General features: G+C 34.5%; 7 protein-coding genes across 18 annotated transcripts; 5 read left to right on the top strand and 2 right to left on the bottom strand.

Annotated features, from left to right (window-relative positions):
* Positions 1–753: 753 nt before the first annotated feature.
* On the top strand, positions 754–6,682 carry LOC113871209. 2 transcript variants are annotated; one of them, XM_027508139.1, is made up of 4 exons: positions 754–930; positions 1,622–1,876; positions 1,975–4,730; positions 4,831–6,682. In XM_027508139.1, exons 2-4 carry the CDS (start codon positions 1,853–1,855, stop codon positions 6,158–6,160), a joined length of 4,110 nt encoding a protein of 1,369 aa, XP_027363940.1. In that variant the 5' UTR covers positions 754–930; positions 1,622–1,852; the 3' UTR covers positions 6,161–6,682. The 2 variants fall into 2 exon arrangements, with proteins under 2 accessions (XP_027363940.1, XP_027363941.1); XM_027508140.1 differs by lacking the exon at positions 754–930 and adding an exon at positions 1,206–1,367.
* Positions 6,683–7,316: 634 nt separating this feature from the next.
* Positions 7,317–11,680, top strand: LOC113872412 (nifU-like protein 4, mitochondrial). The gene is made up of 6 exons (XM_027509947.1): positions 7,317–7,583; positions 7,652–7,813; positions 7,898–8,073; positions 8,316–8,419; positions 8,913–9,024; positions 9,820–11,680. The coding sequence occupies exons 1-6, from the start codon at positions 7,412–7,414 to the stop codon at positions 9,886–9,888; spliced, it is 795 nt and encodes a 264-aa protein (XP_027365748.1). The 5' UTR covers positions 7,317–7,411; the 3' UTR covers positions 9,889–11,680.
* Positions 11,681–15,254: 3,574 nt separating this feature from the next.
* LOC113872593 (SAC3 family protein A) lies at positions 15,255–25,357 on the top strand. Of its 8 annotated transcripts, none has more exons than XM_027510268.1 (15): positions 15,269–15,623; positions 15,707–15,780; positions 16,239–17,087; positions 17,423–17,683; positions 17,744–17,866; positions 18,504–18,605; positions 19,578–19,675; positions 21,000–21,174; positions 22,037–22,531; positions 22,645–22,785; positions 23,164–23,223; positions 23,687–23,817; positions 24,105–24,238; positions 24,353–24,573; positions 24,784–25,357. In XM_027510268.1, the coding sequence occupies exons 1-15, from the start codon at positions 15,269–15,271 to the stop codon at positions 24,883–24,885; spliced, it is 3,321 nt and encodes a 1,106-aa protein (XP_027366069.1). In that variant the 3' UTR covers positions 24,886–25,357. The 8 variants fall into 8 exon arrangements, 7 of the variants coding, with proteins under 7 accessions (XP_027366068.1, XP_027366069.1, XP_027366074.1 ...); XM_027510273.1 differs by having other exon boundaries at positions 15,339–15,623; positions 16,239–16,418; positions 16,529–17,087; positions 17,423–17,866; XM_027510272.1 differs by having other exon boundaries at positions 15,345–15,623; positions 16,239–16,785; positions 16,855–17,087; positions 17,423–17,866.
* Positions 25,358–27,491: 2,134 nt separating this feature from the next.
* Positions 27,492–29,991, bottom strand: LOC113873093 (ABC transporter G family member 6-like). Its single transcript, XM_027511069.1, has one exon. It carries the CDS (start codon positions 29,962–29,964, stop codon positions 27,694–27,696), a length of 2,271 nt encoding a protein of 756 aa, XP_027366870.1. The 5' UTR covers positions 29,965–29,991; the 3' UTR covers positions 27,492–27,693.
* A 4,856-nt stretch (positions 29,992–34,847) lies between these two features.
* Positions 34,848–39,208, top strand: LOC113873802 (protein RDM16). 4 transcript variants are annotated; one of them, XM_027512125.1, is made up of 7 exons: positions 34,856–35,465; positions 35,833–35,913; positions 35,996–36,114; positions 36,266–36,733; positions 36,832–37,026; positions 37,127–37,287; positions 37,776–39,175. In XM_027512125.1, exons 3-7 carry the CDS (start codon positions 36,052–36,054, stop codon positions 38,656–38,658), a joined length of 1,770 nt encoding a protein of 589 aa, XP_027367926.1. In that variant the 5' UTR covers positions 34,856–35,465; positions 35,833–35,913; positions 35,996–36,051; the 3' UTR covers positions 38,659–39,175. The 4 variants fall into 4 exon arrangements, with proteins under 4 accessions (XP_027367924.1, XP_027367926.1, XP_027367925.1 ...); XM_027512124.1 differs by having other exon boundaries at positions 34,872–35,465; positions 35,991–36,114; positions 37,776–39,208; XM_027512127.1 differs by having other exon boundaries at positions 34,900–35,465; positions 36,244–36,733; positions 37,776–39,021.
* A 1,648-nt stretch (positions 39,209–40,856) lies between these two features.
* Positions 40,857–43,258, top strand: LOC113873715 (cationic peroxidase 1-like). The gene is made up of 4 exons (XM_027511974.1): positions 40,857–41,090; positions 41,323–41,514; positions 42,572–42,737; positions 42,849–43,258. Exons 1-4 carry the CDS (start codon positions 40,857–40,859, stop codon positions 43,256–43,258), a joined length of 1,002 nt encoding a protein of 333 aa, XP_027367775.1.
* A 6,284-nt stretch (positions 43,259–49,542) lies between these two features.
* On the bottom strand, positions 49,543–51,124 carry LOC113872665 (chalcone--flavonone isomerase 2). The gene is made up of 4 exons (XM_027510388.1): positions 50,894–51,124; positions 50,634–50,792; positions 50,061–50,284; positions 49,543–49,969 (listed from the first exon to the last, which is right to left on the bottom strand). Exons 1-4 carry the CDS (start codon positions 50,994–50,996, stop codon positions 49,784–49,786), a joined length of 672 nt encoding a protein of 223 aa, XP_027366189.1. The 5' UTR covers positions 50,997–51,124; the 3' UTR covers positions 49,543–49,783.
* Positions 51,125–52,598: the final 1,474 nt, after the last annotated feature.

Raw genomic sequence — 52,598 nt, 5'->3', positions numbered from 1 at the left:
CATAAATAAGAATTATTTTGGTGTTACAAATAAGGGTTGACTAGATACAATATGCATTTATTTGGCAAAAAAAAATGACATTAATGTTTTTTTTTTTCTAACTGTGAAATAACTTTTAAAGACAATAAGCCATGATATTCTTATTTAATGTTTACTGTATAAAGTATTAGAAATATCATTCAAAATATATGTGAGAGAATATAGCAAATTTTTAATAAAATTATATACAACTAGCTCTTATTTAATAAAAAATAATTTGATGATTATGTTATTAAAGGCAAATTACATTTAATGAAGCCATAATCAGCATTCTTCTAAACCTTCTTCACTCTACATTTATACCATGTTATTATACAAATAAAAATTAAAAAAATAAGAAGTTTATTAAATTTCACAAATGAAAGCATAACTTGTCATGATATTAAATATTGTTCTTGCAATTAATCAGATTATTTTATTTTTAGTCCACTGAATGAATGAAAATGGAAACAAATGTTTATTCAGAAGTTGCGAGAAAATTACGTATGTGGAAGGCGACACGAAGGCCCAGTGTGAACGGGGTGAAGACCAAGAATAAAAGCCCTTGCTTTACATCCAACGGATCAAATTAAAAGATAAGAAATCGATGGAGAAAAACACGCCACGTGGAAGAAGAGGACACATGGCGGTGTGTTGGTTGATGCGTCACGTCGGTGAGAATAGAATATATAGTTACGAAGATAAGCTTCCGTTTCCCTAAAGTCAATAAAATCAGCGTATAAACACAAACCCTAGTTTTATCTCTCTAGAATCGTAGAGAGAGAGAGAGAGAGATTCCTTTTTATCTCTTTCTCGCTCCTTCGTTGTTTCCTACTTTCGTTTCGTGGAAGTTGCAGAGCTTGACCCCAAACCCCTTTTCTTTTCCCCTTTCCTTTTCCCACAACCTATAAGGTATTTCCAACTCTTCGTCTCTGTCACCTTAATTTTCTTTGTCAAGATCTGATTTTTTCCGAGTTTTTAATGACTTTGCTTGGTTTTTCCGCGGCCTGCGATTCTTGGTATTTATTTTGATGATGCGTTACCCCACACTTTACTTTTCGCCTTTTATTTCCCCCTTTTGTTTATAGGTCTAGATCTGATTCTTCCTTGGCGGTTTTTCTTCGTTTACGCCACTCGATTCTGAGTCCATTCTTTTTTGGGGCTTTTCTCGGTACGGGCATTTTCCCCCTTTAATGTTGATTCTGCAGCTGAAAGAGTCTGTGGGCGGGGTTTCCGCTTGATTTGATGAACGTTGATGATTTACGGAGAAGATCGTTTTTCGTCTTTTGGTTAACTCTGTTTTGGTGAATTCTGGCTTTGTTGATCTTTTTATGGTGGATTTGCCTTTGGTAATTAATTTAGTGGTTTGCTTTGGGGCTGTGTTTTGCTTGCTCTGTACGTTTGATGTTATTTGAAAGCATTTGTGAGACTGATCCAGGAGTTTGTTGTGATTATGTGGTCAGTTAGTTTTGGATCTAACCTAACTTTAAAAGGCGGTTTTGTAATTATGTTGTTGCACGGCATGTCTGTTTGACTTTGATTGTCCATCAATTGTCTGTTGTAGTGAGTTTGTGATATTGTATGTTTATGTTGTGTTTTGCAGGTTCCCGCCACTTCTTTCTTGTCTTTATCTTGGATGTGAGAGTAAGGCTACGGTTGTTTTTACTAGGAAAGGAGAAGCGTTGTAGATGGACTTGTCTACCAATGATTAGTTCAGTGAAGAGTTTTTTTAGCCTACTTCAATAATTTTGTTGAGGAATTGCTATTGAATCGTAATAACTGAAGTTTTAGAAGAAGGGTTTGACTTTTGAGCTTTTTAGCAGACTTTGGAATCATGCCTGTTTCAGGACATGAAGAGGTGTTTATTTCCTTTCTGATTTACAGCTAACTACGATTAGAGAACCATGCCAATTTGTATCTTTTTTGGATATTGATTACTTGATCTTCTATTGACAGACCGGGGTAAAGTCCTTTGCTGGGCAATTTAGTGGTTTAGTTGCAGGTGTGCCAATCAAGAAAAGGAGGTTCCCTTCGTTTCAGCCTTCTTCACCAGTGTCTGAGGAACCTTGTTCACTCACTGAAGAAACTGAGTTACCACGTAAAGAAAACTCAAGCACTTCTCAAGGATCAACTTTATCAAATGTTAGTATTGCAGGTGCACCAATCAAGAAAAGAAGGTTCCCATTTCTTCAGGTTTCTTCATCTTCTTTGGAAGAGACTTCACGTCCAGAAGAAAGCGATGCCTTGCGAAAGGAACATTCAAGCACATCTCAGGGTTCAACTCTTTCTACCAGTTCTTCTGGTTTATCTGATGTTTATGGAAACCCTACACTTGATGAAAAGAAAGCAAATACTGACGTTACCAATGCTAACATGGTGCAAAGCAAGTCTTGCTTACTTATACCCAAAGTTGAGGAACCAAACCTTGGAACTCAAACACGAACTTTGGATGTCATGGGTAGCAAAGAGAAGGTGATAGTTAGTGAAGATAACAGTAAAAGATTGGAATCCCAAACACTCAAGGGGAATCCTGAACTCTTGTTGGCTGCAAAGGAAGGACTTGGACTTAGCATTGGGGCAGATGCGAGCAAACAAAATGTCCAAAATATTTGTAAACAAGAGAATCTTGCAGTTCCAGAAAGTACTAGTTTATCTTTAAGCTTAAAGGAGCACCTTTTTCCAACTGTTTCAAGTATGGAGATTGATGAGAGTCACCCAAAATTTGAGAAAGCAGAGTCTGTCTCATTGGAATTATCTTTAAGCAAGGAAGATTGCAGTACTAGTTTGAATACTGATACTAAAATTGATAGTGATACAACTCATGTTCACGCTAACAGGGCAAATTGGGATCTGAATACTACAATGGATGCATGGGAAGAATCTGAAGCTGAAGCTGGCTCAAGTAAAAATTCTATTGATGGGCTGAAAATTGCTGGCAGTTCACTTGAAGAAGAACAGTTAATGTGCTCAACAGGGATGATGCCACCAAGTGTTGTGTCTGTAAAACAAGTGTGTGAAGAGAGTCAGAACAAAGCTTTCATTGTTCCATCTGGACTGTGTGTACAGCAGTATAAAGTTATAGACCCACGAAATCTGTCATTAAGATCTTTTAGATTACCTGTCAAATTGAATTCTGGGAGTGCTATTCCCAGTGCAAGCTTGTCAAGTGTGGTATCTACTGCTGGTGATGTGAATACTTCTAGTTTTAGGTCGGTAAAACCAGAACCATTTGATGAGAACTCGAAAAAGGATTTGAAGGAAGCTAATATCCGTCCTGTTGGTTCGATTGATAGTGTGTCTGTTAAACAAGAACTTGTTCAGCATTCGAATTCCAATGTCAAGCCTTCAAAGTTGCCAAATTTTAGCAATCTAAACAAAGATGATCATCCTACATTGATTAAATCAGAACCAGGTCATGAGGCTAATCAAGAAAGATCTAATGCAGCAGCAAGTAAAATGGATCTGTTGGATAAAGGATTGCCACGAGGGTCAGATAATTGTTCTTCTTCCAGCACAGTGCCAGTTACGATGGAGACCTCACCAATTTCTGCTGAGGCAGCTTGTCCTCCAATTGAACCTATGTGTACATCAGAGTTGCGTACAACTAAAAATATAGTAAGTCAGGTTGAAAATTGTACTCCGACGGATGGGGTCAATATTGATAAAGTTTGTCATGGAGCTTGTTTAAATGCTGAGCAGGTACCTCTAGAAACAGTTTCTGTACAGGTTGATGGTGGTACAGAGTTGAATGATCCTGGCCTAGGAAATTCTTCTGTTATTACCAAGGAAGAAAGCGCTGCTGATCAAGATGTTTGCAGAATGAAACAGATGAATGAGCACCCATCTGATCAACCAGACAGTGCTGAAGTCTGTGTAAGTGATGAAGAAAAGATAACCCTATCACCTGATATGTTGGAGGATGATTCTTATGATTCTGATTACGATTCAGATGAGAATCGTGCTGTAACTATTGCTGTGGATACTGAGCGGTATATTGAAGATGATGATTATGAAGATGGTGAGGTTCGGGAACCGTTGGATCCTTCCACAGTGGAGGACACTATATGTGAGGTAAGAGAAGTAGAACATCCTGACCCTAGTACTTATGAAAATAAACTGATGGAAAAAGGGGAGGTGACTGGTGATTGTCCCACTTCATCTCATGTGGAAAATGAAAATAAGACTACAGTCCAGAGTGAAGCAAGTAGCGAAGATGGTCTGGACATTGAAATGCATGAGAAGGCCAGTAAGGTCATTGATAAAAGTGTGTGTGTGCAAGAGTCAATGGACGATGAAAAGTCCACCATTCCTGCTGATGGGAAGAAGCCTGTTAATGTTTTGCAAAAGAAGGCCCTAGATCTTTCAGAGAGAAAACATGTGTCCGAAGCTGTGGACACTGAATCCCCTTCCAACCAGGCCACTAATGGAAGCCATGGGGTAGATGTTAAATGTGTTGATGAGGTTGTCAAAACAACTGACATAGTTAAACAAACGGACTTAGTTTTGCCAAAGATGGAAGTGTCTGCAAATGCTGATGATGCAAACAAAGATGTTGGTAGTGGTAATCAAGGGAGAATCATAGATCTGTCTCGAGCTGCTAGTTCTTCATCCCCTAGTAAAACTAGGCCTATTTCAGGCAGGTCACTGTCTTCACGAGCTGGAAGAGATGTACTTTCTGAGACACTTGACGGTGATAAATTACACAGAGGAAGGTATACATTAAAGCCCTTTATTATTTCTCTCTTGTCCACTGAGTCGAATTCTTTTCATCAAGTATTTTTTTTTTTTCTCTCTTCCTGTTTTGATTTTCAGAGATGAAGTTTACATTGATGGCCCTCACAAATTTTCAAGAGAAAGACATCAAGATATGTCCCCTAGGAACTCTAGATTGAACTTTGTGCGAGGTAGAGGAAGACTTAGTAGTAGATTAGACTCACTTCGAAGTGAATGGGAATCTGACCGTGAATTTTCTGGAGAATTTTATAATGGTCCAAGTCAGTTTCGCGGGCCAAGGCCTAAATATGCTTCCACTATTGCTGACACGGAGCTGGAGTACAATAATGTTGATGGCTCATACGTTGGTAATGGTAGATTGGGCAGAAAGCCCTTGAATGATGGCTCTTACATTCCACCAAGGAGGAGGTCACCAGGAGGAAGAGATGGCATCCAAATGGGTCATAGAAATCCAAGAAACATTAGTCCAAATAGATGTATGGGAGATGGTTCAGACTTAGTTGGTGTGAGGCATAGTGAGAAATTTATGAGAGGTTTTCCTGAGGACAACCTAGATTCTATGTTCACCCGTCCCCAATCATTTGAGGGACTGGATGGTCGGTTTACAAGAGGAAGTAGGAATTTTTCTTCCATGCAGAGAAGGGGTCTTCCCCGAATTCGTTCCAAGTCACCGATCAGATCTCGCAGTCGCTCACCCGGTCCTTGGTCATCTCCGAGGAGGAGGTCTCCCAGAAGAAGATCACCTGAAGGTTTTGGTGGACATCCAGAAATAACCCATAGAAGATCACCATTATACAGGGTGGACAGAATGAGGTCCCCTGATCGCCCTGTTTTCCCCACGGAGAGAGTGGTGAGGAGGCATGGCTCCCCTTCATTTATGTCACGACCTTCTAATGACATAAGGGACATTGATTCTGCTGCAAGGGACCATGGTCATCCAAGGTCCGGTCGAATTTTAATCAGAAACAGGAGGTTTGATGTTGTAGATCCCCGCGATCGTGCAGAAAATGATGATGACTACTTTGGGGGTCCCATGCATTCTGGTAGGTTGCTTGAGCTTAATGGTGAAGGAAATGGTGAGGAGAGGAGGAGGTTTGGTGAGAGACGAGGCCCTGTGCGCTCATTCAGGCCTCCTTATAATGCAAATGTTGGTGAGAACTTTCACCTTAATACTGAAGATGGACCCAGACATTATAGATTCTGTTCTGATGATTCAGATTTTCATGAAAGAGGGAACAACTTGAGGGATAGGGACTTCGACAGACGAATTAAGGGTAGGCCAGGAAATGTGCCTCCTAGAAGAACCAGAAATATGGATGAGCAGGAAGAGAATTTCAGGCATGGTGGACAAGTTTGGAGTGATGACAGTTTTGATGATATTTCACGAGTGAAGAGGAAAAGGTTTTGATTTTCCCCTAATCTATATATACAAGTCTCCTGCTCGAGATTGGAGAGGGAGAGAGGAGGATGGTCATGGAATTTATATTTTGCAGGTTTTTCACCTACAGAATTAGATTAGATTATAATTATAATAATATTAATCCTTTAATGGTCTTTTTCCTTACTTGACTAGCTTTAGCGTTAAGCCCATTGAAATGGCTGAAATGAAAGCAGTGATTGTAAAAGAATGCATCAAGTGTAGCCAGGTTGTAGAGGAAGGAAGTAGTTCTTAAATGAAGGAAGGTGGTTGCTCTCACCAAATAATTTTAGTTGGGACAAAGTCCATTCAAGAATTCAATGATGGCCGCCATAACATGCTCTTGTCGTGTTAAATAATTTACTCCAGTGACGCTATTCAATGATGCACAGACATTAAGGTAAATTAAACGTATTAAATTAAAGTGGTATAAAAAAACAAGTATATTATTAAATGAAGAAAAATTACGTATTGTATGGATGAAATAAAACCAAAACGTTTATTTATTTTTGTCAACTTACGTGTTTTGGCGTATGAATGTGACAACGACCGTCCATTTGTATTTAATTGGAGTGGTGGATCTACGAACTAGGCAAGAATCTTAATTATGCTTGAACGGGACATTTATAGGTTTATTTAATTCCATTCTAGTTTGTCTGTTGTTCATTTAAAATTAACAATTTTTAATGGAATATAATCAACGAAAATAACAGTGTTATGTTAGTTTGAATAATTCCTAATGACACGCGACAATGAATCGACAGCGACCCTTGCCATCCCGGAAGAGTAACAATTTGCACTTTGTTTTGTCCAGAGACCAGAGTCCATATAACTCGATGCACAAACTCCTGCATTCTTGCTACCTTTTAATTAACGAGTTTGTATCAAATTAATAGACGGTAAGTAGTTTTTCCTTTTTAAGAATATACCATTTACTAATATTTATGTCTTTTTTAAAATTATCCTTAAGATAAATTTAGACATACTTTTTAATTATATTTAACTTAGAAACAAACAAATCCATCAACATTGTTATTTAGTATTTATTTTAATTATAATAAAACATTTTATCTTCAAACAAATAAAATGTCTTACAAAATTTGTATACGAAGCCCCTTTTTTATTGACCACGTGTCATGTAATAGTTATTGGAGAAGGAAGTGATGGGGTTTTGGGGGACGCTATAAGAATCCATGAAAGTCGAAGAAGGAGCGAGGTAAACGAGTCATCGAATTCCGAAGGATGAGAGGTGGTGTTTGGCGATTGGCAAGACGTGCGCGTCTTTCATCTCACCCACCGACGCAGAGTAACACTTTCATCACTCGCCGCCTCGCCGCAACGCCGTCGTTTTACCCTCACAATCACCATGCTTTCTCTTCCTCCGCTCTCCCATTTCCATTTCGATTCTCCACCGGTTCGTAACGTTCCTCTTCCATTCCCTCGTGATTCGAATCGAACAGTTTCTGATCTGGAATTACACAGGACAACGTAGGAGCATGTTCATCCAAACGCAGGCAACTCCCAATCCCTCGTCTCTCATGTTTTATGCTGGCAAGCCTGTCATGGAAGTTGGAAGCGCCGACTTCCCCAATCCTCGTTCCGCCATGAATTCTCCCCTCGCCAAAGCCCTCTTCGCCATCGACGGTCTCTTTCTTTTCCTCAGTCGTTTCATCGTGTTTTCCTGTTTAGGGTTTCTGATTTCTCTTCTCTGTTTTTTTTCTAATGCAGGCGTTACTCGTGTTTTCTTTGGATCCGATTTCGTCACCGTTACGAAATCCGAAGACGCCGCGTGGGAGTTTCTGAAGCCTGAAATATTTGCCGCTATTATGGACTTCTACTCTTCTGGTCAGCCACTCTTTCTAGACTCTCAAGCCGCCGCCGCCATGGATACCGCTATTCACCAAGTATGGTAACCACGCGTCTCCATGTTATTCGAAATTGAGGCTTTGTTTCAATCTTTGATTCTGGCGTAGGTTCCGCAATAATAGTTAATCACGTTAATTTAGGAAGCATGAGTTTGCACACACGTATTCTTAGATTTGTCTTTGTCTTACTTGTGGAGTATATAGGAATTTTCCCTCGACTGTGAGAGGGTCGAAAGTTAATGGTTCTTACACTGATGATTGTTATTCTTGTTTCTGTCAAGGATGATTCTGAGACAGTTGCGATGATCAAGGAGTTGTTAGAGACTCGCATTCGACCAGCCGTGCAAGATGATGGTGGAGACATTGAGTATCGAGGTTTTGACCCGTAAGTTCGTTTTGGATTTTTGTTATTTTGGTTTAAAGCATCTTCATGAAAACTTTGGGGAGGAAAATGTTTATGCTATAACTGATTTTGATAGAACTGGACCAGAAAAGTAGAAAACAGATGCTAAAAGATGAACTTTTTTGTAAAATCAAAAGAAAAGAAGTAGTAAAGAAACTTATACCTCGCAGTCTCGGGAAATTCTAGTGTCTATCTTCCTGGCTTTCCCTCCCAATCCCTACTCCAGTTATTTTTTCCTTCAAGCAATTACCTCCTTTGACAGTCTAAGGAAACGTATACCTCCTTTGTATACTTTCCATCCAATATATACGCCGTCCCCTTTTCTAACTAACTAACGCACTGTCAATACAATTGAATTGTCAACAGAGCTTTTATTGAGTCTGTTCTAACTAACTAATTGCTGATACTTGGGCCAATTATCTAACCTTTATTTTTACTGAGTTGTATTTTTTTCTTGTATTGTGGTTTTCTCCAGAGATACTGGAATCGTGAAACTAAAAATGCAAGGGGCATGTAGTGGCTGCCCAAGTTCATCAGTGACTCTGAAATCAGGCATTGAAAATATGCTGATGCATTATGTTCCTGAGGTAACAAGTTCAACAATATCTTTATGTGATGAGTGTAATGTATTTGGTGTTTTCATTATATTGATGGTAGTAGTATTGGTTAGATTCTTGAACACTATTCCTTTAACATTGAAATGATTTGTGTGTTCTATGCATATTCTTCACTTAATTTTGTGTCATATTACAGTGGTAGAGTTAGGGGACCAATTAAATTGACTTGTGAAAGTTGCTAATTGTAGAGTTCACCACTAAACTAGATAGAGGGTGAGCCTTAGGTAAACAGTAAGGTTGTTGCCTTGTGACTATTTAAATCTTGGAAACAGCCTCTCCGCTTAAGGGAGTAAGGCTGTATACACCCACCCTCCCTAGACCCTACTTAGTGAGAGCCTCATGCCCGAGGTCACCCCCTTTTTGGCAAGCCATAGCACGACAATAATATTTTTGCCATAACCGAGAGGTAACGGGTTCAAATCTTAGAAACTAGCCCATCCAGTTGTGAGGTAAAGCGGTGTAAGTCTACCCTCCCCAGATCCCCATCAAATAGGAGCCTCATGCACTGGGTTGCCGCATACCATTTAATTGTATTTTCTGTTGTATTATGTGATTACATCTAAGTCGTGGTATATGGATTACATGTACCTAAAATGAATTCATCGAGTATAGTATCTTTTTAGCTTGTATTTTCTAGCATGTAGTGCATTCATTATTGAATGTTTATATAAGCAGCGTTAATAGAATTAATTCCAATTCATATGAAGGATTCATTATACTATACTTATGTAAACATTATTGTAAAGCTGCTTGCTGCTTTTACAGGTCAAAGGTGTGGAACAAGAATTGGATGCTGAGGATGCGGAAGCAGCATTAAGTGGACAAATGGAGTAGTTGAACTATTTTTGTTTTTCCTTTAAATTGCAGGTGCATTTAATTCTGTCATACATTTCACTCTCAGCAGAGACTTTGGATGGAAACAAAAAGCTGTGAATGTATACGGAAAATATATTAAATAAGTCGTGAGTTGGATACACTGTTGTATTTGTGAAATCATCGTCCAGGCTAATTGGATCTCTTTGACGTAGGATGAAGGTAGTTTGAAGCAACAGTGAGTCATTACAGAAAGACGGCACACTGTACCCTTTATTAGGCCTGCTTATCTATGATTCTTGGTATTTCCTTTAAGTTTAGGTTGTTGCAAGAATACAAGGCACTGATTGCTATGTACTCTGACACTCTTGTATTGATATCATCATTGGGTTTTAGTGTTCAAGCAGATATCCATGTGCATGCCACGTAGTACAGGTAAAAGTCATGGCTCGTTGTTAGTCTCATTGACAACAGGCTCTTCATTCCCGCTAACATATTCCATTTCTGCCTAACATTACTACACACAGGCACTTACACAAGCAAGACAAAAGTAACTACAACTCGCAATAAACTTTATGTCAGTCAATTAATACTAATATTAACTTAAATGTTTGGGATAAAACATAATCAATTGGAATTTACGACTTCAATCTTTATTTCAAAGACCTGCCTGCTATCTAAATTGTAGTAGCTCATTACAAATGAGCTCACTAACTATATGATCAATAAAATTTTGTTTCTTGTCTCTATATTCCATCTACTCGTCATCAACTACTTTTTGTGTCATATAGGTATTTTGTATAGTATTTTTAGTTAATGAAACCGAAACAACAAGTAGTTAAGGTAAATTCTTATATTGTAATCATGCTCAAATTCACGTAATTGTCTTCATATTGCCCCTCAATATGTTTTTTTACTTATTTATTTACTGAGCAATTATGGTAGATCGATTAGATCCACTGATATACAAATTGGAGAACTAACTAGCAAGTGTATTATTAAGTAGTTGTAGCAAGTAATAAAATTTGGAATTCAATATGAGCTTTAAGTATCGTCTTTAAAAATTATGTCTATCAATTACTACTTCACAAATCAATAACTAGTTGAGTCAAACGAATTTAGAGTGTTTTGAATCATTTAATAAACAAAAACAATAAAGGGCAAAAATCTGAAAAATACAGCAAAACAGAAATATAAATTTTGTATTAAAATGCTATATAAAAAATTGTTAGGAATCATTTCATCAGATTTTCTATTGTAATGTAATAATATTTTGGACTCTTAAGAATTCTAATTGATTGATAATCAATTTCACTTCTTTAACCAAAAGACAATTTCTTGTCTTATTGATCCTAATACCTAATTAAATCTCTCTAATTCTTTAGGTAAAATTTAATCAAATATTGTATTAAGTTCTAAAAATTATAGGATTAATAGATTATGATACTTATTCCTAAGATCTCAATAACATATGATTCAGATCTAAAAAATAAACTCAATTTTCATTGATGAAGATTTCTCTAAGTTCAATTGAATGAAGGATTAGTTCATAACTGCATTAAGAACAGAATCACATACTCAATTCAATCAAAACCTCAAGGTCTATATCTAAAATTACATCACAATATTAAATCTGGATCTATAGATCCCTAACAAAAAGAAATCAGAACATATTCCTAAAAGAAAAAGAGAGAGAAAGAGCAGAAGAAGAGGAGCTACATAATTTTTTCATAAATTCAATCATCAGTCTGATTCCTCAAGGTCCAGAGCTTGGATGTCGCCCCCAATCTCTCTCTCTAACTCTTCTAAGGTGTGAAAATGAAAAGAAAAATAAAAAAATGGCAAAAGACTCCCAATTCTGAACTCTTAACTTCTATTTATAATGTTTTCCCGCATTTTCCACTTCCAGACTTTAATCTCTGAGGATTATAGCATGAAAGGTCTTCTAGAAGCTTTTACAACTGAAATAGGAACTCAAATCGTCCAAAGTTGACAATTAGAAGTGTTTTTCAAAATTCTGTTATTTTGCGTAGACACTCTCAGCACTTAGAGTGTCTACGCCGCAGCTTTGCGTAGCTACTCTCAGCGCTTAGAGTGGCTACGACGTAGCTACTCTGAGCACTTGAAGTGGCTACGCGCTCTTTGCGTAGCTACTCTAAACACTTGAAGTAGCTACATTCTTGATCTTTATGAATTTTCTTCTTCAAAGTGTTCATTTTATGTACTCAGAATGATTACGCCCTACACATAACACTTGATTCTTCATCTTTTAAGCTCAATTCCTCTACTTTCTTCACTTCAATCTTCAACTCAAATATCTTCAGCTCAAGCTTTTACACAAAATTAAGTCTTTTTAAGCAAAATTGTCCAGAATTGGAATAAAATCTAAAATTCTAAACTATTTACGCAATTATAAATATTAATGCAATTTTTATGATATTTTCAAGTTTACTTAGCACTTTACTACTTATTTATTAACAAAATTATACTAAAAATTATGGTAAAATGTGAATTTATCATCCACCATCATGATATGGGGTTCACAGTTTTGTCATTATCATACAATTCTAGTACATTGCTCCCACCCAAGTTCCAAAATCCTAAAGCATGATTCACCCTGAGCTTATTCTTTGTCTATTCATATTTCTAATCGATATCAAATGAAACAAAACTCTTCATCTCTTACTATCTAATCAATTCATACTTGTAACTTGCTATTTACTTGTGGTTGCGACCTGTAGATATTGACGGCCAGAGACAAGACTTACGAAGGTTCATGTGCTGTGGAAATGGCGATCCTTTTGAGTTCTGTTGAGTGCAGCTACTTAGCACTGGGGGCGTCCATTTGGGCCTTGCTGACAAAAGGGTCTATGCTCCCCTCCCAATGTCACAATGAGAAATGCAAATGGTGTTTTTAATTATACATTTTTTAATACAAATTATATATTTTTTAAATATACTCTTATTATTAGTTAAAATTATTAAGAATCATATGAATTATATATATTTCACTTCTAATCTGATAAGTCTTGTTGATACTTTTATAGTTTTTGATTAATTTTAAATAATAACTAAAAATATATTTTAAAATGTATTTAAACTTAAAATGAAAATGTCGAGGGGCTTGTGGTAAAATAAAGATGTCTAGACTTACAGTGAAGTGAAAATGATTAAGTGTCAATTTTCCAATTTTTTTTTTTTGTGTTTTTAGCATTTTTTTTAAATAAGGGTAAAAGGTAAGTGATAATAATAAATAATAAATTCAGAAAAAAATGTTGAAGAGTCAGACTCATCTCAAAAATTGATATGTTTATTACTATATGAAAAATACGATCCATCTGTATGTCTTGTGTTAAAATTTGTTCTTGGATGAATATAGGTGAATTGTTCCAATTAACAAGTAAATCTTTACAGATATAACTTTTAAATTAACGATATTATTATTTTTGACCCTTACAATTAATTTTAAGCACCTAAGTTTTATTGAATTAATTTAAATATATAATTAATATATTTTTTAAATTAATTATTATAAAATTGAAAATTTATAACAAATACATATTTGTTTGACTTGTCAGCGTGGTCTGATTTACATAATAATCATGTCCAATGTTAAGATTTAAGAACTCAGCTTAGTTAAAATTTATAACTTGTTCGTAAAAGATGATTGACACAATTTATAAAAGACTAAACTAACATTTTAGTTCCTAGGAGAGTTTGAGTCCAACATTTTAGTCTCTGAAACATTTAAAATATCATGCTAGTCCGTAATTTCTTTCTTCGTCATACATTTTAGTTTTGGCATTAGACTCCGTCGAGAAACCGTCACAGAAGGCTGAGCTGTCATGTTAAGTGTTACGTCAAAATCTCAGTTGGTAGCAGCGATGTCATTTTGGAAGCTGGCGTTACACAAATAATTGCAATTAAGTAAGAATCCCTATCTGATTTATTATTCATGCAATTAAGTCCTTGTCAATTCTAAGTAATGAGTAACTTCATTATACGTAAATGTTTACCCTCTTAGAAAGAACTTCTGGTGCTATATAAGCTAGAGTTCCAACAATTGATTTGGGTCATGAATGAAGCAAAGACGATGAAACCACAAATAACAAAAATTCAGAAATATAAAAGTTAAAGAACATATTATTAGAACATAGAAACCAGATGTTATTCAATCCAATACCTTGGGTGTAGGGCTTCCCATCTAAGAGGGTTTTTTCTAGCTTTAAATCTCTGTGGCATATTCGTTGCAAAAGAAAAGTAAAAGCATAAGTTCTCACTTCATACAGTTCTGACTACAGGAAGTCCAATAGTTTTTCAAGAACTTAAGCATGATTATACCATGACATGATAGTAATGGACACCAGAAATCAGCTGTTGAAAGAAATATCTAGCTTGAACAATCAAAGGGGAAAATAAGTGAAATATGGCTACAATATTAATGGCAATAAAACTGAAAGAGTGAAATAAACTAGAAAATTCAAAGATCAACCTCATCTTCACCTTTTAGCATTGCATATCCTCTCAAATAGCTCTCCTTCAGTTGCATACTCCATTACTATTTCTAAATGAGTAGGGATCAAAACCACCTACAAAATCAAAGCCCCATTAGAATATGACAAATAATTAGCTATATAGAGTATTTAATACAAAGTGATCCAACAGGTAAGCAAATAAAGTCCCTACCTCCTTGAAACAAATTATATTAGGGTAACGAAGAGACCTGTGGTTGATAATCTTGCGAGCCACATTCTCATCAATCTGAAATTGAACAGTTAGGGTTTTTCATTTCCAAACCAAAAGAATGACTAAATGAATTAAGACATTTTTTTTTACCGAATTCTCCATCTATTGACCCTTCTTCCATTGCAACAAACTTCAATATTTAAATATTTCACCCTCAAACACAACTGCGAACAAAAATTTGGACGAGATTTTGCGTGGACTTAGGTAGAGTTCTTCGACAACAATGAGAAAATATGTGATTCAATTTGAATAAAAGGTACTTCAATGAACGACATCGTTTCACAATTATTTGTCACGCTAGCTTCTAAAACGAAGTCGTGCTAACTGAGATTCTGATGTAGCACTTAACGTGACAGCTCAACCTTCTGTGACAGTTTTTTAACAGAGTCTAACGTTGAGAGACTAAAATGCATGACGGAGAAAGAAGTTACAGACTAACGTGATATTTTAAATGTCTCAAGGACTAAAATGCTAGACTCAAATTTTCTCAGGACTAAAATACTAGTTTAGTCATTTATAAAAATAACTTAAAATGTTAAATATCATTTATTAAAATAAATTTATTTTAAATAAAAATTAGAATTAAATTTAGAACATAAATTAATATTTAAATATTTATTAATATACAGGTTATTATCTATCTCGCTGTACCGCCATGATCAGAGGGCCCCACCTCTGCATACTCCGTTCTCCCTATTTCTTCATACCCATTTTTTCCCCTCACGACGCAACGCAACGCAACTTCTCTTTTCCCAGTCCTCTGTTGTTCCTGCGTTTTCGCCCTTTTACGTTTTACTGCAAAGTCTTCGCCTTTCTATCTCTTTCAATCTGTTTTTTTTATCTCCCTCTTCCCCTGTTAATATTTCAAAACTATCTTGCTATTGTTTTCTTTTTCTTTTTTTGCTTTTCGTTAATTTTAATTCTTCTCCCCAATTTGCTTCTTTCGGTTCCTCCGATTTGTGATTTGCCTTCCCGAACTTTTCCCCGTTGCTTTTCTGAGCTTTTCCAAGGTTCGTACTGTTACGATTTGTTATTAATTGGTTAGGGTTTTTCTGAATTCAATTATGTGATTCTTTTTTCGTTGGTCAATCAGGGTGTTTCCGTGTGATGGCGAACGAAGGAAGTAATACTGAGACCTTAGCTCCTGCGGAGCCCCATCTATTCGAGGTAATCTATCAAGTATGAGGTCTTCAATTCGTGAATCAAACAGTGCTGTTTATTATAATTTGAGTTTTGGAAATGTCATGTACTAATGATATATATATATATTGTGATGCATATGTTACTGAGAGCGAGCTACAATTATTATTTTGTTATTTTCAATGGTTATAACTCATAAGAATTTTATGGAGAAGTTTTGAACCTTTTCTAAGAAACACTTATCTTTCAGAGAGAGAAAAAATATAATACTGGGTGGTGAATCCCGTTTCTTTACTGTCATAGAGTATAGATGTAAATGGACATCTATTTAATTTTTTTTGTTTCCGTGCTTGCATTTTTCCGTTCTGGATATTTTGACCCAAATGCTATCTCATTCACATCTTTGTATTGCTCAATGCACCCGTGGTTCAATTGTGTGTATTCTGATCATGTAAAACATAACCCACAATCTTGTTCTTTTGCAGAATCGGCATGTTGATGCTAGCCAACATCAGCAATCTTCATACACTTCCACTACAACTGGGTCTGAAGCTGTATCATGGACTGTTCATAGCTCTACAGCAAATGGAATGTATTCTAATCCAACCTACCAGTATGATCAACATCCACAGCCGCCTGGAAGAAGCGTTCAAGATGGTCAAAATGTAACTTCAGTTGCTGGTAATTCATCAAATTTGGGAACAGCTAATGTACCCCAAGATTACAATGCATACGCATCATACCCAAGTTCTTCTAATCCATATGGTTATGGCAGCGTGGGATACTCGGGCTACTATAACAACTATCAGCAGCAACCTAATCATACCTATACACAGCCTGTAGGAGCATATCAAAACACAGGTGCTCCTTATCAGCCTATTTCATCCTTTCAGAATACTGGGTCTTATGCTGGATCTGCAAGTTATTCAAGCACTTATTACAATCCTGCTGATTATCAGACTGCTGGAGGTTACCAAAACAGCAACGGATATGGAAATCAAGCAACTTTGTGGAACAATGGCAGTTATTCAAGTTATTCTTCTCATCCATATACAAATTATGCCCCCGATTCCAGTGGTTCTTATAGTTCTGGTGCTGCAGCTACCTCTGTGCAGTATCAGCAACAGTACAAGCAGTGGGCGGACTATTACAACCAAACAGAAGTCAGCTGTGCACCAGGAACAGAGAACTTATCTGTTCCAAGTTCATCTAGTTTGGGTTGTCCTATTTCTGCGGTTACTAATGGTTATGCAACTCCAAACAGCCAGCCTCCGCAATCATATCCACCATTTTGGAGGCAAGAATCCAGCTCTTCTGCCATACCTTCTTTTCAGGTTTGAAGATTATTTTCAGACAAAAAGTGTTTGAAAAACCTATACTACTTGGAATAATTGACTTGAAAGAACAGAGAGATTGCTATTTATACATTTCAAGTTGCTTTGGTTATGTTTTTTTTCCTATGTTCTGATATATGAATTACAAAAAATTAATCCCTATTCCCTAATGTTAGTTCTGTTTGTTGAATTTCAATTCTATTAAAATTTTAGTGTACTGGATATCTAAACTTGTTTGGCTTCAGTGCTATATGATTGTTGCCTTTGGTTGATTAGTCTTTTGAAGTCTGACTTAGTTACCTTATTAACTTCATGTTCGTTCTTTTGATGGTCAGCCTGCTGCAGTAAATGGTGATCATGATGGTTACTGGAAACATGTGGCCCAAAGTTCTCAAATTCAACAAACTAATCCTATTCAGCCAAACTATCAAAGTCCTTTGGATTTAAAATCTTCTTATGATAAATTTCAGGATCAGCAGAAGACCATATCTTCTCAAGGAACCAATTTGTACTTTCCTCCTGCCCCCCCTCCTCATCCCTCTCAACAGGTGAATGTGACACCTGTACAAAGTGCTCCATCTTTGGATGCAAAACGGGTAAGCAAACTTCAAATTCCTACAAATCCTCGAATTGCTTCAAATTTGACATTTGGACAGCCCAAAATCGAGAAAGATAGCTCTACAATCAGTTCAGCAATAAAACCTGCGTATATTGCTGTTTCATTGCCAAAACCAACTGAGAAAGCGTCATCTAATGATGCTGCTAATTCTATACTTAAGGTGAGACTTGGAAAAATAATGTTTCATTGATTTTTTTTACATTGTGTAATGCATTTTAAGTTATTGTCACCCTGTCAATTTATTTATTTTGATTTCATTTTCACTTTTAAAGGAAAATAAAGATTTAGGAAAAAATATCATTGTATTATAAGCTCATGTAAACTAAGTGTTTGAATTTGCTGAAGTTTGGTGAAATTTTTTTAATTTTAAAAAATAAGTTGATGAAAAGATATTTGTAAATGATTAGGAGGACAAGCTAATCTCTAACATAAAAAGGAAAAACAGACAATAAATAAAAACATTAGCAAAGTAAAGCTAAATAATCGCTTAAAATATCTGTGAGGGAAACCCCTAGAGAAGACCAATTTTTATTTCAATGTACTTGGTAACTGTTGTCCCTTCTAAACTGATAAATTACATTGTTGACGATATTTTTTGTGCAAAGGTTTGTTTGACTTTATTGGAATAGCATGAATTGGAGCTAAGAACCTAATTTTTAATTAACAGTATTATTTTCCAGGAATTGAGGAATTGCTCGTTTGTTTCATAGAGCAAGTTGCAAGTTGGTATTGCAACCAAATAATGATGATTATATGTCATTAACTATTAATAGTTATTGAACTTTTTCTGCTTACAGCCTGGAATGTTTCCCAAGTCTTTGCGTGGCTATGTTGAAAGAGCTTTGGCTCGTTGTAAAGATGATAAGCAAATGGAAGCATGTCAGGCTGTCATGAAGGAGGTTAGCTTTTAATTTTTTATATTATAAGAAGAAAATATATCAATATACTAATTTTTGCAAAAGCTTTAGATGCTTTGTGTATATATTACTTTAGGATCAAACAGAACAGGGTCTATTTGTCTTGGCCTTAGTTATTCTGAGCTGAAACTATATGATTTTGTAATTACATAATTGCCTTCATTTTGTGAAATAGACATTAGAGACATTGAGAAAAGGATCACGTTTGTATATGGAGTATGTGGCAAGGGATAGCTGGCATATAAATACATAAAAAAAGACACGACACACAGACGCAGACATTATTCAGGATTAACAAACATTTTTTTTTAGAAAAACATATGTTGCGGAATCTTTATATTTCATTACCATATATTGAACCTTTTAATTCTCCCTCCAAAGCAAAGCACATGCACACAAAGAACAGGAGAAATGTCTAAGGAGCTGTTGAATCTAACTCTCTCTTTCTTTCTCTCTCTCTCTCTCTCTCTTTCTCTCTCTCTAGTGAACAATTGTATTTTTGGGGTAAGTTGCAACTCACAAAATAAAATTGTGAATCCTGAAACAAATCCTGAAGTTGTTGTAGTGGTACTCTGAAACTCTGCTATCACTTCCTTGGTTGGTATCTTATTTCTGTTTTATATGGAAGTGGAAAATTCTGTGTGTTTTGGCAAAGTTTGTTAGAATGCTACTGAAAACTATTGCAATTTCTACCTGAAAATTGGAATGTATTTTTATTTGCTTTTTCTCAATTAAGAAGATGTGATAAAATGAAGAACCATTCACAATTTTTCAGTCTATGTTTATAATTCTGGTCATCTTCCAGCTAAGGTGAGTACTAGCTAATGTGTGGATGTCAAATATTTAATTTTGTGCACTGCCTGCTTGTCCTTCTAATTGGCATCAAACATATAAGTTGTTTGCTGGAGTTTGTTGCCAGTTTGGTTTTATCAGATTCTTTAACCTCTTTTTCAGATGATCACCAAGGCAACAGCTGATGGTACCCTCAACACACGAAATTGGGATATAGAACCACTTTTCCCCATGCCAGATGCAGATGTGGCCAATAAAGAGTATGCCGTCTCTTCTTTCCCTGTTGCTTTTGTATGTTGACAAATGTCATTCTTGTATCTCTGGAACTTCAGGTGCTTCTGATTTTCAGTGACATTCAAGTTTGACTTTGATCAATTACTGTTGATTCTTCCTTTTGTTTTAACTGGAACATATACAAGCAGGGGCAGAGCCAGGTTTTTCTTTTATGAGGAGGCCAAATTTAGAGATAAATTTTTTGAGGGAGTCAAACACAAAAAAATGTGAAAAGTTCAGAACTGAAAAGACAATTAGTTTTTTGAGGGAGCCAAACACAGAAAAATGTGACGAGTTCAAAGCTTAAAAAAGCAATTAAATTTTAAGGGAGACTACAAATAACAGTAATTTAAATAATAATAATAATAATAATAATAATAAATTATATATAAGATGGTGATGTTATTGCTACCAATACTACCCCATTAGCATGAGAGGGAGCCATTTACAAGTACTCAATAAGACGCTAAATGTTTATAAATGTAGTCCAATATGGAGAATTTATTCAGTTCTGAATGTCATTAGGACCTCATCTGTATTACTGTTGCAGTACAACAACATTTTAGAAACTGTTAATCTTCTTCCGTAGAGTATAATATTAAAATCTTAGTCCTATAAAGCACCTATATGCTAAAATGAGGAAGTATCTGTATTAAAATGTTTACAAAATTTTTACATTTCGTCAAGGTTTTGTTTTGTTAATGTTTAGGAGCACGCGTTAAGAAATAAAGGCTACTGAAAAAGTAGAAGCATTTAATGTCTTGGAAATTCAAATATGATTGATTTTTTTCTTTAAGTAATAAGGATAATTTAATGAAAAGTATTACATGCTTTTCTTCATTAACCAGTTCCCAAAACCCAATTTTTAAAACTTAGCTACAGGGATGGCATATATCATGAATTATAAATGTTCTGAGTTGAAATTATAAACAGGTCATGTACTGATGTGAATTTTCATGATCAGAAATAGCAGAATGCTAATTTGTTTGTGAATAATAGTGATTTCAGAATACAAGTGGAGTTCATGGGTTTTAGATGTGAGTAGTATGCAATTGCACTTACTAACCAATGAAATTATTTTTAAATGAATTTGTGCTAGTTTATACCACCTGTATGTGCAAGAATTTTCTGCATCCTCATTATTGTATTGTATTCATTTCTATTATATCATGCACCTATGTTCATATGTATCATATCCCTTGAATTTTAACATTTAATTATCATTCTAATTATTGAAATTATTTTATTTTTTTTAAATTGTACACTTATTATATGACAAATATTATTATTATTTGTTGTCATTTCATGCAGTAGTTCACTGTCTTCAGTCCATGATTCTTTGTTGCCAAAGTATAAAAAAAGTCCTAGACGATCTAAAAGTAGGTGGGAGCCATTACCAGAGGAGAAGCCAGTTGACAATCCAGTGTTAATCAACAATGATACTGTAAAATATAGTGGTTGGGTACCAAATGAAAAGGACAGAAAGGTATTTATGTTTAAATAAGTAATTTATGGTTTTTTTTCAGGTTCCAGCTGGTGTCATTCTTGTTGCTTTCTTTTCATAAATTGAGTTGAGTTGAACTACAGTTAAAGAGTTTACTCTTTCCTGTTTCCCCCCTATTTTTTGGTTTACTTATTTTATGCCATTTTTATCTTATTGGTTATACTTGAGGCCATGCATCTTAATGATCAAGGATGCTTTATATTATGATATGGATAATAGTTGCATTTTGTAATCCCATTTTGACCAAATTATGTGTTATATATAGTGTCATGTGATAGGACTAGTATTGTGATTGCAATTCAATCTTGTGTAGGATTGTCAGGAATTCTAGTCCTAATGATGCTTTGCTTTTGCCTTAACAAGTACGGGACTCTCATTCAATGCATTAGTGTTGGTTTTTATTCCAGATTTCACTATTTAGCAATCTTTATGGCGGTGGCTTCTGTGAGTGAGCTAGTATCATTCGAAAATTTTAGTTGTGTCATTTGCTTTAGTTACACAATATGTCTGAAACTATTTTGTTTGGTAGAAAGCTTTTCAAGTTCATTGTATTATATTTAAACAAACTGGTTAATGCTCTGTCACTTGACAGATAGCATAACTTTTATTTCATGTTGGATCTGGAGTTTGGTAGCCTTGTTTACAAATACATACAAGCTCTCATGGATTCATTTTTGTATGCATGTATGTGACTGTCTTATCTTTTCATTTAAGTTTAAAGTATTGTGCCCCCCACTTTCTGATACTGTTGTTTGTCAAGTACAATCATGTTGAGATTATTAAGTATATGCTTGAATAAGGTATGCAGATTTTTTGTTCATTTACCTAAGTATATGGTACACAGGTGGCAGTGGAAAGCAAAGAAAGCAAGGAAGATGGTTTGCGGAACACTAAATTTTCTCCATTACTGCAGAGAACACCTAGTAGGGCAGGCCAAAGGCCATTTAAGAAGCAGCGTCTTACAGATGCTTCTTTTGTTTCTGAAAATGGTGATGCATCTAGTGATAGTGACAAGGAACAAAGTTTGACAGCATATTATTCTGCTGCAATGGCTTTTAGTGATTCACCAGAGGAAAGGAAGAGACGTGAAAATCGTTCTAAGCGATTTGATTTAGGGCAAGGCCATCGGACGGAAAATAATCACTTCAGAAAAAAGAATGCTGGAGGTGGAAACTTGTACAGTAGAAGGGCTAGTGCCTTGGTGCTGAGCAAAAGCTTTGAAGATGGTGTCAGCAAAGCTGTTGAGGATATTGACTGGGATGCACTTACTGTGAAGGGTACTTGCCAGGAAATTGAAAAGCGTTACCTGCGCTTAACTTCTGCTCCTGATCCTGCCACCGTAATATCTCTTCCCAGGAATTTAAGTTGCATGCTGCTATTTTTATCTGTCTACACCTTCCCTCCCCTCCCCTCCTTGACTAAAAATCTGATTAAAATGTTATAAACTCACAGGTAAGACCTGAAGAGGTTCTTGAAAAAGCACTGTTGATGGTTCAAAATTCCCCGAAGAATTACCTTTATAAATGTGATCAGTTAAAGTCTATTCGTCAAGACCTTACTGTTCAACGAATACGCAATCAATTAACAGTGAAGGTATTATTTTGTTTAATATTTTCTGATGGATAGCATTGTATCACTGGTTAACCTTATTCATAAAATTTTTTGGTTGTATGGTTCCTCTACATGTCTTTGGCTATGCTGATTGTAAATTGATCGGGAATCTCTTTACATTTCAGATTTCCTTTTCCATGTTAAAGAGCTACTACAGTGAAAACACTTAATCCCCATTTTCTGTTTTTTTTTTTTTTTAATATATTCTTCATAAAAGAATTGGTTTTTGAGGGAACATGACATTATTCAATCCATGTAGTTGTTCTAACCTACTGGTAAAAGGCTTTGGGGGTGGTAGTCGTATATTCATTCTACATGAGTTGGTTTCTGCACCTGCTAACTCTTGAAATAATGTTTTAGGTGTATGAAACACATGCCCGATTGGCACTGGAATTTGGGGACCTGCCTGAGTATAATCAGGTTAGTTTATATATTGTTTGAAGAAATTTCAATTTATTAATCCATCTTATGGTTTAAATACTTTTTTACTCTTGTTGCCTGTACTGATTATGTATGTGTCCATTTTTATCTGAGATCATGGATTAATTCCAGGTCATCAATGCCTTTCAAGTTATAATGGAGTCATTCTAGATGTTGGAATTATCTTCCTTCCCAGTGCCTCCATAACAACACCTAGACAATTTGAACAAATAGCCAATTCAATTGTAGTGTTTGTGTCGATGTTTTTATTTCAACCCATAAAACATGTTGACTTAGTAAATTACAAACTGGTGGTGAATTATGAAGTTTAAATTGGGGAAAAAAATTTGGTACCATTTTTTTTCTTATTTTGGAAATGGGAATGATTTATTATAAAATTTGAGGATGCTATTCAACATGGAAATGAAGTTTAGATATTTTGATGTTATTTGTGTGATTGCAGTGTCAATCTCAGTTGAAGACTCTTTATGCTGAAGGGATTGAGGGGTCTTATATGGAATTTGCTGCTTACAACTTGCTTTGTGTTATAATGCATTCAAATAATAACAGAGATCTCCTATCATCAATGGCAAGGTTAGCCCCATACTTACGTGTTCGCATGATTCTTCTTTCTTTTGAAATTCTTGGTATAACTCAATTATGTTCTGTGATTCACCTATCAGGATTTTGTGCTATTATTATTATTATTGCTATTATTATTATAAATCTGTGTTATTCCAATCTTTCAGTTGCTATGCAAAAATATTTTCCCTTGAATTATTGTAATAATAGTGTACTTATGACGCGGTCTCAATTATTTTGTGTCATTATTGTTATCATAGAATGCTTCTGATTTGAATGTGTATTGTTGTCAATACCAGGTTATCTCTAGAAGCAAAGAAGGATGAAGCTGTAAAACATGCGCTTGCAGTTCGTGCAGCTGTGACTTCAGGAAATTATGTTACATTCTTTAGACTGTACAAAGCTGCTCCTAACTTAAACACCTGCCTTATGGGTAAGTATCCATAGTTTACTTGTTTTCATGGGTAGCTTGTTGGTAACATGTAGCATACATTTTAAGGGGGACAAACTGAAATAGTTTTTTTTTTTTAAATAATAATTTCCACAGATCTCTATGTTGAAAAGATGCGTTATAAAGCTGTGAGCTGCATGTGCCGGTCATATCGCCCAACTGTACCTGTTTCGTACGTTTCTCAGGTTCTTGGATTCTTAAATGGTGTGAGCGATGAGAAAGACACGGATTCTTTGGAAGAGTGTGTAGAATGGTTGAAGGCGCATGGTGCCATCATAATTACTGATAATAATGGAGATATGCTGCTTGATACAAAAGTATGTTTGATCTCTATCCTTTATATTCACTGCATTTCCTTCTCCCATATCAACGGATTGTTCTATGAACTGGTTAACCCATAATTAGAATTTCCCCGTCACTAGTCAACGTTAAAAGTGTTTCCTTAACCAGTTTAAGTTAATACAATAAATGGGTTGCATGCAGTATGATTGCTCAGAGATTTAACAAAAGGAATCTTTAATTTGCAGGTTTCATCATCTAGTTTATTTGTGCCAGAGCCAGAGGATGCTGTGGCCCACGGTGATGCCAATCTTGCTGTTAACGATTTTTTAGCACGGGCACCTTTATAGCCAAGTTTTTGAATTACAGATAGTGGAGATGTCATTCAGGAAAGTAGGGGAAAATGATGCAGCCTTTCATGTTCTCTATCGGTAGGTAATGTTGCAAGAAGGCTAGAAAAAAGGCTGTGTGATCATGTCCTGAAACTCAGTCTGAAACCAAGGACTAGTAACGTGGAATATACAAACATGAAAGAGAAAAAAAAATAAAAAAATCAAGCACGCTAACGTTCCAATGGATATGTCCCCCCCACCCCCCCTATAAACATTTGTTTGGTCGGTTACCATTCTTTCCTGGGAACGGACAGGACTATAGATGTAATGTAATTTAGTTTTGAAGATGATAATAAAAGCACCTCCAATTTCAATTTCTTACCCTCAGTGTGAGGATCATGCAGTCGTTAATGGAAAGTGGGACACCCATGTACATGTAACAAAAATTGCTTTGATTATATTGTTCCAAAAAAATATCCATATATCACTTTTATTTTTTATCTTTTTCATTTCACGGCTTTCCCGTCCTCCGTTCCGACCTTTCCATGACTCGGTGCAGTCCCCTTATCCTATTTCACATTCTCTATAAGCTCTTTTCAACCAACCACAAAGCATCCAAGTTCACACGTCAGTCACAACAGTTTTTTGGGTTCCCAAACAGCAACAAAATGAGAATTGACAATTCTTGATTGGAATAACAATAATGTGATCTGGTGGGAAAATTCGTTGAATTGAAGCAGCATTTGGATACTGGTCTCCAAATTGTGAAAGCTGAAGGGCATCACAGCAAATAATGAAAACAAAAACACTGTTCTATAAATAGGTCAAAATATATACAAGTTACGTTAGATGCCGCGTATCCCTATTCATTTACGAGCTGCACAGACGGACGGTGGTGATCTATCATAGTCACTTAAATAACTACACATTAACGTTGTTTATGATTACGGTAAATGCCAATTAATGTTGTCGTTCAAGAATTGAAAACGAATATTTAAATTTCAATAATTTAATTATACTTTTATTCTTCATACATAAATTTTTAAATGTTTTTTAAATTTTAATTTTTTTAATCAATTGCTCAAATTAAGTCTTTTACATTAAAATCTAAGCCCAATAAAAAAATGTTATCAATTTATATAAATTAATAAAGAAAATATATAAAATATTTGAATTAAAATAATTTAAAAAATGTATTAATGATAAAAAGTAATTTATTTTTATTTAATTGTTATTCTTGTATATATATATTATAAATCTATATAAATAAATGAATAAACTTTAATAAAAATTCAATTTTTCCCCTTAATCGGTATACTGAAAGCACATGTTAATAAAAACTTCTGATTATTTTTATCTTTCATTTATTTTTTATTTTCATATACATACATCTAAAAAATATATCAAAATTAAATAAAAAAAAAAAAAAAACTCAAGACATCCGTCTTCCTCTGCAAGTAGTACAAATATAATTTCTAAATCGTCATCATTCTCTCATATGGCGTTTTGGATAACTCACTCTCTTCTTTTTTTTTTTATTTGAGGTACCATTCTTAATTTCTTCACTAATATGCTAAATTGGACAATGCTACTTGTATTTAAATTTGTATTATTATAGTTTCTCTCCTCATTTACATGTTTACGCCCATAACCTAATATAGAACTTTAGCTAGGTACCACGTTTAGCCCTAAGTCTGAGGCCTGAAATCTCTTGTATAGTGATCTCTACCTAGCACTTGTTCTCATTGTTCTCCTCTGTGATGTGCAACATATAATGAAGGGATCTTCTTGTTATGCTCATTATGCAATCAGGAATATTCTGTGTTTGATTTTCGTGATCCGCATGATTATCGTTTCTGAAGATGTTTATGCTTCTTCAACTATCCTTGAAGGTCATGGATCTTGGAGATGTCTACACCTCATCAAATCATATTTTCATCCTCCAATCAGATATACATAATGGGAAATGAAAAAGTATAAAATAGGTTTAATATGTAAGTATTAAAAGGTCGAGATTGTAAAATAAACAAATACTAGACTTATAACATGAAATATATCAGCTCGTAAAGAAAATATTTTTATTCCCATTCTTCCTATATTTCTTTGGCTTAAATAAAGTTTTATTTCTTTTAAATTTAATCCTTTAAAAATTCTTGTAATTTTCTTTTGAGAGTGCCTAGTTTTAGTTATTTGTTTTGAAATTTTGAGTCGGTGATTTTCTTAAATATGCAAAAGTTATTTGCATTTCAACGAAGAGTTTGTAAATAATGATGGGGTGCCTATGTTCAGAGACACAAAGAAATAAAAAAGATAAAACAATAATAATAAATATGATAGATGATATGATAAAAAAGATAAAAATAAAAAATATTAAATGTGTTGACATTGTTATTAGATATTCAAAAATTAAAATTATATTATTTATATACTCTTTTTAACAAAAAGAAAAAGAAAGGAAAAAGTTGAGCGTTCTAAAGATATCACAAATACTGCATGTGCTTACAAATTGAGTGAGAGAGACAAAGCGATAAGCCGAGGTACTTTGATATTTGATTCCATTTATTGTATGACCCCAATACAGATTCATCAAAAACATTAAATGAAAACCGTTGAGTATGGACGAATGTTTGTGAAAGGCAAAATATTGAAGTAATTAGGGAACCGAAGATTACATTTTCTCCTTTTGTTTTTTACGAGAATGCCAGCACTGCGCCAGACAACAACAGAAAAAATAGAATAGAGAAAAATAATAATAATAGCAGTAGTAATTAACAATGGAAACAAAGTATTTTCATCTTTTAAAGACGAAGCATGGATGGATGATGATCACCTCCTCTTGTTCTTGCTACCCACCAACAAGGACAAGTAGAATAGAAACCTGAAGAAGAAGCCCCAAGCCACTGTTATCCACAAACAATTCCATTTGCTCAAATCGGTGACCCCATTCTGCTGCAATATATCAGAACCGGTCGTCAAACACGTGGAGCTCGTGATCTTCATTCCCAGCGTGTTGCTCAAGCTATCCAAAAGTTTCAACTTCATGCTCTCAGGCACCGACCCAAGAGGCGTGTTATCGAAAATCTGGACCCCTCTCACGAAGCACTTCACTGGGTCATCGAACTCGTTTTGCAAAACAGCTTCGTAGGGATACTTGACGAGCGACAAGTAATGGAACCAAATCCAGTAACTGGGTATTCTATCCCTGTTGATGAAAAACCCACTGAACAACAAGAAATAAGCCAGAATCGCAACCACAATCGTATACCCCAACATCACGTGAGGCACCACACCCGAAAGGAACGTCACGAACGAGTTCCCGGCCCAGAAGGAGGCCAGTATAATCAGGAAATAAAAAAAGAAGCCCGAAACTCCACCGTCCAGGCCCACGGCCCAAAATGTTGTCGCCGCGAAAGCCAGCGAGAGGAACACCAACGACGGCAACGCCACCAGAGCGTGGGATACCAAATACGATGATCTGCGATACGCGTTGTAAGCAGTTTCTCTCATGAAAATGTAGCGTTCTTGGAGGAACACGGGAAGCGCGTCGGCGGTTGTGTAGAAAGTTGTTGACATTGCAAACGCGAAAAAGCCAAGCCTCTCTTGAACTCCTTTTGGAGAGTTATCCAGTTGCCAAAACATCGTTGCCAGAATGAACCCCGTCACCATCACCGCGCCCAACCTGATTCCGAACAACTCCGGCATTCTCCTCGAATTTGTGAACGACCGTTTTGACAGCGTCGCCATTTCCATCCAAAACGGGTTCGCGAACGTTGGAACCATAGACGACGGGTTCGCGTTCGTGTTGGTGGCTCCCGACACTAGTTTTCCTCTCGAAATGCTTGCGCTTATTGCTTCTTTCAACGACAGGCCGTTTGGTTGAGCGTCGATCGTTTCTGCTTGATTGTGCTTGGTCATGCTCTGCCACGACTTGTTGAACTCTACCAAGCTCTTTGTTCCTCCGGGGGAGCCTTCGAGTTCGCGAATCAGGTCCAACGCGAACTCCGTTCTGTTATCGCTATCTGGAATAGGGTGACCGAACTCCGAGAAGTAAACCGGTAACTGCATCGGTGAACCGCTGTAAACCGTCTGGCCGCGCGATAAGAAGATCATGCGGTCGAGAAGCCCTAGGATTCGGTAGCTCGGTTGGTGGATGGACATGATGACGATGCTTCCGCTCTGTGCGATTCTCTGCAGAACCTTCACCACCATGAACGCGCTCGTCGAGTCCAGTCCGGAGGTAGGCTCGTCCAGGAAAAGAAGGATAGGGTCGTGGATTATGTCGATGCCGATCGACACTCTCCGCCGCTCACCGCCGGAGACTCCGCGGTGGCCTTCGTCGCCGATTACCGTTTTGGCCGCGTTGCGGAGACCTAGCTGGTCGATTAGAGCCTGGACGCGAGCCTTTTTCTTGGACTTGGAGAGCGTGCGAGGTAATCTGAACTCCGCGGCGAACATCAGTGTCTCCTCTACTGTGAGCATTGGAAAGAGGAGGTCGTCTTGCATCACGTACGCCGAAATCACCTTCAGAAGACGCGACTCCAGTGCCTCGCCGTTCAGCGCTACCGTGCCTTTCAGTCTTCCCTTAGCGATTCGGTTTGCCAGCGCATCGATTAGAGTTGACTTCCCGGAACCGCTGGCTCCGAGCACCGCCATGATCTCGCCGTCGCGCGCCTCGCCGGATATGTCGTTCAGCAGAGTCTTCGTCCGCGAGAACATGCTTTCCCCGACAGCCGGCGCCTCAGCCACGGCCGCAGCGCCGAGGCGGCTGCCTCGGCGCTGGAAGATTGAGGTGAGGCTCATTTTCCGGCGAACCTTGACGCTGTAGGTGAGGTTGGTGAAGGAGAGGACGAATGGCAGGGAGCGCGGGTCGAATCCGGCGGAGTCAGCGACGTCAAGCGCGTGGTGCACCGGCGTCTGGCTGCCGTCTCCGGCAGCTTCTTTCCGCGCGTCTCCGACGTGCTTGAGGAGCTGTCCGAGAGTGGGCATATCGTTGGCGGGGGGGCGGCGCGTGAGGTGGTCGAGTTCCATTAAGTCGAAATAGGGAGTGGTGGCATTAGTTGTCGATAATGCATTCTCTGCAACAATGCGAGAGGACATGGCTTGAAAGTTGAGAGGAGAGCGGCGTGAATTAAGAGTAGCAATGCTTTGTTGTGTGTATATATATATATATATATATATATATATATATATATATATATTATTTGAATTGGATAGGATTTATTTTACGGTTTTGACTAAGATTTGGGTGTTATGAGGTGCGAGAGAGGTGACCTACAACTCCTACTTCATCAATTCCCTCTACGTCTTCTACTTTCTATGGCCTTATTGGCTGTGTGAAAACATTATCATTTTCCCTTTTAGTTAGGTTGGGCGTTCATCTACTGTGGCGTAAGCATTCCCACAAATACCATATATTTCGGTCCAATACTATCCCTATGAACCTTTTATTATTGCTTCTCCATTTTCCACTTTTTGAGTAACCTATTCCCTCAAGCCAACACTTTCTACGTGGCTTTACTAATTCTAGAAACATTCTTTCTTTCTATATTTTTTTAAAATAAAAAGTCTATTATTTTATTTTTACATGAAATTTTATAAAATTAATATATTTAGTAAGAGTCTTCAACCTAATAGTTGAATTAATTACTTTTATATTCTGTAAAAATTTTATAAAACTAGTGTGTATATATAGACATGCATATAAAAGTATTCAAGTGTACTTATTTTTCGTTGAATGGAACCCAACAAACCTCTCAGTCTTTCTTGATGACCATGAATGAATGAAGCTAAACCTCTCAACCGTGCTTCACACGGAGTTCAATTCTTGTTGGTTCTTTGGTGGTCATTGCACAGTATTACAAGTGTCTTGTACAAATGGAGTTCCTCGTGATTGGGTTACAGCTATATATACGATATCGTAGCAAAGCAATTTAATTACTTACCTTATGAGAGTTAAACGTGTGGGGTCTTTACTTAAACTAAGGGTGAGTAATTTACAACAATTAAAAAGCACACAGCTCCAATCGATGATTAATTAGTGGTCCATGAAATAATATAAACTCGACATAATGGGACTGTTACCATTGAACTATCACACTCGCTGTGCCTAAACACCCATGTGAGATGGATGGTAGAGAAGGAATCAGAATTGAGCACTGGTTAATAGTTGCGCAATCACTCTCATCACCATATCTAATGCAACAGTATGAACCCTAGTTTAAGTGCGTGTATATATGTATGGAGAGTGGCAATTATTGTCATTGTTAACAACGGAAGGGTGATAGATGATCAGCTAGTGCTGTAGCGGTGGCTATGCTTTCTTCGTCCATGCATGTAATTGCCCATATATAACAACAGATTTGGGTGTAATAAAGAAAATAAAACTTAAATATAAGAGAAAGAAAAGAAAAAAAGTTGCAAAATTAAAGCATTATGGTTGAAATAAAAAAGAAAAAGACCAATGAAAACGACTATTCATGGAATGACAGCTTTTAAGAAAACTTATCCAATAATACATGTAGCTTATACTTCTAGCAGAAGTCACTTCTATTATTTGAATAATTGAAAATTAATGCTATATATGGTATTTTATACACTATAAAAATATACTTGAAATATAAAACTTCCATTAAAGATATAATTCCAATATTTTAAGTACGAAAGCTATACGAATGATGAAAATTTTAATTACATATGACAAAACTCTCTAGGTATTGGACACATGATTAATTTTTTCACATTCAAATTTGATGAATATTGATGATAAAGATAGATGAATAATTTTTTTTAATAATTAGAATTCGTGTGATTAAGACGAGCTTAATTGGATAGCTACCATAATCGATTCTTCCAAAATAAAATTTTGATTGCTACCATCTAACATACCTTAATTTTTCGTAAATATCAAGTTACAGCCTTTAAAAACTACCCTTGTGGGAAAGAAATTTCTATACAACTTCTAATGCATACCATGCAATAGGTGTTGCTGAAGCGTTCCTCAATTTTCGAAAATTTTAAGTTTGAACTATTTTTTTTTTACACTAATTAAAAACTCGAGCTTGGTGAGAACTGAACAAAATGGGAATCTATGAAGAATTACCTTAAAGCACGTTAGAATATTTTAAAAAATAATAATCATTTTTTATTTTTATGAATTAATTAAAATGTGGGTCGATAGTACATTTATGTGAAATGAATTACTTTGCATTTGTCATGAAAATAATTTATTGCACAACAATTTTCAATAACAACGAGTTAATAATATAAAAAACAATTGAATGTAGCCAATTAATATAGAGCACATGCAATATGAAAGAATGGCACGAAATGTGTGTTTGGTATGAAGTTTCCTGCACATGATAATTTGATGAATAAACCCACAACAACTAATCTCTGTTCTTTCAAAAAATTAATGACGAGATAAAAATTATTTTATAAAAAAAAATTAAAAAAAAACGTTTTAAGAAAAAATCATTAAAAAATGTGAAGATAAAAAACATGTTAAGGGCTTTTTCAAATGAAACGTGATTAAAGCAACAAAATGGAGATGGATGAAGTCTTCTAAAAGTGGTCAGCAGTGCCGGCAAGTGACCTTCTTACAGATTTTGTCTCTTACTCCATAGTCTTAGCTGCAAGGCTGCATACATATTGAACATCTATCCACCCTTACCTTTACATATTTGTCAACTTTCATGCCATTGCATGGAGATGGCTCCTCCATACTTGCGTGATTGATTGCTACCTTTGACTCTCATTTCCAACCTCCCTTTTTCTCGAACAACTTTCCTTTTTAAACATTTTAATAATATATATTAACATGCATATCTATTCTTCTGTCTCATTAGATATAAACATCGTTCATGATTATGAATTAAGATAATGTTTATCTTAAAAATGAACTATTAATTTTTTATATTATTAAAAAATTATATTTTACTGATAATATATGGTATTGTCTTGTTAGGCATAGGAGTATTTTTTAAAGAGTTGCCATTGACGAGAGTGAGGAACTTGGTGCAAAGGTAATTGAAAATGGAAGAGTAGCTTATGATATAATATAACGAAGAATGGAGGCGTTACCCTTTTTGGAGTAATAAAGAAAAAGCTGAAACATGGTAGTTAATGCAGATGGGCTACCGTCCCATAGTTACCAAATTAAAAGCTAACTCTTACCAATACACAAAATTATTATGAGGGCTGCGTAACCCTCTCAAAGTCAAAACAGAAATTGGGCATAGGCATGTGCATCCCCTTCATTAATTCATTCACAATATCCTCTTTCAAATTATGCTACAGAGCTGTTTGGTCATCTAGTTAACTGTCACTGTCTTCTCTTTTTCCTTCATATGAACACTGTTTTTCTCCCTATTCATATTTCATATGTTTTAGTCAATAGTGGCTTTCTCAACACAAACACTGTAAGTTTAGATGCTACCTTGAAGCATTACTACATACGTCTCTCTCTTCTGCACCGTCAAATTAATGCATTGTTTTGGTTCAGTTTCGACTAGTGCTTTTCTTTTTCTTTATCTGGATTGGTATTAAAATAGTAGAGGCACTTTGAATTGTAGAAGCTTCTCCTTTTAGTCTGTTCTTAAAACCATAACAGAAAATAAAAAACTATAATCAAATGCAATCATGTTTATATACAAAAATAAACATATAAGATAAATAAATAAAATTAACATGGTATTCAAAAGTTAGGATGTTGCTCTTTATTTTATTCTGTTTTGTTGGCAATATTGTTTTATTGGACAGTCATAAGCATGCAAGGGTGTTCCAGACAAAGACAAGCCCTTTTTGTCCGAGAAAAAAAAACTTGCACGAGCTGTTGGACCATCAGATTATTGGGTTAGCCCACTAAAATATATTATAATCCATTTGATTAACTTATTAAATAAATAATTATCATTATATATACTTCTATTTTAAATGATATCAGTAAAATTGAGTAAATATACTTATTTCTCAAGAGATTCTTAAATTACGTTATCCTTCTTTTATAAGAAGTTACACTTTTTTTTTCTCATAAAAAATTAAGATAATTTCTATAATGTCTTAAAGATTAATGAAAGTATTTTATATTTTTTTATGCGTACTCTTTTTAAAGTTTGTTATATTAATCTAATGTAAACTCAAGGAAATGGAAACGAATTTTATACCTCTCTTGCTTACATCAAAATACATAAATTGAGTTGAAGCCACCAAATGAAACAGGTTATTGTTAGAGCAAGGGGAAGAGACATCTCTGTTGTGTGACAAGTCAAATGGAGATCAGTAACAGCCACCAGATAGAGGATACTATACTTTAATCTAACGAAGCAAATAGTCCCTAAACATGTAATTTGGTCTTCTTATGATTGGCATTATGGGAGAAACTTGATAGTAAAACCAAGCTTACAGGGTTGGATTGATATGAAAATTGCAAATAAATCTACAATATCCGAGTCTAAGGATACATTACCCAGAACTCTACGTTATTTTCGTACATAAAAACATATATGTTTCGTTCAGTATTCTTTTGGAAAAACAATCATTTTTTTATAAATTTTCAGGCAAGTTAAAAAGGAATATAAATTTTTATTAACATAAAGCAAATCAATTATATATCAAAGCTAATAATCGAATTTAAGTTTGCATTCTTAAAGACTTGAAGTTCTTACACTTAATCTAATACACAATTAATTTAATTTAAATAAGAAAGCATGCTATGCTCCGATAAGAGAACATTTAAAAACTTACAAGACAAGATAATAAGTTTTTGAAATATAATCTTTGTATTATTTATGCATTTATTAGTCACTGTTCATATTTATAGATATCTCTCGGTTAATAATCGAAAAATAATATTTCATGAAGCAAAAAACCATAAAAATGAGTATAATTACTTTCAACAAAATAATTTTCAGTGTGGCAGTGTATTGGGTGTGTATGGTATTTAAGTAATATACATAATATTTTATAATGTTAAAAGCTAAGGTGTGGAGTGATCCCGAAATTACAATAACAAGACAAAGTAGAAAAGAAAACGGGGGGGAGTGGGAGAGGAAGAGTGGAACAATCTCCCAAACCCTAAAATGGACGACAGAGACAAATCCGAAAAGCGAAGCAGAGATCGACACTCGGAACGCGACCACCGCCATCGGAGCGACGACAAACGCCACCATCGGTCGGAGAGGCATCTCAAGCGCGAACACAAATCCAGGGACAAGGAAGACCGAGAAGGAAGCAAGGATAGGGATAGGACTTACGAAAGAGAAGAGAGAGAGGACAGCAAAGGTAGGTCGAAGGTTAGGCGCGACGTGGAGAGGGAAGATTCGGTGGAGCCGCGACACTCCTCGCATTCTCACAAGCGGAAAGAGAGGGACCACAGCCAGGAGAGGGACTATGAGGACAAGAAAATCAGGGTTTCCGAGGAGAGGAAGGAAGGGAAGAGGGAACGGAGGAGGTTTGGGGATAAAGTTAAAAAGGAAGAGGAAGTAGAAGAAGAAAGAAAAGACGACGATATCGAAGGCACTCGTGAGGTTAAGGTCAAGGACGAAGTCACTGATGGTGCCTATGGCTCTGTTTCTTCCAAGGACACTGCTGCTGTTCAAAACGTGAGTATTTTTTACGATGCCCTGCATTTGTTTTTATTTCCTGAAATATTTTTTTCTGCTCATAATTATAGTGTATTGGTGATGCTAATCTAGAATGTCGCATCGAGCTGTATTGTAGGTTTTTTTTTGCTCTTAGTTACTGATTATTGAACTAAATAGGATTGGTTACTTACTCGAGAATTATACGAGAATCCTTATAGGTTATAGCTCAGCAGAACCTTGATTTGGTTGACTGTCTCAGAACCTTAACGTGAGAGATGTTTCGTTATCGTATACATTCATAATTGTGGTTTTTGTCTTATGTTCATCTCGGTTATGTCTTGAAGAGGGACATGCGTTCACTGGTGTTTTAACCTTGCTCTTTCAGGGTGCCTTGGGATCACCTGCTGTGGCGCCCACAAGTGTGCCTGAGACATCTTTGGTCCATACTCCTTCCTTTCCTATCAAGGTATCTTCCAATTCTACCACAAATGAAAATAAGGGAGTTAGTATTACCAGGTCTCATGAGGTTACTGGAAAATCTAGTACAGATGGGTCATCTTCAACTGCTGGAAAACCTGGAAGCCTCTCTATTGATGCCCTAGCTATGGCTAAGAAAGCTTTACAAAAGCAGAAAGAGTTGTCAGAAAAGCTGAAGAAATTTCCTCAGGTAAGTTAAGCATTTTTTTTGCTCGTAAGTGTCTATTATCTGCTGGATATTTCACTTTGATATCTACCAGTTCCTGAGGATACTGATTTATTTTATCAAAATCATGCACGTTCCTCTGATTGCATTAAGTGCCATGCTTTCGGCTGTGCAGTTGAATAAGAGTTCTGCCCAAAATGTGCAAAGAAGCTCAGACTTGGGTTCAAAGAATGAATCTACAATGCCCTCTTCCAGTGTTGGAGTGGCATCAAAAACTTCTGACTCAGCTTCTTTGGGACAAGTTGCAAATACATCAATTTTTCCCTCAACTGCTGCTGCTGCTGCTGCTATTTATGCAAATCCTCTGGCTAGTGGCACCAGCGCTACTGGTGGTATTGCTAGTCTGCCCAACTTTGAAGCTGTCAGGCGTGCTCAGGAGCTTGCTACCAGGATGGGGTTTCGTCAAGATCCACAATTTGCTCCGATTATAAATATGTTTCCTGGTCAGATGGTAACAGATGTTGCTATCCCGCAAAAACCCACCAAGGCCCCTGTTCTTCGTCTTGATGCTCAGGGACGGGAAATTGATGAACATGGAAATGTTGTTAATGTGACTAAACCCAGCAACCTTAGCACATTAAAGGTATGTAGTTTCATAAAGTGTCTCTCTTTTTAATTTAATTATCATTTTCTATTTGGGATTCTTGTCTTAATGCTAGAATCTGTGTCTGAACATTCCAGGTCAACATTAACAAGCAGAAGAAAGATGCATTTGAAATATTAAAACCTGTATTGGATGTTGATCCTGAATCTAATCCTCATTTTGATGCAAGGATGGGTATCAACAAAACAAAGCTCCTGCGACCCAAGAGGATGAATTTCCAGTTTGTTGAGGAAGGAAAATGGTCAAGAGATGCTGAAACAATAAAATTGAAGGTATCTATATCCAACTTCCACTCTCTCACGGCTTGCACTTTTACTTAATTCTTTTCAATTGCATTGGATGTGCTTTGTTATTATTATTTTACTCGTGCAGAGTAAATTTGGAGAAGCTCAAGCAAAAGAGCACAAGGCCAAACAAGCACAGTTGGCAAAGGCAAAGGCTGCTCCAGATATAAATCCAAACTTAATAGAAATAACAGAGAGAGTTGTAATTAAAGAAAAACCCAAGGACCAAATTCCAGAAATTGAGTGGTGGTAAGTTTATGCCTACTTGGACTACCGAATTATGTGCAATTTGTGTTTGTAGAAGTGTAAGGATTTTTTTAAGGTCGTTATTAAAATGTCATAAATTTTAGTAGTTTAGATTTATCAAGTATAAGTTTAAACAGTTTTGACTTATGACCTGTTCTGTTCTTTCATTTCTATTGTTTGTAATGATAATTGTAATCATGTTAGAACTTAGAAGAAGATACAAAGTGTCAAGCTAGAATAAACCAGTCTGGCTGTTTGAAAGTGATTGCTAGAATACTAGTTCAATATCATGTCAAAACATCATTGATAGTTATGGTTAATCAATCTTGACAATGAACAATTGGAAAGGAGTGTCTGTTTGAAAATCTAGTCTTACCTGTCTCGGGAAAACTTTTGTTATGCTCTTTAAATACAGCAGGAAAATTAGAAGCTGGATATATGGTTGGAATAATTGATTTTTTCCTGCTCTGTATGTGTTTGTATTTATTCAGGGATGTGCCTCTTCTGCATTCTGGAAACTATGGTGACATTGATGATGGAGTCATTGGTGAAGATAAACTAAAAATGGAAAAAATCACTTTTTATGTGGAGCATCCTCGTCCAATTGAACCACCTGCTGAGCCTGCCCCTCCACCACCTCAACCACTCAAGCTAACTAAGCAAGAACAGAAGAAACTCCGGACACAAAGGCGCATAGCTAAGGAGAAAGATCGACAGGAGATGATAAGACAGGGTGTCATTGAACCGCCAAAACCAAAGGTCAAGATTAGCAATTTAATGAAAGTACTTGGCTCTGAAGCAACTCAAGATCCTACTCGTCTTGAAAAGGAAATACGGAGTGCAGCTGCTGAGCGTGAGCAGGCTCACATAGATAGGAATATTGCACGTAAGCTCACTCCTGCTGAGCTGCGGGACAAGAAGGAGAGGAAGCTGTTTGATGACCCAAATACAGTGGAGACACTTGTTTCACTTTTCAGGATTAATGACCTCTCACATCCAAAGGCACGCTTTAGAGTTGATGTTAATGCTCAAGAGAACCGTTTGACTGGATGTGCTGTGATTTGTGATGGTATTAGTGTTGTTGTGGTTGAAGGTGGAAGCAAGTCAATTAAGAGGTATGGGAAACTTATGCTTAGACGTATTAATTGGAGTGATGTTTCAAAAGAGAAAGAAGAAAATGAAGATTCAGATGATGATAAGCCTGTCAATAAATGTGTTCTGGTGTGGCAAGGAAGTGTTGCTAAACCGACCTTCAATAGGTTCAGTGTTCATGATTGCATCACTGAAGCAGCTGCACGTAAAGTTTTTGCGGATGCTGGTGTTCCTCATTATTGGGACCAAGCGGTGAACTACGTAGAAGATGAAGCCGTTTGATTTGTCTTCTGGTGTTTTTGTTTGACTCTTGGCCTGCCTTGACTAAAGTTCTTTTGGTGAGTGATCAGTTTTTCAATTTGCATAAAGCAGTGTTTTAAACAAAGTAATAAACACAATAGCTGATAGTGCTCCATCGTTTCCTATGGCCAATGATATCTACAATCTTTCTAAATTTGGTAGATCATTTAGTGTAGACTTTGTCAATTCGGTGTGGATAGCATTCATTCAAGATGCTAATGATTGCATGACATTTGGGATAAATTTTTAGGCCTTCGGGATTTTACTACGATGTTTCCGACTGCATGCAGTTATATGAGACAAGTGTTTGTAAGAGTTCACTATATTCTCAATTGTAGCGGTACTTACTTTTATATGTTTTTTCTAGGCCCACTATTTTCATGTCTATATGAGAACTATCTATGCTTCTGGAAAAACATAGGCTTCGGCCTTCCAATTTAACCAAAACCCGCACAAAAAAATGGACCCAATATGGGGCCATCCAGCTTGTATAAATTTGTTACTTGCTGTATTTTTATTATTGTTTGCGGACCGACATGCATAAGGCCGTTTATCTGCATTTGACTCCAACCCATACAAGTTCACTACCTGCATCAGGTCGAATAGGTGTTGTGGAAAATTTGAAAAAATGACAACTAATGTTAGAGCATACGTGGGTTTACAAATTTGATGTCCAACATCCACATAATCACAAGCATGCCTTTCCTAATAAAATTTACATGAACAAAGATTTTTCCAGACCCCCAAATAGACATTCATTTAGCAGAAGCTCTCCAATTTAAACTATTATAGGGCAGCATCAATCTTCAAAATTTAACAGTTAATAGCAAAACCAATAGGTACCAAACACTTTGGCAAGACATTGAGGAACTTACAAATTGGTCTACTATCTTATTTGGCAAAAAAATAACATAAAATAACTAGAGGTATCTAGTTAGAAGTACTTCACTGAAAAAGCTACTGCCTTAAAATCATTAATTTGATAAAGTAATGAAAATTGTATATGACTGAAAATAGTTTAGGTGCATATCTAATCGTTTAGGTTTTAAATGTTTTATGAAATATACTTTCTCTAATAATAATAACAGTAAACTTAAATACAAATTCGTTCAATTTTAAATTACTGTACACAAACATGTCTTTTTACGTTATTTTGTATGTATTATAATTAATTATAAATAAATAACTTTTACTAAACACTTCCGATTAAGGAACTACTTGAAAATTTACCAGAATTAATTTTGATAGAACTGATTAAAAAAAAAAATACAACCATTTAATATCCCTTGTAAATCGTGCACTCACTTATAATTGCCGATTTCTTTTTCTTTTTCTTTTTTTTTAAACTCCGTTTCTTTAAGTTAACGAAAAACATCGAGAGACTCAATCTACTAACTTTTAGTGTTCAGCTTCAATAGCTTTTCAATATTATCTACTAACTTTAATTTCATTTAATAAAACAGCCTAAATTCATAGCATTTCTCATTTTCCTCGGAACAGCAACTATAATTTATATTCCGGTAACGTGGTGACGTTCTCTGTGTTGAATTGTTGTAGAAGTAGCTTTTATTTCTGGAAAACCTTAATTATGTCCCTAACATTTGATGTGGCCAATTTTGTCTTCTAATTTTTAACAGAGCAAATAATTGTTTTCTCCTATTTTGTTTCTGAAAGTTTTAGTAGAGCATAAGCATTAAAATGAAGAACAACTAGTTTTCTTCTTGGCCTCCAAAAGAGAAAGGATCGGAACCCAATCATAACCCAGCAGGGATTCTGACGACAAACCATAAACTATTGCTTTTTATCTTATAATTTGGCTCGATCCGGGCTTGTAGGTTTAGTGCAGTGTCCTGCAATCAAATCTTTCAAGAGTGTTGACAAAGTCAAATTTGTTTAGCACAATACAGCAACACAATCACATCTTACACGGTTTCTTGATCTCCATATTTACATGCATGCCTTTGCATGGACAATTAATTTCCACATTCTCGATTACTTTAGTCAAAATATTCTTTCTTAAATCTTAATATATGATTGAATATGCACACTAAGTTGACCCGGAGAGTAGGGAGAAGGGATATATATAAACAAAAAACAAGTTGCAAACTGAACCTTCTATATAAGCTTAACATTTCATGCTCATAACCACTCAACAATCTTAAAATTGACCTCTCTCTATCATGGCTGCAAGTTCCCTTTTTGTGTCCTTTTCCGGCTTCAAACTAAAGTTTGTGTTGATTTTTGCTACTTGCCTTATTGGGATAAGTTCAGCTGAGTTATCCGCTGATTTTTATAAAAAAACGTGTCCAAAAGCCATTCACACCATTGAGGAAATGGTGCAAGAAGCCGTGTCTAACGAGAGTCGCATGGGGGCATCGTTGCTCCGACTCCATTTTCATGACTGCTTTGTTCAAGCAAGCCTCATAAATTCACCTTCTTTTTTATATTTCCATGCTTTACATATGCATGTGCTGCATGATTGCATGAGAGCTGCATTAAAATTTTACATTATCAACAGTATTATTCTCACATTGACTCTCTTATTACATTGGATTTACTCCCATTTTTTCTTTTCTTTTTTTATTACATTGCTTATTCCTAATTAAGAAATTGATATTCAGTTTCGCGTTTGTCTTCTACATTCAGGGATGTGATGGATCAGTATTGTTAGACGACACTGACAATTTCACTGGTGAGAAGAAATCCTTCCCCAACGCTAACTCTCTTAGGGGTTTCGAGGTCATTGACAAAATAAAATCTAAATTGGAGGCCATATGCCCTGGTGTTGTCTCTTGTGCTGACATCTTAGCCGTTGCTGCCAAAGAATCTGTTGTTGCTGTAAGTACTTAATTACAATATCTAATTCAATTGTTCAAATTAAGATTATTTAGCTGGTTTAGAGTATAATCAATACCCCATTTTTTTAAATTAAGGAATTCATAAATGATAAATTTTTATTGAAAATTATAATATTCAACGTTATTAATCATTCTATGTTATTTTATTATTGGTGTGTTGTTGTATCCTAAATTTTTTTTATATAAATACTGTAACTAAAATATTTATATCAATAAAATTATATTATTTACTATATGGTCTTATTATTTATATATATATATATATATATATATATATATAATTTTTTATTTTTTTATTTTTTTATAAATTTTTAGTATCAAATAAAATATAATTCATATTTAAATAATTTTTATTTATTATAAATAAAAAAATTATAACATAATATATTAATATAATAATTAAATAATTAAATATTAATAATAATAAAATTAAAAATATAAAAAATATATTAATATAACAATATTATTATATGATTGTTAAATTTTAATTTGTGTAATTTTGATTGTATTTTTTTTTGTTTAAAAACTTAAATATTTTTCAACTTATTTAACTGTAATAAATATAATAATTTATTATTAAATAAATTTATTATTTAAATACGTGTATAAATACTTTTAGTTTTAAGTAAAATATAATTTTTATTTATTATAAATAAAAAATCATAACATAATATATTAATGTAATAATTAAATATTAATAATAATAGAATTAAAAATATATTAATATTTTATTTTTAAATTTTAATTTATTTAATTTTGACTGCATCTTAATTCTATTTAAAAAATTAAATAACTTATTTAAATATAATAAATATAATAATTTATTATTTAAATATATGTCTAAATATTATTAATTAAAAATTTTCATATACGATATTTTGATAATTTTTAGTACCACAAAATTCACCTTTATTATTTTCAATAAGAACTTAACTATCGTATAGAGGTTCTAATTGTGTATTTTAGACATGCATTGGAAAAATCAATTAATATGTACCATGCATGGAAAGTAATGTCATTAACATTAATTCTTTCAGCTTAAAGGACCAAAATGGGATGTACTATTAGGCAGAAGAGATTCAACCACAGCAAGTTTAAATGAATCTAATTCAGACTTACCTGCTCCCTTTTTGGATCTTAATGGTCTCATCAGTGCTTTCGCCAAGAAAAATTTCAGTACAGCGGAATTGGTTACTTTATCAGGTACATTTTTTAAGAAATCGTGCAAGCAAACTAGCTGGTGCATTAAGCATAGAATAAAACTAACTAGTTAAAATGATTGATTGATATAATCAATCTTCGTACACTGTTCAGGATCTCACACAATTGGCCTAGCGAGGTGCGTTACTTTCAGAACAAGGATTTATAACGAAAGCAACATAGATTCCTCATTTGCAAACCAAACCCAAGCACAGTGTCCCTTCCAGGGTGGTGACGACAACTTGTCTCCTTTCGATCCCACAACTGAGTTCACATTTGACAATAATTACTACAAGAACTTGATGCAGCTAAAGGGTCTGCTACACTCTGACCAACAACTCTTCACGAATAATGGATCCACAAACTCTCAAGTATCTAGATATAGCAGAAGCATGGCAGATTTCAAAAAGGACTTTGCAAAAGCAATGCTTAAGATGAGCATGATTACCCCACTAACTGGAACCGATGGTGAGATCAGGAAAAACTGTAGGATGGTCAATACTCAATCAACCACTTTCTCGTGATTAATATTAACTTAATGCCTAAGCTATTCATCTTACAGGGTGTATTCTTTAAATAAAGCCTTTGTTTAGTGAAGTTTCGTTCAACTATTCATCACTTGTCGAGTTCATTGCAATTGTCACGTGCAATCTAATGCAATTTGCTATGAAGTATGATTTGTATTGAACTATTATACATATTATAACCAGTGAGAGATCCAATAATAATTTTCACTATTTTAACAGTGTCGATTCATAGTCACTTCTTTGACCTTTGGAAGTCTATTTTTTGTTTTTAACGTGGCAAAAACGAGTTGCATGGATCCCTTGCGTATTTGTAACGAAACGCGTTTTTCCTTAGCTCGAGGCACAAAGATAATTATTATTTTTTTAACTCCACAGTTTTAATTAAGGGGGAGCTTAAGGAAAGTTAAACATATTTGTCGTTTTAAACTAATCTCCTTGTTGATAAACTCTTTAAGAACATACATTTTATTATTTAAATATAAAAATTAACAGTGCGTATGACATTATATATAATTGTTTTTAATTTTAATTTAAAAATATTTTTTTAAGTTTTTGTAGTTGTTAAATAATTTTGTGACTAATTAAAAAATTATCATAAATTAATTTTTTGTGAAACCATGTCAATAAAAGAAATTCGACTCAAAACATAAAAATATAAGAATCAAAATGAAAAAAATTAAATAAACTGAAATTACAAATTAATGAAAATATTAAAAAATATTTAATTTTTATTTATTTTTATATGTATTTTTACACATATCAAAAGTACAGTATAAAATTAGAGAGAAACCAAAGTGTTAAAAATTGCTGGATGTTGACTTGACGAAATACAAATTGGTACATACGACAAAATGTATTGTCTATGGTTCCATTGAATGAAGTTGGGCAAATGTGTACTCTTGATTTTATGAATTCAAGGTCTCGAGATAACTATATATATTCTTGAATTTTGCATGTATCTAACAAATGCATCAAATGGTAAAATTACAAAAACTGCATGAACTTAAAAGTCAACGTTTTTCAATGGAAGGTGATAGGAGTTAAATTTATATATAAAAAAAATTATTTTCAATTTTTTGTATAATGATTATTGACATTTTTAATAGTGATAAATTATAGATCTAATTAATCATAAATCTTAAAATTTATAAAAAATTGAGAGAGTCACATCCTCCAAGAACAAGGAATAATTTTTGGAGACAGAGGATGTGATTGCATTGACGGGTAGGTGTACCTTACGAAAGGAACTCCATCGATTGTCGTTAACTCCCACCTACCACCGCGTTCCCAATCACTATATCACTGATTCACTATCATTCATTCATTGAGGAACAATGGCAATGACAGGATTAGAGATCGAAAACGTGGCATTCCCTCCCACCGTGAAACCTCCCTCTTCCGTCAACACCCTCTTCCTCGCCGGTGCCGGTGTCAGAGGCCTCCAAATTCAGGACAGTTTCGTCAAATTCACAGCCATTGGGATTTACCTCCATGATCACGCCGTCCCCCACCTCTCCGTCAAGTGGAATGCCAAGTCTTCTCAGGAGTTAACGGAATCCCTTGATTTCTTCAGGGATATCGTTACTGGTATTCATCATTCACTTTCTTCTTTCCTTTTTTTACTGCTTCCCATGCCAATGCTCACCATATATCCTTTTAACTTGATCAAATCATTATTTTCCTTTTTTAAATCTCTCATATAAATTCATTATTATTTTTCATTAATTTCTGATACTCTACATTTATTCTTTAAATTTAAATTACCTTATTACTGTGTATCTTAAAATTACTAATTAATAAATCATTAAAAATCATCCATCCGCAGCATCAGATCCATACCTTTGTGGTAGATGTTTTACTCAATTTTTGCTAGAAATGGTCTAAACTGTAGCACAGTTGATAGAAAGAAAACATCAACAAAGCTGCGTAAGTTAGCAATGCACTACACCATTGCAAAAGGAAGTTGCTAACTTGAGTTTAACAAAATGTTATGAGTGTCTCTATTTTAAAACACATTTTACTATTTTAAGGTAAATCAATGTTAAATGTAGTTTATTCAATGGATGCTGTGGCATCTTTGGTAGTGTGCTAAAATTATACTTTGAAATCACAATTGTAGCATCTATGGAAACTCGTTATAAGCTTTAGCTTGATAACTTTTCGCAAACTAAAATTTTCTTCTCTTTAGGTCCATTTGAGAAATTTATGCAGGTGACAATGATCTTGCCATTGACTGGGCAACAATACGCAGAGAAAGTGTCCGAAAATTGTGTAGCCATTTGGAAATCTCTTGGGATTTATACTGATGCAGAAGCCAAAGCAATTGACACGTTTGTTTCTATATTCAAAGATGAAACATTCCCACCAGGCTCCTCTATCCTCTTCACACTGTCACCCAAAGGATCATTAGCGGTTAGTAATGTCAAATTTTAGTCATACCATCTTTCTAATTTATATGCATACATAGTCTCTTGCAAGAACCCTTTGTTGTAACCAGATCTGGTGCGGAGGGTAATTTAGAGGTGCTATTGTTTAAAGTTCAATCTTAAAATGAATCCAAAATAAAAATTTAACTTCTACAGTCTGCAGTTAAAAAAAATAAAAAAAAATATTTTAATTTCTTGCATCTCATTTCATTTACTATAAACGTAGTCAACTTATTAATTTCTATAAACTCATTATAAACATGACCCGTAAAAAAAGAATGTTAGATATCAGGAGTGCTGTATCAAAATTAAACTATTTTCTTGTTCTAATTTATATTCATCAATCTGTATTGCAACAGATAAGTTTCTCTAGAGATGGATCCATTCCAGAAGTTGCAAGCACAGTTATAGAGAATAAACTTCTTGCAGAGGCTGTGTTGGAGTCAATGATAGGAAAGCATGGGGTGTCCCCGGCTGCAAAACAGAGTTTGGCCTCCATATTTTCTGAGTTATTCAAAGAGGCTGCTAACAACTGAAGATGCAAGTTCTGTCAGCCACTGAAACAAAAATAATGTCATTTTAGTTGGCTATTTCAAATTTCCAATTGGCAACTTTTGGTGTATTAATAAATGGGGAAAATGCAATTCTATCGATGCCTCATTAGTACTAGAAAATGGTGCGCGAATCAAGTGGCTTAGGACCAATTTTATTTTATTTTTGTATCGAAACTTGTTTCATTTTTATTAGTTAATTTTTCATTACTAGGCTATTTCAAATCTTATACTCACATCAGTTTAATTAATGACTTGTTTGGCTTTTAAAAACATTGCTATAGGTTGAATAATAATAAAAAAAAAAAAAACAACGCGGTAGTAAATTACAAGAACTAACATGCATGGCTTGTTCATTTCCTTGAGTTACCGAGAGAAGGAAGTTATTTAATGGGTGGAAATATTTCTTGATTGCTTTTGGGTCCAGAAAAAACAAGATCTAGTCGGTTCTTTTTACGCTTCCTTTGATAATTTAATTTAGAACTCGATTTGGGCCCGCTGCTATTAAACGTTAGAATTAAAGCCCATTGAAAGAGGAATATATATATTGATATGTATTTATTTTTTTGGGTGTGTTTGTTCTTTTTCCTTTGAACTTTAACGTTAGAGTGTTGGAATTATTTTCACCAATTTTTTCCGATAAGGGTGCTTCTGCCACACAACGTTATGGTAGAGCATTGTAGTGAAATTTTGAGCAGTGGCAAAGGTGAAGATCATGTTATCTGAAACATCAATACTTTTTTTGCAGCAGATCGTACTTCAAGAGTGAAAATTTCACTGGGGACCAACCACCCAAGAGGACCCCAAGACCATGCATATCCAGCCACGTACACACAAATGCCACCCACAGCAATAATAGCATATCCCTTTGGCAATATACCCGGCTTTCCATCACCTCCAAATTGGGTACTTGCATTAATTATAACATGCTGACACCACCTTCTGAAAAAAGGGTACGTCTTCCAAACTTGTCAACAGTGAAAATTGAAACACCAGTGGCCAATGCATTACAAGCACCAGTGATCATAGAACACACGAGAGAAGCTGTGCCACCAAAACCAATGGTTTTGAACAAAACACGAGCATAAATTTCATAAAATTAGTTAATATATCTCTTAAAATGTTTCTAACTTGTGTTAATAATAAATTCGCAATTAAATTTATGACGCTTGTTCTTATATAATAAAAAAAAATGTTTATGTATAAACACATTCTTAATTTAGTTTGAAAACACTCTATTTCATAATTGTAATAGTGACGAATATTTATTCTTACATTTTATTTAATTTGTATATTCTACATCCAATTCGTGTAATCTTAGTTATAAGTTTCACAATAATATCCAAGCTATTTTTAATATGTTAATTGAATAGTTAATGTTGTTAATTAAATTATATCAGTACTATTTTCTATATAAAAGGTTGTTCTCATAGTCAGTTCATAGAACTTGACTAATATTCCCATTTAAGTTGAATACAGTATCATTAATTGCGTGGTTAGTGACAGATCCAAGGTATTCTCACTGTTCTTCTATATAGATTCATTAGAAAATTTGACAACTAAGAAAAGTTGTGACTTATTAAGAGAATAAACAGTAATTTTATAGAATTATTATCACTTGATGACTAGATGAATATAAAGGAAGGACTGTGGAGTGTATGCCAAAAATTGAATGTGTCAAACGGTGTTAATTATTCTTCAACGCATGCAAAGAAATTTAAAATTTAGCAACATGTTACTCCAAAAGTAGAAGATATCATATTCTAAGCTTAGAAAATAAGAGCCACGTTAATTTTGTCAGTTTTCAAAACTAATAAAATAAAAAATATTTATTTAAAATTATAAAAGAGTATATTATTATATTATATTTTGTATAAGCTACCCTTGATGATATGTGTGTAGAAGTCAACTTGCACTCTTTACCTTCCACTTAGTAGCCAGCGATGAGACAGCCTTGTCTTCCAAATGAAGTGTTTTTGTTTAATTTGATGAAGAAGGAAAAGAGTTTATATATAGAAGGGTTTTAATTTTCAACCCTTAAATTAAATATCACAATCTAGGTTGTGATAACATTTCTCAATGAATAGAATGATATTGGACCAACAACATGTTACATATAAAACAATACCATTCTCCGGTCCACAGAGGCAATAGTTACTTTAGACATTGTCAAATAAATTATTTTCCACAATTATGTCACTGACTTCAAGCCCATTTTTAAATTAAAATATCAAGGTGGACTAATGTCGCTTAGGGATGCAAAAATTACACTATGTAAGCTGTATATATATATTTTTAGGAAAATAAAATAAAATATAAATATTACAATAAAAATCAGACTAAGCAAACCACACAAACTTCCTCAAGTAAGAGAAAGATGGAAAAAAAAAGTTATTTTAATACATTTTAATCAGACATCTCTAATTAGGTGTTTAATTTTTTGTTTGTTTGAATAGAGTTTTAGTTTAAGCAATATGTAATTTAATGTAAAAAGAATCTTTGTTTTCTCCTAATGTATCTAAACACAATTAAAATAAATTGAATTCTTAAGATGATTCTCGATATTATAATTATTGTACAAATTAGTTGTGAAAGTATTAAAAATTCTTAATCAGTCACCGCCCCTTATATAAATTTATTTTAATTTTTTTAATACTTTGTTTGCTGCTGTAATCCAATTCCTTTTTGTTTTGTCCTCCTTGGAATGTTTGGATACTTATGGTATCTGAACTCTAAAAAAAATTAAAATATATATTATTTTATAAATTTGAAACTAACAAAAAAAAATTAAAAGTTTCAAACCCATTGATAAAATTAAAATAAAAAAATTGAGTGTAAATTAACAACCCCACCGAGAATAGGAGAGTGGAACAATCGATCGTTTACGAATTTATTAATATAATTGTTAGAGGGGAACAAAGTTAGGTGACGAATCTCTATTTTACGAGTTTACGAGAGACTTGTTCAACAATGTTTGATGATTATGTGCATATTTTTTATTTAAAATTTTTGAGCTAGAATTATCAAAGTGCCTATGTAGTTAAACTATTACAATTGGGTATCTAGTCAACGTTACTAGTTTACTCCAAATGTGTTCAGTAGGTATTGCATAATTTTTTTTATTAATCAGAATTTTATTGCTCCTACTACTTGTTAGATGCTCTGTTTATTATTTTCTTTATTTATGGCCGTCAAAACTTTAAACTATTAATTAATTAAAATATGTCGTTTATACGATTTTTTACATATATTTACGATAATCCTTAATTAATTAATAATCTAATCATCTCCATTCTCATTGCATAGCAAAATTAAGCTCATGTTTCATTGCTTCATTTTGAACAAGCAAACATGATTTTATTTCATACATAAAAGTGTGTTAAAAAAACGCATAGAAAAACTTATAATATGGATTAGAATCCATAATTATTTAAATGTGAACACTGTGACACAGAAAGCAGTAAAATTACATGAGTATAAAACAAGAACTTCGATCACTTCGCTGGTAAGAAGGAAAGGAGTGAAACGACAATGTTTGAAAAAGCTCAGTTGCCAATCTTGAAAACGCCGTGGCTCAAAACTGCAGGCAATCTTGCAGCCAAACTGCGTTTTAAATCAGGTGAAACGGCGTGTTCACCGATCATCGTCTCCAACACTGCCGCTGACACAGGCTTGTTCTTTATAACTGCAGCCTCTTCCTCTGGTATTGTCGCATCTTGAGAGAAACTAAGCTGTGGAATTAATAATCATAACAATTAACGTTAGCAAATTATTAAGTGTTATAGAATTAACCAAAGAAACATGTAATTTGGTTGTACTAACCCCAAGAACTCCATCGGGTGATTGCCTGTAGAAAACAGAGGCACCTGGTGGGAAGTTCACAGGCTTGAAGGCTTGAGCAAACTCTTCAATGCCTGCGGCTTCTGCATCACCGTAAGTCCCAACTGACTTCATGTGTGCCACGCAATTTTCCATTACTTTCTTTGAGTATTCTGGTCCACTCAATTGTCTGATCTTTGACCCTCTAATTAGCTTTTCAAAGGGGCCTAAAAAATAGACAACTTGCTTCTAATCATCCATAATTCTTTGAAAAAAAAAATCTTGCAATTTGCTAGATATGCGTTTTTAACTGTTAAACTAATTGCAAACGACATGTTAATAGTTGGGCAGTGATTATTTTTCCCATTTTCTAGTTGGAGCATGACGTGATCAATGAATAATTAACCATTTTCACTCTTGACTCGTTCTTTTGTGGAGTGGGCACGGCATGTTAGATAATTAACCAGCGTGCTTTTGTTGACCATAATTTTCTCCAAGGAAATAGCAAATAAGTTTAACCCATCTATTATTTCTTTAATATTATTTTAAATTTTTGAAAGAGTGTGAGAGTTTTACCTGAAATGATATCTCTGAAGAAGTCAAGGGACTCCACCAATTCTTCCGAAGATTTACCCTTCCACTTTGTTGCAAGTGATGCCACGGCTTGATCCTCCAAGTATACTCCTATGCCGGTGAATTTGATGAAGTTACCCTCTATCGTTAACCCTCTCACCCCTACGCATGCATTAATAATCAATCATCACAGCTATACTATAGCATGATATTAATTCAATAAATATAAATACATAGGTGTTTGATATTAGAACTAGAATAACCTGCGCCGCCGAGGAAATAAGTTTTGCCGGTAGCTGGAGAAGTAACCACCGCCGGGAACTCAAGGTTCTCGACTTGGACTGCGGTGAGGGAAGCTGCTGCCATTCTCAAACAAATACACTACTGAGAACTCTTAATATTCTACTTTCAAGTTTTGTTTGCGACTTGTCGAAGGAATGTTAAGAGGAGAAGGGTTTATATAGACTCGTTAGATGCTTGGTCGTGAATTCTCTGTCGTGTAAACATACTATTATTTATTTGTTTCTACGTGATAGCGTTTTTTTTTAAATATTTTCATTATTGAATTTTTTTTTTATTAGGTGACCTCTCCACGGATTACATGGTTGTTTGACTAATGTGCCCCCCTTTTTTTAATAAATTAACACGTCATCGACATCGGGCTTAAGAAATTCACAAAAACATCTTTAACCACTTAATCACAAGTAATTTATAAATATTTGTTAATTATAATTTTCAGTATTATCAAAATGGAATAAATCCTATGTTTTTGGATAAAAATTATTGTATATGAGTTCTTATCATACGTCTTCAAATATGTATTGGAAAAACTGATGTTTATTTCAACTACTCCGTTGATTAAGTAACCTTATAAATTTTAATTTAAATTGTTGATAATTTTGTTCTTCTAATTTTTGCACGTTTTAGGTAGAGTATATAAATTTTTAATGTAAGTTTTTCTTTACCGATCTACTTTTTTTATTCATATTTTAAAATGAAACTGTGTTTTATAAAATTAGAGATCAAAATGAAAGATTCACAAAAATAAAAATTCAAACAATCGATAATAATAGTTTAAAGAATTAAACACTTTTCTAGAGTGATTGTTAATTTTCAGTTATAAAAAATGATATTTTATTTATTTAAACTACATAAATCATTCGTCATATTTTCACTGGATGTTAACATAGCATAAGTGTCTCCTCTTCTCTGTTTCTCAATTATCACCTACCTACCTGACTCAGTAGTCACTTGAAATAATAAATTTTCGTAAATATTATAAAAATATTTGTTAAAATGGTAATTTTTTCAAAGTTATATTAAAAATTATAATAAAATATATTAATATTTTTAAAAAATTTAACCAACATCTTAAAAACACTTAATATTATTTGTGTGATAAAATGAAAAAACATTTATTTATATTATAAATATCAGTAATACTGATGACGGTGCAGCTCGTGCCGGCCCTATAACTATTCATTATTTATTCAAAGCCATCGCATCGCCGCTTCTGACTACAACTTTTAAGGGTACGAAAGAAAATAATAATAATTGTAAATCAAACCCCGTGCTGTGAAAATTTATAATAAATTTGTTGAGGATTAAATAGCAATTAGTTAACTTCGAAAGTATTAGTGGTCCTGAATATCGTTGATATAAACGATTTTTCACATAATAAAAATGGCGCTCATTCTTAGCTCATATCAATAAGAACTAAGTTAACGCTGTTAGTGAGTTTTTATATACTATACAGATATTATTAAATTACATTTTAAAATAATTATTTAAATGTATTATTGATTTTTTCCGAGTTCAAATTGGTTTGGTCATGTAGGACTGCCGGTTGAACACGTGCCAAGTTCAAACGTATTATTATTTCACTTTTATAAAAGTAATTTAATAATTAATGTTATTAAATATTATAATTTTTAATAAAAGTGTTATTTATTAAATAAAGTTTATATG

This window comes from Abrus precatorius, unplaced genomic scaffold (assembly GCF_003935025.1).
Source record: "Abrus precatorius isolate BTA unplaced genomic scaffold, Abrus_2018 Scaffold7, whole genome shotgun sequence".
Classification (NCBI taxonomy): Eukaryota; Viridiplantae; Streptophyta; class Magnoliopsida; order Fabales; family Fabaceae; genus Abrus; species Abrus precatorius.
The sequence above is the reverse complement of the archived record's forward strand: the minus strand, read 5'-3'. Positions and strand labels throughout refer to the sequence as shown.

Excerpts from the sequence above, each read along its gene's own strand:
- LOC113871209 (XM_027508139.1), top strand. The coding sequence starts at position 1,853 with ATGCCTGTTTCAGGACATGAAGAG. Across the intron at positions 1,877-1,974 it reads CTGTTTCAGGACATGAAGAG|ACCGGGGTAAAGTCCTTTGC; the intron begins GTGTTTATTTCC and ends TTCTATTGACAG. Across the intron at positions 4,731-4,830 it reads GATAAATTACACAGAGGAAG|AGATGAAGTTTACATTGATG; the intron begins GTATACATTAAA and ends TTTGATTTTCAG.
- LOC113872412 (XM_027509947.1), top strand. The coding sequence starts at position 7,412 with ATGAGAGGTGGTGTTTGGCGATTGGCAAGACGTGCGCGTCTTTCATCT. Across the intron at positions 8,074-8,315 it reads TGGATACCGCTATTCACCAA|GATGATTCTGAGACAGTTGC; the intron begins GTATGGTAACCA and ends GTTTCTGTCAAG. Across the intron at positions 9,025-9,819 it reads TGATGCATTATGTTCCTGAG|GTCAAAGGTGTGGAACAAGA; the intron begins GTAACAAGTTCA and ends CTGCTTTTACAG.
- LOC113872593 (XM_027510267.1), top strand. The coding sequence starts at position 15,269 with ATGATCAGAGGGCCCCACCTCTGCATACTCCGTTCTCCCTATTTCTTC. Across the intron at positions 18,606-19,577 it reads GTCAGGCTGTCATGAAGGAG|ATGATCACCAAGGCAACAGC; the intron begins GTTAGCTTTTAA and ends CCTCTTTTTCAG. Across the intron at positions 22,786-23,163 it reads GCAATCAATTAACAGTGAAG|GTGTATGAAACACATGCCCG; the intron begins GTATTATTTTGT and ends ATAATGTTTTAG.
- LOC113873093 (XM_027511069.1), bottom strand. The coding sequence starts at position 29,964 with ATGTCCTCTCGCATTGTTGCAGAGAATGCATTATCGACAACTAATGCC.
- LOC113873802 (XM_027512123.1), top strand. The coding sequence starts at position 34,944 with ATGGACGACAGAGACAAATCCGAAAAGCGAAGCAGAGATCGACACTCG. Across the intron at positions 35,466-35,832 it reads ACACTGCTGCTGTTCAAAAC|GGTGCCTTGGGATCACCTGC; the intron begins GTGAGTATTTTT and ends TTGCTCTTTCAG. Across the intron at positions 37,027-37,126 it reads CTGAAACAATAAAATTGAAG|AGTAAATTTGGAGAAGCTCA; the intron begins GTATCTATATCC and ends TTACTCGTGCAG.
- LOC113873715 (XM_027511974.1), top strand. The coding sequence starts at position 40,857 with ATGGCTGCAAGTTCCCTTTTTGTGTCCTTTTCCGGCTTCAAACTAAAG. Across the intron at positions 41,515-42,571 it reads CCAAAGAATCTGTTGTTGCT|CTTAAAGGACCAAAATGGGA; the intron begins GTAAGTACTTAA and ends TAATTCTTTCAG. Across the intron at positions 42,738-42,848 it reads GGAATTGGTTACTTTATCAG|GATCTCACACAATTGGCCTA; the intron begins GTACATTTTTTA and ends TACACTGTTCAG.
- LOC113872665 (XM_027510388.1), bottom strand. The coding sequence starts at position 50,996 with ATGGCAGCAGCTTCCCTCACCGCAGTCCAAGTCGAGAACCTTGAGTTC. Across the intron at positions 50,793-50,893 it reads TTATTTCCTCGGCGGCGCAG|GGGTGAGAGGGTTAACGATA; the intron begins GTTATTCTAGTT and ends ATGCATGCGTAG. Across the intron at positions 49,970-50,060 it reads CACCCGATGGAGTTCTTGGG|CTTAGTTTCTCTCAAGATGC; the intron begins GTTAGTACAACC and ends TTAATTCCACAG.